The sequence below is a fragment of the Populus alba genome, chromosome 9 (assembly GCF_005239225.2).
Source record: "Populus alba chromosome 9, ASM523922v2, whole genome shotgun sequence".
Lineage (NCBI taxonomy): Eukaryota > Viridiplantae > Streptophyta > Magnoliopsida > Malpighiales > Salicaceae > Populus > Populus alba.
Window position 1 is genome coordinate 1,890,089 of NC_133292.1, and position 68,859 is coordinate 1,958,947.

The 68,859-nt window shown below is 32.3% G+C and overlaps 9 protein-coding genes across 10 annotated transcripts in view; 3 read left to right on the forward strand and 6 right to left on the reverse strand.

The window, feature by feature from the left end:
* Positions 1-9,217: 9,217 nt before the first annotated feature.
* LOC118034741 (MLO-like protein 6) lies at positions 9,218-14,789 on the forward strand. The gene is made up of 15 exons (XM_035040102.2): positions 9,218-9,538; positions 9,654-9,711; positions 9,900-10,132; positions 10,689-10,805; positions 10,926-10,986; positions 11,171-11,259; positions 11,683-11,757; positions 11,882-11,976; positions 12,067-12,116; positions 12,710-12,750; positions 12,843-13,016; positions 13,655-13,690; positions 13,802-13,869; positions 13,960-14,020; positions 14,109-14,789. The coding sequence occupies exons 1-15, from the start codon at positions 9,416-9,418 to the stop codon at positions 14,607-14,609; spliced, it is 1,782 nt and encodes a 593-aa protein (XP_034895993.1). The 5' UTR covers positions 9,218-9,415; the 3' UTR covers positions 14,610-14,789.
* Positions 14,790-19,303: 4,514 nt separating this feature from the next.
* Positions 19,304-19,941, forward strand: LOC118034740 (uncharacterized). Its single transcript, XM_035040101.2, has one exon. The coding sequence runs from the start codon at positions 19,431-19,433 to the stop codon at positions 19,749-19,751; it is 321 nt and encodes a 106-aa protein (XP_034895992.1). The 5' UTR covers positions 19,304-19,430; the 3' UTR covers positions 19,752-19,941.
* Positions 19,942-20,766: 825 nt separating this feature from the next.
* LOC118034739 (fasciclin-like arabinogalactan protein 12) lies at positions 20,767-21,755 on the reverse strand. The gene has a single exon (XM_035040099.2). The coding sequence runs from the start codon at positions 21,661-21,663 to the stop codon at positions 20,869-20,871; it is 795 nt and encodes a 264-aa protein (XP_034895990.1). The 5' UTR covers positions 21,664-21,755; the 3' UTR covers positions 20,767-20,868.
* A 7,731-nt stretch (positions 21,756-29,486) lies between these two features.
* On the reverse strand, positions 29,487-30,649 carry LOC118034738 (fasciclin-like arabinogalactan protein 12). The gene has a single exon (XM_035040098.2). It carries the CDS (start codon positions 30,536-30,538, stop codon positions 29,729-29,731), a length of 810 nt encoding a protein of 269 aa, XP_034895989.1. The 5' UTR covers positions 30,539-30,649; the 3' UTR covers positions 29,487-29,728.
* A 3,123-nt stretch (positions 30,650-33,772) lies between these two features.
* LOC118034737 (DNA polymerase II subunit B3-1) lies at positions 33,773-35,567 on the reverse strand. 2 transcript variants are annotated; one of them, XM_035040097.2, is made up of 4 exons: positions 35,095-35,567; positions 34,845-34,929; positions 34,235-34,270; positions 33,773-34,123 (listed from the first exon to the last, which is right to left on the reverse strand). In XM_035040097.2, the coding sequence occupies exons 1-4, from the start codon at positions 35,527-35,529 to the stop codon at positions 34,050-34,052; spliced, it is 630 nt and encodes a 209-aa protein (XP_034895988.1). In that variant the 5' UTR covers positions 35,530-35,567; the 3' UTR covers positions 33,773-34,049. The 2 variants fall into 2 exon arrangements, with proteins under 2 accessions (XP_034895988.1, XP_034895987.1); XM_035040096.2 differs by having other exon boundaries at positions 34,235-34,276; positions 35,095-35,565.
* A 13,482-nt stretch (positions 35,568-49,049) lies between these two features.
* LOC118034732 (beta-galactosidase 8) lies at positions 49,050-57,370 on the forward strand. The gene is made up of 19 exons (XM_035040092.2): positions 49,050-49,769; positions 49,841-49,936; positions 50,064-50,176; positions 50,267-50,333; positions 50,435-50,527; positions 50,812-50,955; positions 51,141-51,229; positions 51,325-51,430; positions 51,561-51,648; positions 51,842-51,960; positions 52,549-52,710; positions 53,987-54,189; positions 54,338-54,447; positions 54,588-54,697; positions 55,006-55,119; positions 55,304-55,402; positions 56,364-56,572; positions 56,650-56,986; positions 57,075-57,370. The coding sequence occupies exons 1-19, from the start codon at positions 49,587-49,589 to the stop codon at positions 57,180-57,182; spliced, it is 2,550 nt and encodes an 849-aa protein (XP_034895983.1). The 5' UTR covers positions 49,050-49,586; the 3' UTR covers positions 57,183-57,370.
* On the reverse strand, positions 57,315-58,933 carry LOC118034734 (uncharacterized). Its single transcript, XM_035040094.2, has 2 exons — positions 58,314-58,933; positions 57,315-58,196 (listed from the first exon to the last, which is right to left on the reverse strand). Exons 1-2 carry the CDS (start codon positions 58,621-58,623, stop codon positions 57,475-57,477), a joined length of 1,032 nt encoding a protein of 343 aa, XP_034895985.1. The 5' UTR covers positions 58,624-58,933; the 3' UTR covers positions 57,315-57,474.
* A 3,271-nt stretch (positions 58,934-62,204) lies between these two features.
* LOC118034733 (uncharacterized) lies at positions 62,205-64,031 on the reverse strand. Its single transcript, XM_035040093.2, has 2 exons — positions 63,196-64,031; positions 62,205-63,091 (listed from the first exon to the last, which is right to left on the reverse strand). The coding sequence occupies exons 1-2, from the start codon at positions 63,644-63,646 to the stop codon at positions 62,364-62,366; spliced, it is 1,179 nt and encodes a 392-aa protein (XP_034895984.1). The 5' UTR covers positions 63,647-64,031; the 3' UTR covers positions 62,205-62,363.
* A 1,127-nt stretch (positions 64,032-65,158) lies between these two features.
* The window catches only part of LOC118034735 (probable pyridoxal 5'-phosphate synthase subunit PDX2), a 4,355-nt gene continuing 654 nt past the window's right edge, over positions 65,159-68,859 (reverse strand). The window contains exons 4-7 of the mRNA XM_035040095.2: positions 68,720-68,793; positions 68,080-68,271; positions 65,599-65,696; positions 65,159-65,525 (exon numbers count right to left, since the gene is read on the reverse strand). Of these exons, the coding sequence (XP_034895986.1) occupies positions 65,396-65,525; positions 65,599-65,696; positions 68,080-68,271; positions 68,720-68,793 (494 nt within the window). The 3' untranslated portion in view covers positions 65,159-65,395. The remainder of the gene's footprint in view (positions 65,526-65,598; positions 65,697-68,079; positions 68,272-68,719; positions 68,794-68,859) is intronic.

Genomic DNA, 68,859 nt, shown 5'->3' on the forward strand with positions numbered 1-68,859 from the left:
TGCCAAACTTAATTGTCAACCCTAAAGTTAAATGCATGTTTCATTTTAGTCCTTGGTTATGAAATTATGAGTTTTGACTCTCAATTGATCAACAAGCATCACATTTCTTAAACTTAGCCCCTGATTTGAACAATTTCAACCCCTGCATTCACACACCATTTTCAGTTTGGTGCTTAGTTTTGGATTTCTTCAATCAAGTTCCTAATTGCTCATCAAACCTTAGTTTTTATATAATTAAGCCCCTGATTTGACTAGATTAACTCTTTAAAATTGCAATTCGACTCTCAAACTTTAATTTCTTCCAATTAAAGCCTAAGTTGACTTTAAAACTTATTTTTTCTTGCAATGAAGCCTTTAAAAAAGTCAATTAAACCTTGAAATATTCTAATTGAGTCCTTAAACACTCAATTTTAAATTTTCCTTCTTAAATTAAGTTCTTCTTACCAATAAGACTTTCATCAGTAAAAAATATGCTCTGGAATTCTCAACTTTAGGTATTTTGATCATCCTCGGCTAGTCTTTAGCAATTTCTGGGGCATTCTGAGATATTCTTCTTACTGGTATATATATTTTATTTTCCTTAAAATTTTTCAATTTCTTATTATTTACCTAGCTTTCATGTTTATGTGGGGCTCCAAAATGGATAACAACACTTTAAATTATTATTATTTTTATATATTTTTTGATCATTTTAATATGCTGATGTTAAAAATAAATTTTAAAAATAAAATAACATTATTTTGATGTATTTCCAAAAAAAAAATCACTTTAAAAAATAACTTTTACTACATTCTCAAATATGCACGGTGTGATAACTTCTACTTCTGAGTGTATTTTAAAAATACATTTCACTTTAAAAAATATCAGATTAATATTTATTTTTAATATACTAACATTAAAAATAAAAATAATTAAGAAAAAAAAAATAAATTTAACACATTTTCAAATAAAAAATACGCTCCACCACGAAAACAATAAAAAGACAATATAACTAAAAATACCTTAAACCAAACTAGTTCTTTTCCCGGCCTATTTCGCCTCCTTTAGCAAAGCTCTCCTTCACGCCATAACTTGTCATCTTATGGAATATAATTATTGCAAGATTTGTTTATTTTAGGAGGCTGGAGCTGTCGGGTGAGATTTTATTTTAGTCCCTGTAGTCTTATAAGTTTTTCATACATGTCCTTAACAAATTATAAACCTGCCTCTCAAAAATAAAGATAGTTACGTATTTGAAAGAGGAGAGGTATTCAATAATAACAAGCAACTGCTAATGCAATCTTGAATATGGATTTTATTTATTTTCTCATCAATGCATACTAAAATCATAAAAAATAAAAAGAAGCTATTTATATGAATTAAATTTATATTATTTTATAAATGGTTTATTTTCCCCTTAATTCAGATAAGATTCGTATTAGTTTTTGTGAAATTAGCATCTAAAATAGCAACTAATATGATGTTTTTTTACAAGTTTCTTCTAACTTTAACTTTAAACCAAATGTATAAGCATGCACACAATGGTATATTATTTCTAGTAGTATTTTAACTTGGTCCCTCTCAAATTTGGGTGGGGGGATCTTCCCATTTGGTATGGTGTTCCAATTAAAAATTGGATAAAATTTGATTTTTTTTATATATTTTTTGATTGTTTCAATATGCTAATATCAAAAATATTTTTTAAAAATAAAATTTTTTATATATTTTGATGCATTTTAAAATAAAAAAAATATTTTAAAAACAGTCATCATCACATTACTAAATACCTCAAATCAGTGAGTCACTTGGACCGGCAGCAATTCAAAGCTGAGTTGGTAGATGTTCTTTGTTCCAGAACCCGGAAAGACATGGAGGAGAGAGTATGACCCATCTAATTTGGCATTTGTTTAGAGTTCAAAGGATAATTTTCATACATCTTCTATCCCACGGACCCTCATGCTCCCTTAATTAGTTATAATTTTTAAGAGATTTTCATGAGGTTTTATATATTTCTTTCGTCTTTTTAAGTTTTAATTTTTTTAATGCAACAAACCGATATGCTAATTGATGAGAAACGTTTTTTGAAAAATTAAGAAATAATTTTTTATTTTATTTTTATCAATTTCATGTTATTTATAATTTATTTTATTTTTAGTTTTGACGACGACAAAATATAAAAAGATCGCTGAGAAAAGAATAAATTTTTTTTTTGAAAAATCAAAACATGGTTAACACTAGTCAAGAGACTAATTGATTAATTTTAAAATTAGAAGGTGTTTAAGTGTACGATGATTGTTGCTTTTTAAAATATTTTTTACTTTAAAATATTTTAAAATAATTTGTTTTTTAATTTTTAAAAATTATTTTTAACATCAACACATTAAAATGATCTTGATACATTAAAAAATATTAATTTGAGATAAATAAAAAAATAAAAAAAATTTAAATTTTTTATAAAATATTTTTTTTAATAAAAAAAAAGCTAAGAAGATAGAACTAGTTTATAAGAGACACCCGTGCTCTGGGAATTGTAAAGTGGTGGGATCCGTAATTTGCTGCACATTCATCAGCGCAGTAGAGATATTATTGGGTGCGGTGGGGCAAATTGTAACCCAGATCACAAAAACTCGCTTGATGTTCCTCTGAAACGACCCGATGCTAACGGGCCGACATGTTTCTTAATGATAACTGAGATGCGGGTCAGCAATTTCAACTGTATTTTGTCGCTTTTATAACCCACTTGTAGGCGTGTTTGATGTGGCTTTCGATCTGGTCCTATAAAATATTTTATGGCTCTCGCCTTTTATCAAACTTAAATATTATTTTGAAATTCAAATAACATCACATTTATTAATTATTATATTTTACTTAAAAAAATAAAAATAAAAAAGGGACATGCCATCTCTTGAAATTTGTTTTTTTAAAATAGCATATGGGCTATATTTTTTTAAATGTCAATTACGTGAATATGATCTTTTATAGTCTAGAGCGCTTGATTTACATCCTTTTTATATTTTATGTATTTTAAAATAAAATTCTGTGCATAATGACTAGAAAATTAGGGCCAAGACATGTGTGAACACTTGACTCAAATTTCAATATATTTATACCTAAAAACACCTCGACAATATCATAAGAATTTCAATAACCTCACTAACAACCCTAAATTACCCTTTAATATTAAAAAAAAAACATTTTAGATCTAGATCTACTTTTAAACTTTTTAAAACTAGATCTATTTTTTGTGGTATGATTAGAGATTCAAAATCACCTTTATAGAACGACTCTTATGAAGACAAACCCATGAAAAACAAGATGATTGTTTTTTTTATCGTTGAAGTGTGGTCATCCAAAATTTCTCACTTTCATCATCTTTTATAGACAGCTCTCTCTCCTCTCTTTAAATATTTTGAGACTAAAATATGAATAAAATGAATTTTCATGATTGAATTGTAAATCTTGCAATTACAAGGACTAATAAATATATAAAGATTTGGAAGAATTGTATAATGAATGAAAAATAAAACATAAGTGTGTGCATAATGGATTTTGAATGTTTTGGTTTTTTTTTTTATATATATATAATTAATGGTTAAGTTCAAGTATTATCAAAACTATGATGTTTATACAATATGAATTTAGTAACTAACAAGCGTTTTTTTTTTTCAATTTGTCATTTCATTTTTAATTTTATGGACGAAAGTTGAAATCATATTTGATATTCTTCGATTGAATAAAAATAAATCATTCAATAAACATTTTAAACAATACTTTTCACCATAATCTAATTTTATTTTAATCAAATCCGAACAACCAACATGTGCATCATTCAATAAACATTTTAAACAATTTTCACCATAATCTAACTTTATTTTAATCAAATCCGAATAACCAACATGTGCATCATTCAATAAACATTTTAAACAATTTTCACCATAATCTAATTTTATTCGAATCAAATCTGAATAACTAACATGAGTTATCTCTGTGAATTCATGTCCCGTTCATGATCTTTTAGACTCTCAGTTCTATTCATGTGCTATCTCTGTAAATTTTGAAGGGGAAGTGCTAGGTTTAGCACTTCGGGGCTTAGTCATCACATGAAAACGAACACGGTTCGAGTCTTTTGCATGGTAGTATTGCTTGTTATACATCGCACCCTCGAGCCACAATAAGTTAGTTTCCTGACCCAAAAAGAGCCGGAACATGGGCAGAATAAAAAATTAAAATTTAAAAATTAAAATTTGAAAAGCAAGCTAAAATACTCAAAATACTGTGATTTGTGTGGTGTCCTGTAAGAATACTAAGAATAAACTCAAAGGAAGCTGAAATTTTTTTTTTTTTTTCAGGGCCCTTGTCCCTGCCAGCCTCCCCTTGTCTCCACCCTTAAGCCAAAAGATAACCTTGTTCATCAAAATAAATATAAAAATGCATAGTTCTATGTTTGATGACAACAATGAATGTTAATGGAGAAGGAAGAAATTCGTTCGACTGTTGAAAAATCTCTAAGCCGTGATTCTTTTGCGATTGTTAATGGCCACGATTAGACATGTGAATCAAGATTATTTTCAAATATTGTTGATAGTTTTTCCTTTTTTTAGGTGTACTTACTTTCTGCAGCCATGAATAAATGTAGGGGCATAACAACGACTGCTTAGCTTCTATAAATAGTTACCGGAGTTATTCATTTATATGTCCAAACTAGATTATCCACCCGTACTAGGGTGGGTCAAATTCTTCATTCCTTCATTGAACATAAAAAAATATATTTAAATATTAGTAATTTTTTTTAATGGAAAAACATTTAATTCTTGTGGTGGTTGATTTGATGTGATTTACTAGACTTTACATATTTAAAAGCAACTTCAGATAACTTGTAAAAAATATAAATTTTTTTAAAATGATATATATATTTTTAATATTAAAATTATAACATATTTGATCGACTTGGGATCAATCTGAGTTGACATGTCAAATCCTCAACTCGGATTATGAGACTATAATAATTCTATGAAAAACAAATAAAAAAAATTATGAACCTAATTTCAATCAATCTAATGTTGAATGATGAAATTGAAAACAAAAATAAATTAAAAAAAACCCTAAAAAATAACGCATGAGTTAACCTATCAAACATGTGACTCGGATCATAAAAATGTGATAAACCTATAGAAAGCAGATCAAAAACAAATTACAAATCCAATTCTCAATCAGCCTTATGTTGAAGGATGAAATTAAAAAAAATATATAAAAATAACTTGAGTGAATCTACTAAACCTATGATTGGGGTCATGAAACCAAGATAACCTCATAAAAAAATAAAAAAAATTACATGATTTAACCTGCCAAATTCATAACTATAATTATGAGGCTGAGATAATTCCATAGAGAGCAAATCAAAATAAATTATGAAGTTTAATTCTCAACCGACCTTGTTGAACCCATTATTGAACAATGAAATTTGTAAAAATTTTAATTAAAAAATAACACAAAAAATGAGACATGTCAACTAGGGTTAACCCGTTAAGCACTATTCTCGGGTCATGAAGCATGAATAACCTAATAAAAAAAACCAAAATAAATTATGAAGCCTAATTCTCAATCAAACACTATATTAAATGATGAAATTATATAAAAAAAATCAATTAAAAAAAAGAAAAAAAACCCAAGTCAACTAGATTAACTTGTTAAACCCGTGACCTGGGTCATGAGATAGAAACAACCCAATAAAAAGCAAATCCAATGTTGAAGGACCTATGACTCGAGTCATGAGACCGAGATTAATTTTTAGAGAGAAAATAAAATAAAAAAAAAACTTGTTTGATCGGGGTTAAAATGTCAAAACTCGCAATCCTAATCATAAGATCAAAATATCCCCATAAAAAGTAAATCAAAATAAATTGTGAAACTCAATTTCTAATTAATTCAATGTTAAATGGTTAAATTAAAAAAGATTTAATAAACAATAAGGACACATAAAATAACTGCAATCAACTCAGATTAACCCGTTAAATATTATTTCCAGGTCATGAGATCAAAATAAATTAATAGAATGTGTTGTTGATTTTTCAAGTGGTTACATGATATGATGACGATCACGTCCTCTAAATGCAAGGCTAAAAAATTGGAACAGTATGGGTAATTTTGGAATTCCACCTAAAGACCCTTTACTATTTAGAAAAACTTTTTAATCCTAAATTTTTTTTTTCTCAATTTGTCATTTCATTTTTAATTTTATGGATGGAAGTTGAAATTATATTTGATATTTTTGATTGAATAAAATAAATCATTTAATAAAGATTTTAAACAGTTTTCACCACAATCTAATTTTATTTTAATCAAATCCGAATAACTAACATGTGCATCATTCGATAAACGTTTTAAACAATTTTCATAGTTCTATGGTCGATGACAACAACGAACGGAGTGGGAAGAAATTTGTTCGACTGTTGAAAATCTCCAAGCCGCGATTCTTTTGCAATTGTTCATGGCCACGACTAGACATGTGAATCAAAGATTATTTTCAAATATTGTTGATAATTTTTCCTTTTTTCCGGTGTACTTTCTGCAGCCATGATTAGACATTGATGTCTTCCTTTCCTTCTTCCTCTTAGTTTCAGAGGACTCTCATCTCATATGATGGATTTAACATTGATCTTATTCAAATAAGTTGTTGAGAAAAATTGTCGTACCAAATCTTAATACATCTGTTATAGGGTTTTCGGATTGGTTCTATATAATTTTTAAAAGTGTTTTTGGTCTTAGAAAATATTAAATTAATATTGTTTTAGTTATGTTTTTATGGTTGTGATGACTGATGTTAAAAATAAAATAAAATAATTTTTTTAAATGTATTTTTTCCTTAAAATATCTATTTTAAAACGAACCATATACTATAATGGCAAATACATCTATAACAATGTAGGGGCATAAGAACGACCACTTGGCATCTATAAATAGTTACAGGACTTATTCAGTTATATGTCCAAACTAGATCATTGACCCTTGCTAGGTGGGGTAAAATTTTTCTTGAATATAAAAAAAATATTTAAATGTTGCTAATTTTCTTTTTTAGTGGAAAATAATTTAAACTGTGTGATCGTTAGTATGATGTAACTCATCTGACTTTGCGTATCCAAAAATAACCCAAACGACCCGTTAAAATATAGTTTGACTCAATTTTTTCTTAAGATGACATATGTTTTTAATATCAAAATAACAATATATTGGATTAACTTGGGTTAACCCGAGTTAACATATAAAATCCTCAACTATGGTTATGAGAATATGATAATCCCATAGGAAACAAATAAAAAGAATTATGAAGTCTAATTCTTAATCAACTCAATGTTGAAGGATGCAATTGAAAAATAAATAAACTGAAAATGACCTAAAAAAGTGGCTCAAGTTAACTTGTCAAGCTCGCGATTCAGATTATAAGATTATGATAACGTCATAGAAAACAAATCGAAACAAATTACAAAATTCAATTCCTAATCAACCTAATATTGAAGGATAGGATTAAAAATATATATATAAAAAACGACCTGGTTTAATATGTTAAACTCATGACCCATGTAAAAAATCCGTGATCCTAATTATGAGACCAAAATTACCTTTTAGAGAGAGAAAAAAAAACAACTTGTTTAACCAGAGTTAAAATGACCAAAATACCTCCATATAAAGTAAATCATAATAGATCATGAAGTTTTATTGCCAATCAATCAAATATTGAATGATGAAATTAAAATATATTCAATTAAAAATACAGGCACAAAAAATAATCTAAGTCAACTCAAGTTAACTTGTTAAGTATTATTTCACGTCATTAGATCAAAATAACATAGCAGAAAGTAAACAAAACAAATCATGAAATCTATTTTTCAATCAAATTAATATTAAAAGATAAAATTGAGAAAAAAAAAGAAAAAAATCTTGAGTCAACTGAGTTAACCCGCCGAACTCGCAATCTATATCATGAGAGTAAGATAAACCAATAAAAAATAAATATAATATAAAAAAAACATTAATTAAATTTTTTTAAAAAAAACGCTAGTCCAATGAATAATATTTAGGAGAGCTACATTGAAAAACTTTTCTCCTTTAGTTTTCTTTGGTAATGACAATAGCTACTATGATAATGATAAAATAAGAATAATAATTAATGATGTTAATGTTTGTTATCTCATTAAAAACGTGATTACGACGGGGGAGGCGATAATGTGATGGTGATCACACAACAATAGTGGCAATGCATGGTGTTGTTGATTACATGGTATTGTTGTTATGGGAAAGTTATATTAATTATTTTATAGTTCGTTTATTTTCCGTGCTTTATAAAATTATAATTTGTATCATAAAATATGCTGTGCAAATAACAATCTGTATTTTAAATCATTTTATAATTTAGTGTATTTTAAACTCATCAAGGATATAAATTATGATTTTTCTAAACACAAATAATAAATGTAATTACAATTAAACTATAAATTAATTAGGGTAATTTTATCTATGGATAACAACATATATTTAATTTGATGTGGTTCTTTACGGGGTATTTTCCTTCCTTGTAAAATTGAAATATTTCATATAAATATACTATTTAGCATAATTTTTAAATCCAATCTAATTTAAGATCTGAATTACAGGTTTTGATTAGGTTACCGGGTTACCTAGATTAATTTTTTTTTAAAATTAAAATAATATTTTTTTAATTAAAAAATAAAAATTAACGAGTTATAATAAGGTTTTTTTTGATCAACTGAGTTATTGAATTAATCAGGTTACACTAAATTTTTTTTTATAACGTGGTCTAGTTTTAATCTTGGTTAAGCTGAGTTCTAGTTCCACCGCCTCAAAACCATGCTATTTAGAATTGATTGAAAAAATATTTTTAATTTGAGATGATAACAGGGGGGGACGTAGGATTTTCGTAAGAAAATCAAGCCCAAAGAGACTTCTATTAATAAAAAAACTCCAGTAAGCGTACGTTGACCGAAGGAACTGATCAACGCTGATTAAATAAACCTACGAAATCAACGGACGAGACTGCACATGTTTTAGGCCCTGGTCAGAGAAACCTTTATTTATTTGAAACTAGAATGAATTGATCAAGTTAATCCCACCTCTCCCTCTCTGACACGCGTTAAGAAAGTCAAGTCATCCACTTGCCCCTTCTATTCTTCTTTCCCTCTGTTCATACTTCATATAATGCCCTTCAGTTTCAAACTAGTTCAATCATTTATTTTTTTGCTATAAATATATTCACACACTCGTCTCTCTCTGTTCATATAAATCTCTTCATTTCTTGAAAACGTTGGTGAAGTACATAGTAGATTTTCTTAAGCTTGTAGTTGCTTCGTTTCTGCTGTATATATATATATATATTCTGGCAAGCTTTGATACATAGCTGGGAGGAGGGATTGAAGCTCCGAACATGGCAGGAGGCAGCGCGGGAAGATCCTTGGAACAAACACCAACTTGGGCTGTCGCCGTCGTTTGCTTTGTTCTGGTTTCCGTTTCAATAATCATCGAGTTCATCATTCATCTTATTGCAGAGGTATTTACAGGATGCACTGCTGCATGTGCCCTTCCTTAATTATCACAAAAAAAGAAAGAAATTAAACAAGGAAAAACAAGGTAATATTAATTCTGTCCTCAATTTGCATGCGCAGTGGTTAACGAAGAAACGCAAGAGAGCACTCTATGAAGCACTCGAGAAGATAAAATCAGGTAACTATTTAATCATAGTAGCTGATCATCATGCGCCTTGATTAATCTCTGGGTATTTAATACAAAAAAAGGGTAGATATTGTTTAATCTCTGGGTATTTAATACAAAAAAAGGGTAGATATTGTTTTAGTGTATGGATGGATAAATTAACTTCATCATGATCATCGATCTTGATTCTCTTTATGCAGAACTTATGCTGCTAGGATTTATATCATTGCTGCTAACAGTAGGACAGAGTACAATATCAAATATATGTATATCTAAGAAAGCTGGGGCTACTTGGCATCCATGCAATAAGAAGGAAGAGGCAAAACTCAACGGTGATTATGAAAACCGCAGGAAACTTCTTTCCATATCGGCCGGTGAAAGTCTCCGGCGTGTCTTGGCGGCTGGCGAATCAAGTGACAAATGCGCTGACAGGGTATGACCGCTTCAGATTCGATCTCTTTTACCGACTTGTTTTCTTCCCTGATCATATCATTAATGTTCAACCCTACATATATAATCATATTCAAAAACTAATGACTAGCTAGCTAGCATTAACCAGTATAAGTAATGAATATCAAGAAAATATGATTAATTAATTTACTAGATCAACCAATTGGGAAACAGCAACATGGTTAATTTTCCATTATTAATAACTTGAAAATACGTCCTGCTGAACCTCTCTATACCCCCCCCACCCCTTGTACGCATCATCAAAACTAATTTGTGAAGGTGACACCATGGCAGACGGCCACAGTAATTAGTAAAACAATTTTCAGATTTTTTCTTTTTAAATTGCGAGAAAATGCTGTGATGTGAATCATCAAATCATAATGTTATATATTTGACAAATTTAACAGCTCATAAAGCATATTTTTATGTTTTTTTTTTTTCTTGCAATACAGATCCAATTAATCTCTCGCAGAACTCGAACAGTCGTTGTCGTCTTAAACATGCATGTGAATATTAATTAATGTGATACTTACGTGCAGGGTAAAGTTCCATTTGTGTCTTCAGATGGGATCCATCAACTCCATATTTTCATCTTCGTTTTAGCAGTCTTTCACATCCTCTACTGTATTCTGACCATGGCCTTGGGCAGAGCCAAGGTGAATCACCATAAATACCTCTAGCTATTTTCCTTCTCGCATATCAGAGAAACTGTAATCTTTCTACTTCTTATAAACACACAATAAGATTTAATTACGAATTGTTTTTTGTTCAAATAGATGAAAAGTTGGAAACGATGGGAAAAGGAAACAAGAACAGCTGAATACCAGTTCTCACACGGTTAGTTCAAACCTCTAATTATTAATTAATTATTGGTATATATATTATTTGTTATAATTTAATTTCCAGTCCCTTTTTTTATCAATATTTCTTCTAGCAAGTCGTCCTCATTTTTATATATATAATCCTTCACAACTGTGACTAAAATCGCTTGCTGATGTCATATATATATATATATCAACAGATGACGAAAGGTTCAGGCTTGCAAGAGAAACATCATTTGGAAGAAGGCACATGAGCTTCTGGACCAAGACACCCGTCCTAATTTGGATAGTAAGTGAAATAAAAAGAAAAAAAAGAAAAATACTATTAAAATAAAGATGAGAATTTTGTTTGAAAATAAATAACAAGATAAACAAAAAAAAAAAGAATAAAAGAAAAAGAAAAATAAAAGGAAAGATCTCGGCGAGGGTAGAAGGTGGAAGAGAAAAAATAGTAACGGTCCTGGTATGCTTTGTTAGAAAGCGACCAGAGAGGGCCGTCCAGCCAAGTCTATAAAGTATCTTTGCCGTTACATCTCTCTCCAGTCATCAACGTCTCTCTCATTTTCAGTTGTGTTGACTTTCATCACGCGATGACCGATTTGCCCTTCTAGACAGATCCCCCCCACTAATCATTCAATTAGTCTTAATATTAAATAATTTAATTTATAATTAAGGAAGCTTTATTAAATGGTTGTTTCTATCTTGATTGCAGGTCTGTTTCTTTAGGCAATTTGTGAGGTCGGTTCCTAAAGTTGATTATCTGACTCTGAGGCATGGCTTTATCATGGTAATTAATATTAATTATTCCCCATCAATTATTTAGACAAGCCTGTTAATGGCAGGCAATAATTAATGATTAATACTAGTGGGGAAGTCAACGCTGTAATTAATTAATTAATCAACAAATCCAGGCACATTTGGCTCCCCAAAGCCATGCGGAATTCGATTTCCAAAAGTACATTAATAGATCACTGGAAGAGGATTTCAAGGTTGTTGTGGGCATAAGGTTAGTAACGTAATCTTCAATTTAATTCCATTTATATGTTGCCTTAAGTGTTTAATTAACAGTCGTATCATTCTTGTTGTCGATTTTCAGTCCACCAATATGGTTCTTTGCCGTGATTTTCCTGCTCTTCAACACTCATGGTGGGTACTTAAAAAACCTCACGATTATCTTTTAATATCTCTTTATTTTTAGGGTTTAAGATTTAGGATTTCAAGGTTTGAATTCAAAATCATTTTAATATATATTTTCTAAAGTAGTTTTTTCACTTGAAATTATATTAATTTTTATTTATTCTTAACATTATCAAATCAAAATCATCAAAAAATATTAATTTTTATCTTTAATTATTAATATCTTTATAATTTAAGGTTTTAGGGTTTAGATTTAAAATCATTTTTGTATATATTTTTTAAAATAATTTTTTGTTTTAAAATATATAACTTGTTTTTTATATTAATACATCAAAACTATTTGTACAATAATAAAATAAATATTAATATAATATTTTTTTAAAATAAAAAAATACTTTTAAAAAACATCTAAGAATCACTACGGAACACACCCGGACATCTATGGTTTACTTTGTCTACTCTTTTTAATTACTTATTCAATTCCTTAACATTAATTTTCTAGGATATTATATATATGAAAAATAAGTGGAAACAAGATTTAAAAGCAGGCCCGAAGTCAAGAGGAAATAGTTTGACCAAGGAAGCTGTTTTTTTCTGTGCAGGCTGGTATTCTTATCTATGGCTTCCATTTATCCCATTGATCGTAAGTGTACACAGTTTTAATTAATTAAATTCTTGAAAAGACCTTGTAATCGATAACAGGATCGAACGGCTAATGATTAATCAATGTATCAGATCATACTATTGGTGGGGACGAAGCTACAGGTGATCATAACCAAAATGGGGCATAGAATACAAGAGAGGGGAGAGGTTGTGAAGGGAGTGCCGGTGGTCCAGCCAGGCGATGACCTCTTCTGGTTCAACCGCCCCCGCCTCATTCTCTATCTCATCAACTTTGTTCTCTTTCAGGTACGTTATATACACCCTAAAACTAATTAAAACGACTGTGGATGGAGCGATGTGGGGCACTTTGGTTTTTTGTTTTTTGAGTGATATTTGTGATTTTTTTTCCTTTTTTTTTTTAATGTTAAGTTATTCCAATCCCGGGATAAAGTGAGATTTTTTTTATTTCTATTTTTTTAAAAATTAATTTTTTATGCTTCATAACTAAGTTTTTTTATTGAAAATTCTGCTTCATTGATTTTTGAGTTTGTCTTCTATATGACTGGTTATATGTTCTAAGAGTCAGCATGTTTTTGACTTTGATTTTTTTTTTTAACAAAATTTGATTTTTTTTTAATTTATTTTTATTTCATCATTCAATAATGTATTATTTGATAATTAGATTTTATAGTTTTATTCAATATACTTTCGTTGAGGACTTTTGTTATCTTTTATTAGCAAAGATATTTGTTTGATAAAAATAAATATTTTAAAAAATAAAATTACAACTCAAATATTTTATTTTTAGTTATGTTTTGATCTAATATTAATTTATTTAATTAAATACATGTGTGTATATATATATATATAAGCATTTTAATATTTAATGAAGATAATTTGATGTCCTGACATCCATTTATCCAATTTTATTTCCACCGATGCAGAATGCCTTCCAGCTTGCGTTCTTCGCGTGGTCTTGGGTAAGTCTGCTCCGATGATTATCTGGGATAGATTGATGCTGTAATTTTTAAGAGTTTACATATCTAATGAAGCTCTCTCTCTCTCTCTCTCTCCTTTTTTGTCTCCGGCAGTATGAATTTGGTATAAAATCTTGTTTCCATGAGCACGTGGAGGACATAATCATTAGAGTTTCAATGGGGTTAGTAAGACTCTTCAGTTTCCTTAAACTAATTAATTAATTTTGCAAATTCAATTAGCAGAAGATAATCACTCACTTGTGAATCCCCAGGGTCCTCATAGAGATACTGTGCAGCTACGTCACTCTCCCTCTCTACGCCCTTGTAACACAGGTGCGTACGTGATGTATGAACAGATGGGAAGAAAATATAAAAAAGTCAGAGCTCCAGTACTGACCGGCTTTTGATTTCATATGAACAGATGGGCTCGTCGATGAAACCAACCATATTCAACGAAAGAGTAGCAACAGCGCTGCGGAATTGGCACCACACGGCGAAGAAGCAAATCAAGCGAAACAAGGGGTCTGTGAGTGGGACTCCTATGTCTAGCAGACCAACCACACCGTCTCGCCATACGTCTCCCGTTCACCTCTTGCGCCACTATCGCGGTGAAATGGACAGCCTCCATGCTTCTCCAGGAAGATCCAACTTTGATTTTGAGCATTGGGAGACAGAGTCTCCCTCGCCCTCTCACCACCCCAATTACGCCGGCGAGGGCTCGTCGTCACACAGCCACCAGCAACAGCTTGAATTAGCTTCAGTAGCTGGTCACGTAGAAGATGACAAGGATATTCATGACGTGGAAACAGGTTTGAATCGCGATCAAGTGGCCGCAACAGAACCTCCACAACCACCTACAACCCACCACGAGATTGATATTGTGAGAAAGGAATTTTCATTTGATAGAAGAACAAGTATATAGTTACTCGTTTGGGACATTTATTGATGAAGAAGACAGTGCAAGCTGGAACATGCATGCTTTCATTTCATCGAGATTGGAAAAACGAGAGATGCATGCTGCATGCACCCGTTGGTTATTTATTCCATTTAAGGCAGAAATGTGCGTGCAAGTATATACAACGATCCATCGACTTTCTTGATATTTGTTGGATTTTTTACATTATGTAAATTGATGCACGACAGCCATCGATAATAAAATAAAATAAGGATCTATTTATTTATTTTGGAATATTGATCGTTTTACATATTCATTCATGTTTTTTCTTTATCAAATTTAAAATAATAATGAATTTGGTAGCTACTATATATATTCCAATAAATTTTAAATTTAAATACAAAATAACATATCATTCAATAATCAAGCTAACTTTTTACTTTAGGGTTTAGGGTAATTTTATTGGCAAAGCAACACCAACACCTTATATTACTTTGTATAAGACATAAAGCTAGCTCCTTTTCTTTTAGATTCCAAATAGATTTAAACCGACTAGAGGTACTATAATGGGTATGAAAGGAATATGTTTGGAGATTTATCTCAGATTAAGTCTAACCTCATACCTATCTTTGAAGATCTACTTAAACAACTAGTAATCTATATAAATGACGTTAGTGAAGACAAATTTGCTGGAGGTAGTAGAGCCTTAGCATTCCAAGGCAGACCATAACAATAGACACACGATTATCGCATAAAGGTAGGAATCCCTGCATTCAATGGAGATCTAGACATATACGAATTCTTTGATCAGATCATTGAATGTGACAAGGTTAATGAGTATGCATATTTCATGAAAAAGAAGATGGTGAAATTGGTCGTGTATAATCTAAAGGGTGGAGCTTTTTCCTGATGGAAATGTCAGATAGATATGTAGTTAAGCGATAATCTATTACGTCATGGATGCATATGAGGCAATTGATGCATGGAAGGTTCATTTCTCCTGACTATGAGTAATATTTATTTCAACGATACTGAGATTGTTTGTAAGGAAATAAATCTATCAATAAGTATATCATTGAATTTCAAAGGCTAATAGAACATAACAAACTTAGGAGATGGAGAATCAGTCGGTTAAAAGGTTTTTGAGAGGGTAATATGAGCTAGAACCCTTAAACAACAAAAATCAATTAATACGATTGAAGGGTAATATGAGCTAGAACCCTTAAACGACAAGGGAAGTATGAGTCAGATGGAGAAGATTTGTATACGTATATATGATGATGATAAGAGTCAAACTTATATGGTTACAAAGATGATGCTAACACTAAAGATTGCTAAATATTTACAATGAAAGTTATTTTGTAACCGATATAGCATAAAAAAGCCATGTTGGACTTAATTATTGATAGTAGAATCATTGAAACTATTATTGTTACTAATAAATTGAAACTTTCACTAGAACTTCATCCTTAACCTTACAAAATTGGGTGAATTAGGTCAGTTGAAGAGATAAACGTAACTCAATGCTGTATGATACCTTCTTATTATTTATTTATTTATTAAATATAAGAATAAGATGTATTATGATATGATAGATATGGATGCACGTAATTTGATATTCGATAGACCTTGATAATATAATATGTATTTTATACTCCTCGGTAGAATTAATTTGTACAAGATAAGATAAGATTAGGAAGAATGATATGAATTATAATACGCTTGTGCTGTTAAAGGGAGAATCTAACCCTAAAGCTTCTAAGGTAAAAAGAAAGATTTGTTTTACAATGATTAATTCAAAACTTGAGATGCAAGTTAATCTACAAGAAACTATACAGAATCATGCTGAAGGCTTTAATGGATGGATAAATAGAAGAGAAAAGAGTAGACATTCATGATGCAGTTAAAACTTTATTTAATGAATTTGAAGAGATTCTACCTAATAAATTCCTGGATGGATTGCTACCAATAAAAAATAATTAACATTAAATTGATTTGGTGTTAGAAGCTAGCTTTTCAAATCTATTACATTATCAAATAAGTCTTAAAGATGATGAGATATTAAAAAAGAAGGTATAAAAACGATTGAGAAATTGATAAATTCAAGAGGACATCGGTTCTTATGTAGTTTTAGCATGGTTGATCTTGTTGTTTTTTCTATTTTAATTATTTTTTTTTTACTTAACATATATTTTTTTATTTAGGTCAGTTTTAAGCCCTAATTAAACAATTTTGGTGTTGTTTTAACATCAAATTATTATTTGGATTTTTTTTTTATATAAAAATATAAAATATTTTCTCTATTTTTTATGAATAAAGTTTAGGACAACAACTTCAGTGTTTGTAAACTCTACCTTTTATTCTCATTATATACCGTGTCAGAAATAAAGAAATCAAACGAGCAATTTCTCTTTTTATTTGTTTTTTTTATTTTTATTTTTATGTTGTAAGGGAACTTTTAATGGTCAAAACAAAAAGGTTTTTTATTTTTTTTTTTTACTTTTTTATGCCTTGAGATTTGAAAAAAAAAAAAAGAAGAAAAAAGAAGAGAAAACAAGTGATTCGAAATAAATAAATTATTGGCCAGATCGATTCTAATAACATCGTTTTGGATAGTTAAAAAATAAAAACTACAACATGTTAGTTTTCTAGGTAAAGGATTGTTTCTGCTATTTAATATTTTTAATTAATTAATTATTAATATATTGTGAATTATTTTTCTGTGAAAAAATATGAATATTTGTTGAATTAAAAATTTATTATTAAAATCTTAATAATTTAATATAAAGCATAATAGTTTATAATTAGATTAGATAATCTACGGTTTAAAAAATTTAATTGTGTCTTAATATTTAATTGTCAGGCATGAAGACTTAACATTTTAATTCATTTTTAGGGTATTGATAGTTAAATTAATAATGTGAATACAATATTATATAAAGGTGATGCATAAAAGTTTTGATAAATCCCTTAAATGGTCCACGTTTTTGTTTACAGTAGACAAACAAGTCTTGTGAAAAGATAAGGTCTATTTTTTTACATGATGTTTACAAAATTAACAAAATATTTTATCATTTAATTTTGAATTGATTAAAAATTAAGTTTTATGATTAATTTTTTTTATAAAATTATTTAAATCTCATGATCTAAATTTCAGATTTGACAAGTTAACTTGAGTTGACTTGAATAACTTTTTATTTTTATTTTTAATTTTATCTTTCAACATTGAATTAATTAAAAATTATCTTTATAATTATTTTAATTTATTTTTTATAGGATTATCACGGTCCCGTGACCTAAATTGTAGATTTGACAGATTAACCAAGTCGATCCAATATATTACAGTTTTAATATATATAAAAAATCCAATATATCATTATATTAATACTTTTTTTAAAAAATATCTTTCAACATGGATTATATTGAGTTTATAATTGAATGTATTTTTTTTATTATTATTAAAAAAAAACATGTTACAATCACTTGCATAATTCGTCTTGCATTAAAAAAAATTATCCTCCTTTCAACGCTACGTGGGCAATGATTTAGTTTCATACAATGAACCTAAACAGACGTAATTGTAAGTTAATTTAAGAAAGATAATTTGAAACTTCAAGACAAGAAAAATATTATTGCAGATCAATTTTGATTTTTTTTATTTCTTGAAAATCTATTAAAAAAAACTCAAAGTTTATATTTGAATCATTCTTAATTCTTATTAGGTTTCACTTTAATATTTTGTTTAATTAGTGTTTTGAGATAAAAATAAATAAAAATGTATTTTATTAAAGAATAAAAAACTTAAAAATAAATCTATTTTAGAATAATTTTAAAATAAAAGGTAATCGTAGTAATAAGACCCTGTTTGTTTGCTGGAAAGTAGTTTTTTTTAGAAAATGAATTTTGAAAAATTGAATTATTTTCTAATATTTGGTAGTGTAATGAAAAATAAGTTGGAAAAACAATTTCTAGTGTTTGGTTATGTCATAGAAAATGAGCTGAAAAATAACTTATTAATGTTTTATTTTTTCTCATGTTTATTGAAATAATGAGAAACAAATCTTACAAATTAAAAAGTTGAATGAGAATGAAATTGAAAAAAACATAATTTCTTAAATTATCTGAAATAAAATAAATAATAATCAAAATAATAAAAATCAAATCTAGAAAAAAAATGAAAGATGAAGAAATTAAAATAATAATAATTAACATTTCATAAATTATTTCAAATAAAATAACTAACAATCAAAAGAATGAGGATCAAATTTGATAGATAAAAAAATTCAATAAAAAAATAATAAGAAAAAAAAATAATTATAAAAATGAGGATCAAAGTTAATATAAAAATTAAAATTTAAAAGATAAAATTAAAAAAATAAATATTCAAAACAAAATATGTATAGCAATAAAAAATTTAAGGACCAAATTTGATATAATCATTAAATAATATTACATTTTTAATTTTTTCATAACTTTCAGAAAGTGTTTTCCGTTAAAATTTTACAGGAAAATACTTTTTTGAAAATCAAGTAAAATTTTTCTTTAACTATAAAATATTTTTCATTAATCAATTCAAATAAACACAAAAATAAAATTTAAAAAATAATATTTTAAAAACCACTTTTAAAAATTAATTATTAAACACTCAAAAGTCTTACAAAAGTCAACATCGGGAAAGTAATTATAGCCGCGTGAGCATTACTGATCCGCGCGTCCAGTATAGATAACTTCCATCCCAAAAAAACCGCAGCTCTCTCCAAATCCCCTTCCATTTCCATATATTCACACTCCTGCCACATTTGCCATTTTCAATTTTTATTCTCCCTTCTTCTGTAGTTATCCTCAACGATGGCGAGAGGTGCTTCTCAATCGCAAACGACCTCCTCTTCTTCCTCTTCCCGTGCTGGAGTTACGGCTCCTCGCGGCTCCGCTGCCGCCACTGCTGGGATGCGCCGCCGCCGCGTCGTATCCTCCGGATCCTCCTCCGGCGGTGGTAGCGGTAGCGGAATCGGAGTCCCTGGCGGCAACATGCTTCGATTCTACACCGATGATGCGCCGGGCTTGAAGATCTCGCCCACGATAGTCCTGGTGATAAGTCTCTGCTTCATTGGCTTTGTCACTGCTCTCCATGTCTTTGGCAAGCTTTATCGCAGCAAGGTTAGTCCCTGAGCGTACAACCCGAATAAAAAAAAAGGATCGCTTTCTATTTCGGATCTCTGACTCGGCAGTTGAATGCTTTGTTTCCTTTTTTTTTTTGATATTTCTGTAAATAATCATGGCAGGTGAAAAAAGTTGCGGATAATTTTGTTTCTTTTCCTATGGATATTATCGTTACTTTTAAAGTAACTTTTTTACTTTACTTTATGTATTTATTTATGGGTTTGATTTTTCTGATTAATTGTTTTTGGCAATTGATTTAATTTAACATGTTAGAGAAGTGACTGGCCAGCCAGCCAGCTAGAGTCAGTAATTCTTTTTTCTGGAATTTAAATCGAGGAACATCCTGGTTGCTGCAGACGAATTTGAATTTGAGAAACCAATAACTATATGTGTATCTTGGAGTTGAAAAAAATAAAACTGTAGAAGATAAAATGCTGAGCCTGGAAAATCCAACAATAATTAGTGGTAGCTTCCTGCCAAGAGAATTGATGATATGATTTGAGGAGGTTTCATTTATGATAATTGGAGAGTTCGGTAAATGCTGGCAGCTCTGTGTCTCACCCCCCCGGAGAAAATGGCAAGTTGCTAGCAACAAGCATTTCTTGCCTGAAAGTGGCCGGATTCATCACCGGTTTCCCTCCTCGTTTCAACTTCTAAACAACTAATGATAACTCTCAACTCCGTAACTCCCCTTACCCCTCATCATTAACATGTACTGGTGTTGGTTCCCTAGTTAGGAGGAGCAGCAGCAGCCCAGGGCTGGAATTAGAAATTTATGATGGATGTAGGGTGCCAATTGGATAATGGATTGATTCTTTTGCGGTGCAAAACATGTATCTAGGACGATCGTTTAATGGAGTCGAGGTTATTTTTGTGGTCAGCTGTCAATTTGCTCCTGTATTTTCATTTCAATAAATTTGCCTTTATGCTGTCTTAGTTTAGTTAGTTGAGGTCAATTAGTAAGATTTATTTATATCAGGCGTTCCGGAAAAAGTAAAACAAAAGAAAAGAAAAAATAAAGGCAGAATTATAAAATCTCTCACCAAGTTTTATGTGCTTTGCTCTTTAAACTTTTTATCCAGAATTATAAAAACCATTTGAGCCATTGGCCCGACTAAAAAATATCTTATGGATCCATTACATGAGCAGCTATATATAGGCCAGCCCCGAAGAGCACAACGTTAACACGATGTTGCAAAGCAGTAACTAGTGCACCAGAAGCATCCCTGGGAGCAACAGGATCAGGCTCTGCGAGAGGCTTTGCCGGTGCTGGAGCTGGTGGCGCCGGTGGGAAAAGATCTTTAGGAACTAGCACCTTGTCGACCTCATAAATAGCAACCTGCTTGTCTGTGTATATAGTGTTTGATATGCTTGTTTTCGTAAGCCCTGAACTTACAGTCACTGAGTTATCACTGGTGGTTATAGTAAGCGGGAACTTCCGGTCCGATCCAGCCAGGGTTTTTACAGGGTTACTTAGAGTCTGGAAATCGGAAATTGAAAGAAATCTCGGTAGTATGTGAAATTGCACAAACTCGAGTTTTTCCCTGTCGTTTAGGGAGCCTACGGCCCCAGCAACTAGGCTTGAAAATGCATTATCATTTGGAGCAAACATGGTAATGCCATCGGTTGAGCTGTTAAGCTGGGAGAATAACTGGGTATCCACATGGGTAGCTTTCATCAGGCGGACAAAGGATAAGAAGCGGCCAGCTTTTAAGAGGATTTGGATAGTGTCTGTAGGGCCAGCTGGGGGTGGCGGTGGCCCTGGTGCCTTTGTCCGAGTCGCTGCTGGTGACTGGGCTGGTGACTGGCAAAATGTTTGGGAGCAAGTATGGAGGAGGAGGAGGAGCCAGAATAACAAGATAAATGGTTGCATTCTTGGGCAGAGGTGTGGCCTGTACTGTACAGAATACAAAAAATACATATATGATTTGTTTCTTTAAGCGTTTGATTTGCAGAGAGCTAGCTAGAGAGAGTGTTTATATATATATATATATAAACATGGTAGCTAGCCCGTAGGTGGAGAGGAGTGAAGTAAGGTGCTGTGGTGCAATTATAGTTACGAAAGAGTAGCTTATCATAGTCAGGAAAAGGTGGAGGGCATCCACTTGCAAGAACTTGTGCTGCTTAGCTACACATTTTATCCAATTACTTTGAAAGGTGAAGATTAATGTCAATGTTTCAGCAACTATTTTGCTTGCGAAGGCAGCAAAACCGTGATGATACAGTGCTGGGAATCAAAAAGGTGCTGGATAACTGTACAGCTGAGGTCTGTCTGTCAGCATCAGACAGGAAGTCTAGCCTTTTCACTCAGTTTCACGTTCACATAGCCTAGCCTAGCCTAATTCTGGAGGAGTAGAAGGCACCATTGGTCTTCGTTTTTCAGCAGCCCAAATCAAATCCCAAGGTGCAAATAAATTCCCATGATGTGTTAGGCAGTCCTATCGGAAGGGTTTTTTTTTTTTTTTTTTTTTTTAAAAAAAAAAATTTATGTTGATATTAAAATTAAAATTTTTAAAAATATTATTTTAATATATTTATAAATAAAAAATATTTTAAAAAATTGTTGAGCTTGTATAGTAGTGTGGTTGTGGTTGTTTTCCAAATAATTTTTGGTGTCAAAATGCATGCTAATAATATTTTTTTTATTTTTAAAAAATTATTTTTAACATTAATATATTAAAATTATTTGAAAACACTAAAAACATATTAATTTAAAGTTAATAAAATATAAAAAATATTTAATTTTTTTAAAAAATACTTTTAAAATATAAAAATAAATAAAATAATTATATTCGAAATACACACTCAATCTTTATAGTTGTTTTAAAGGGGTTTTTTAATTTTATTAGAAATTGAGAATAAGTTAGGTTTTTTTTTTTTTTTTTTTTTTTTTTTTTCATGGTGCCAATTCCAACTCTGAATATCCTCATCCCATCTTGATTGGATGAGGTTACATGGAACATTTTGTCTACTATTAGGTGCTTGATTTGAAGCATTTTTTTTTATATATATATAAAAGGAGAAAATTAATCCATTTGTTTGCATGAAAGTTGTTTTCTTTTGAAAAGTGAATTCTGAAAAAGTATTTTTCGATATTTGATAGTATTATGAAAAATGAACTGGAAAATAATTTATTAATGAATTAATTTTTTTTTCAAGTTTATCTAATATATATAAAATATTTAATCACTTACAATAAAAAAAAATGAAATATAAAAAGTATAATGATGAATTTTTTTTTTATTATATCCTATATTCATACATAGCTTATTTTATAAAATATAACTATATATGTCATATCATATTATAGAGAAATAAGCTTGTGAAATATTTTTTACGTAAAACCTATTAATATATATATTTTTTTAATTTTAAAAGCTTAAAATAAGTTTTTTTTATTCTATATGAAGAAAGCCAAATTAGTTTATGGTAAGAGTTATATATTTGAGTTTTTTTTTTTGGTATGAAGAATTTTTTAAAAGATAAATACATACAAAAATATTTTTATGGGTTTTTTGGATAAATATTTTTTTTTTGTACGGGTAAAGGAAATTATCTCTTTAATATCCCTTTAATATATATCAAATAATCATCAAGATATAAATATAAATATCTAACATCAAACATAATCATGCATAAATATTAAGTTTCGATGTCATATACATACATATTAGTTCAAATTACAAACATAAACATGCTAGACCAAATTAAACAAGTAAACATACTCGTTAAAAATAACAAACATAGTTTGAACCCAAATTTTAAATATAATCAAACCATCTTAGCAAGCAGGCCTGTAGTAGTGTTGGTTCACAAAATTCTGAACCCAAATTTTCTTCAAATAAGCATTTTTTTTGCCATAAATGCTTTTGCCAACATTTCATTTTGGACCAAATGATCAAATGCATCCCCAAGAGTGATCTCATCAAAGCCTTTAATTTTCATCATTTCTGTATACAACGCATTAACATCAAGTTGATTTTTGCTGAGGCTTTGAATTGCAAATGCTACATCTCCAATCTATTTAGACAACTTTTCAATACCATCATCTTCATACATGTGATTTCTCTTCCTATGTTGCCTTTTTTGTGTACTAGAGGAAAATGTTTCTTTTCCCTTATAACTTTCTTCATATTCACCTTCATTTTCAATTGAAATTGATTGCTTTTCAGTGTTCTCTTCCAAGTTGACATCAACATATGATTTGACATAATTTCTGGTTGTCATGTCTTTTCCAACAAAAATTACCATTGCCTCATACATATCAAGTTTTTTGTTGAGGAACTTGTCATGATTGGGATGTGCCTGCTCATAAAGTTTAGAATATGCAATTTTTTAGTTCATTGTATAACATTTTAGAAACAAAAGTAAATATAAAAATTACAAAGAGTATAATATTTATCATACCTTTACTTTTTCATCATATACATCTTTTGAAACTGTAATCATCTTCAAACAATCATCCCAGACTTTTATTTTTAAGTTTGGTTATTATTCCCCATTCTTTTTTCACCATCTTAAGATGATTGTCCACATGCTTAGGCTCGCATTGGACGTTGAACTTTTGACTTATTTCTGTAGCCACCTTAACAAAAGATTCTGTTTTAAAGGTCGAAGAAGGTTTGCTTCCTTTAAGTGCCTCTTCAGCTAATATCTCAAGCAACATGTGAGACATAAGCTTAGACCATGTGAAGTGCTTGCCCTTGTATTTTTCATTCTGCTTGGAATTTATTTCTACAAAAAAGAAATTACAAATTTATACAAAATAAAATCATACAATATTTAGATTTAATAAATTTCATATAAAAACTACAATTAATAATTAAAAGAGAAAATATAATAAAGTCAACATCTACTCCAAATACATAACAAAGATAATACAAACTCAAGCAAGACATAATAAAAACAAACACATATAATTAACACTCAATTACTAGTTTCTTTGAGTGTTATAATCATTCCACATGGTTGATGCAATCATTTCTCTTTTTGTTATCCACTCCCTATTCTCTTCCATTTCCTCCCGTTGACTTAAGTTGATTATTCGTCTAATTGGTTCACTATCCGAACATATTTATTCCATAATAAAGTAATAAGGATCAACCCCCATTATGTGATTATGAATAATACAACATGCAAGCACAACATGTACTTGTGTTTCATAAGACCAAAAAGATTTTCCATCAATTGATCTAAAATGACTCTTCAAAATACCAAACTCTCGCTCAATAGCGGTTCTCAATGAAGAGTGTCGAAGATTAAATAGCTCCTTTTCATTTTCTGGTGCACGTTCTATAAACTCATTCAAGTGATATCGAACTCCACAAAAAGAAGAAATGATTCCTTTTCGAATACCGTAACCAGCATCATCAAGATAATATTTCCCTAAAAATTAAAAAAAATAAAACCTATTACTATCTTTATCTGATAAAACATTTTATATGTTTATTGCATATAATACAATACTTTATTATATACCTTCTGGAATTTTTAGACCACTAGGTCTTGATAATGTATCACCTAAAACCCGTGAATCATGTGCACTTCCTTCCCAGCCAGCTAAAATATATATAAACTTCAAATCAAAAGTTATAGCTGCTAAAACATTTTGTGTTGTTCCTTCTTTTCGACCTCAAAACTTTCCTTCAATCTCAACAGGAACATTTGCAGGAACATGGGTACCATCAATTGCTCCTACACAATCCTATATAAACATGACAAAATAATTTATAAACTTTACTTCTAGATGTAATTAATTAATGTATAGAAATATTGATATTGTTCTCATACCTTAAAATAAGGATAAAATCTTCGATTATTCATTATCTCAGTTGGAATTGTATCCTCTGGATCTTTAATAAGATGCTTGTATAACTTAAGAATTGCTTTTAAAACAATTCTAAAGTAACGATGGATAGTTTCAACAGACCTATAGTATATACCACTAATAAAATGAAATCTTTGGTTTTGGCCTACAATTTGTAAGAACACAATTACTTGCTCCCTAATCGACACATTTTGAGTTGATCGTAATACGTCATGACTTGTGAGAACATCACACAATCTATATAAGACAACAGGTTTTATACGAATTTGTTCAACGCATTGTCTATCACCTCGATTCAAAATGCTGTCAATATAGAATTCTCGTTGAGCAATTGCATTTATACGTGGTTCTCTTGGTATATAAATTGTATTTCTTTCTTGTTCAATAATAGCTACCCCTGTAGCTATCATAGTTACAGCTGCTCCCATACATGCTACATGAATTATCTTACTATCCATATAATGAAAGTGAAGTTTTCTGATAACAAAACCTAAAAATTTAGGCAAATAATTATTAAAAAAAGCATATAAAATAGTTACACAATTAATACAATAAATTATGCTGAAAGAAGCGGAGAATGTATAATAGTTATGGCAATGATATCTGATTCCCTAAACAAACAAAGTCTTAAAATATATTATTTAAGACCATAACATTCAATTTCTCGATGATAAAACAGTTTTGGAAATTATACATTTCATAAGTTCACAACGAGCAATAGACATTGCGCAATGAAATCCATATAATTATCGGCATAGTCACACAAATTTATCCATATATAACAAATATAATCAAACACTAATAATAAATTAATCAAAGCAAAATAAAACACAAATTTATATTTATTAGGGTTTTGTTATAATTTTGTTGTTCCCATCTCATTCTCCCATTCCCCACAACCTATCGGTTTCTATAATTCCCTATTTTCCCTGTTACATTCATTCCCCATTTCCCCTGTTATAACCGGTTTGTATAATTCCCCATTAACATCCCCAATTACACTGTTCCATTCCCCTTTCATTCCCTATTTCCCTTGTTATTTATTCCCCATTTTCCCTATAATTTTGTTATAACTGGTTTGTATAATTCTCCATTAGCATTCAATAATTTCACTGTTCCCATTCCCCTCTCCTCTCGGTTCAGTTCCTTCAATTTCCCTGTTCCCATTTTGTTTGTAAAGTTCACAGAAATCACTGTAAAAAAGAGCGAGGGTTCACTGTCTCTCTCACAGAAATCTCCCCCCCATTTTGTCTCTCTGTCTCTCTTTGCTAACAGATTGATCGCCCCCCACCCTAACAGAAATCGCCCCCTTCACAGAAATCGATTCCCCCCCCGTGTGCCCCCTCCATTTTGATCTCACAGAAATCGATCGCCCCCCACCCCCCATTCTGGCCTTTCTTTGTTCACATAAAGTGACCCCCCTAGTGCGTTGCCTCTCCATGTTAACAGAAATCTCCCTCTATTTTGCCTCACTGTTCACAGAAATCACCCCCCTCATCGTTTTGATCTCACAGAACACAGTTATCTCTTCCCCCCCCAGTTTTGTCTCTTTGTTTGTTTAGTGAGCTGCCGATTGTGATTTATGAAGAAGAAAACAATAGCAGAAAACATGTGTTTTTTTTTTTTGGTTGCTTGATTAGTTGAATGTGACGAGATTAAGATGAAGAGTTATGAAAAAATATGACAGTAGCAGTAGCAGATTTATCAAGAATATCAAAGATTTATGCCATCATTTTTACAGATCTACGCAGAAGAAGATAAAAACATAAAGGAAATAAAGAGGAAAAAAAATACCTGAAATTAATTGGTCTAGAAAAATACTCTTGTTCATGCTCAGCTTCCAATTGATTTTGAAGAAAAAGAGACTGTGTGATTTTAAAGAAAAAGTTCTCAGAGCTATGTATAAGAAAATAAACGGAGCTAGAAAAAAAAGGAAAGTGTTTTCCTTTCTTTAACAAAAGGAAAACACTTTCCTTTGATAACATTACTTTTTTTCAGTTTGACTGGAATTCATTTTCCTTTGACTACTTTTCCATATTGTTGCCAAACATAGGAAAACAAGGAAAGTGAATTCCAGGAATTCACTTTCCTGCAATAAAAAACGCCTTAATTCTAATAATACTCTTTCTGAAAAAAAAAAACATGTGTAAATAATTAATCCTTAATTCTATTTTTGGGGGTGGAATCCCCTCCTCGTAATTTATTTGTTTTTTGCATTATCTTTTACTATATTTGCTTTATGAGTGTAAGATTGATATTCTAAAATTACATACATGAAAATGGTGATTCAATGCCGACGGGATTTTCATTACCTTTTCCATTGGTATACAACCACCGAATATATTTTTTTATCATATTTTTGTTATTTTTTTTATAATGATTTTTGTTTGAGTGACCGAGATACTAAATGGTTTTATATTACCTAAATTTTTTTTTTTATGTTTAGTTTATTTTTCTTCAAGCTGCAGCATTACACCACTCAGTTGTGCCTGTTCGGTATTATAGTTGGAACTGTGTTTTATTCTAACTACAATTTACAATTATTTGGTAAAAAATTAAAACATAAATTTAAAGATGGATCTCACTAAAAATTGAGTTAACACCACAGGTTTTGTGAAAGTAAAAAATTGTTGTTTTCGTGTCCGTCATTGCCCGCGTTCCACCATCTCCATACATGTAGAGATTTAATTCACTCTGCACTGCTCACTTCAAGGTGTTCACTTTAAGAAATGAACACTACCAAGTGAATTAATCCACATGTCACTCTTCACGTGAACAGTGACGCCACTATTCATTCGACCGCGTCTGATCTGGTAAAAAAATTCAATTTTTTTTAAAATTGTGTTTTACTCGAAAAATTAGTGTTTAATATTATTCAATTACATTACATAAATTAGAAGGAGATCGCATGATAACGTAGCATTTGTAGAATTTCATCGCAATTCTAATTTTGTTTCTAATGATAGTTTACCTGATTTTGTGGGACACTAAAAAAACCATGAAAACTGCAATCCTTATCGGATGAATTTCATACATGATGAAATTATAGATAAGTTAATGGAACAATAAAAAATATTTGATATAAAGTATCATTTATTTAATGATAGTGGTAGTTAAATTTACAATATTTAAATTAAAAACCATTAATATATATATATATATATATATATATATATATATATCTTTTTTAACTATTTTATAACCTCAATTTGAAAAGAATGTTTAACCGAATAAATTAAACTATTTTTTATTCAACTTTAATTTCAACTACAGTTTTAATATATAATTATCAAATCAACCTCAACTAAAAATACTTTTTATAAAACAATTTTTTTCTAACCACAATCACAAAAGTTATTACAATACCAAATACACTTTTAACTAGTATTTTCTAAATGCTTTCCAAACAATTTCTAAAATTTTAACAAAGATTATATTATTTCTTGACTTTTAGGAGAGAAAAAAAGGCCAAAAACCATGAATTGCCGAAAGCGGTCTATATTTTTGTTTATGGGAATGTTGTGTAGATAATATTTTTTAATATTTTATTTTTTTATATATTTATATTATTTTGATGTGATGATCTTAAAAATAATTTTTAAAAAATAAAAAAATATTTTTTTAATATATTTTTAAATAAAAAATTATTTTAAATCATAACTGTTACTATAATTTTAAACATGCTTAAATGATGAAACTTTGGAGCACACAACAGTACATACAAAATTCCGTTGATCCTTTTAATTTATTTATTTCCCCATCATTTGTTTGCAATCGCTTCTATACATATACGTACATAGCGGTAGGATGAGGCACGGAATAAAAGAATAGAAGCTATATATATATATATATATATATATATATATATGAAGCAGCATATTGTAAAATGAAGGAAAAAGGTAGGATTTTGGGGCAAATTAATTGAAGACACAATCCATTCTTGAGTAATAAATCACAAACTTGAATGATACAAAATGAATGGGAATGACAGGAAAATGTCAATTATTGAAAAGCAGTACTGATCTCCATCCATCTTAGTCACCAGTACCATGCATTGCAAACTCCACAAAATCATAGTAAAAATTAAAAAAAAACAAAAAACATGGAAAGGGACCAGAAATATATATCTGCACCCAGGCCAGGCCCCAGCTCATATAACTCATGAATATATTATTGCACCAAACGCGCAGCTGACTGCAAGAAGCAAGGCGTTGTTAAGCAGAAAAAGCAGAGCCGGAGCACCAGAAATATCCTTAGGAGCAGTAGGGCTCTCTGCATCGGGTGCTGCTTTCCTAGGCTTTCCCAGTGCTGGCTCGGGAGCAGGGGCTGGAGGCTTGGGAGTAAATACGTCCAAAGGAAACAGTACCTTATCAAGTTGGTAAATAGCAAGCTGGCTGTCAGTGTATACAGTGCCTGATATGCTTGCATTTGTCAGCCCTGAACTTATATTCACGAAATTCCCGGTGGTGGTGACGTTCAGTGTTACCCTCGGACCTGTCCCTGCCTGTGTCCTTACAGGGTTACTCACGGTCTGAAATTGGGAAGTTGATATAAATGCAGGCAGCACGTGAAACTTCACCAACTCAGTCTTGTCTTCATCGCTTAAAGAGTTGAGAAAGCCCGCTTTGAGGGTCGAAAATGCGCTGTCAGTTGGTGCCAGGATTGTTATTCCATTGTTTGTGTTGTTCAGCTCCTTGTTTAACTCGGTGTCTTCTGTTGTAGCTTGCATCAGGCGGGCGAAGACTGTGAAGTGGCCAGCCTTCTGCAAGATTTTATTGATGTCAACTGGGCCAGGTGATGTAGCTACCTGTGCAGATGGTGCCTGTGAGGAGTCTGCAGGCGGTGCCTTCACTGGTGTCTTAGGGGGCGCCATGGCTGGGGCCGCGGCAGGTGACTGGCACAACGTTTTTGTACAATGGAGGAAGAAAAAGAGAAGAGACAATACTAGGATGAAAGATTGTGGCCTCATCTTGAAGTAGCTAGGAGTGCTGTTTTGTTGCAGTGGCGGCGTTTACTCCTGATGTTCTTGAGTGGAGCTGTGCTTGCAGAGGTGTTGGGTGTAGTGATATGATTATGAGGAGGACAGACAGGGTTTTTATAGTGGTCCGGTGAAGAGAGGATCAAGTTAGGTGCCATGAACAGTATTAGTTACACGAACACAGTGACTAGTTCCTCAATCATCTTTTTGGGAAAGGTGGAGGGTATCAGCTATCAACTGTCAACTGGAGAGAGATGCTAGCTAGCATCTTGTTCTTGTAGTTAGCATGGCAAATCAGGAAAACTAGGAGGATATTTCAAGTGGGTGTGTAGGCAAAACTTTATTATTCATGAATTTAGATCGAGATTGTCCGTGTCAAACAGCAACCATACCTATATCACTCGCTTAAACCTTCTCAAATGCATCCTTTTTGCGGATTTGATTGAAAGTTTGGTTGAGATTGTGTTTTGAAATTTTTATTTTTTGTTAGAAATATATTAAAATAAAAAAATTATTTTTAATATTATTATATTAAAATGATTTAAAAACAAGAATTATAACTATATTACTCATGTAACTTTTCAGCTGTGAGTGATGTAAATATTGTGTTTTAAAGTGTTTTTTTATTAGAAATATATTAAAATAAAAAAATTAATTTTTTAATTTTTTTTAATATTATTATAGCAAACCGATTAAAAAACACTGAATAATAATAATTTAAAATAAAAATATATTTTAAAAATAATAATGAAACAACTGTTGAATTAAGATGCAGAACATGCTTGTAATAAGCTAAGCTGAAGAAAGTGGATAATTCACTTCATTTTAGCTAATCAACAATTTGCTTGCTAAAAAGTTAGGGATATTTCACTTGCCTTGACATTTGGACATTTGATCTCCGAGTATTCCTAAATAAGAGCTTACCAAGGGATGCTTGAGGTTCCCTTTTTATGATTTATTTTTATAATAAGTTAGTATATGATTTTAAAAACACTACCACTATAGACAGTGTTTTAAAAATATAATAAAGCATGTGAAGAAGGGTCTTTCAATCAGTTTGTTCTTATATTTTGGAATGAATCCTTGGGTTTTTATATCTATATGTTTATATATTTTCAATAGGCTTTGATTTTCTGTAACTTTTTGAAACAAATATGTTCCTCCGGATACAAAATATTGAAATTAATTTGAAAGAATAAAAGGCATTGAAACAAAGGGGGAAAAAAAACTTTAATCAAAAGCAAAAATGTATTTTGAAATAATAATATTAATATTAATAACAACAATAACAATACAGATTTGATGGATAATTGATTTCAACTCAAGATTAATGCTATATATTATATATTTGAGACTGAATTTGGATGCTGAAATCAAGTTTTATTATAGTTATAATCAGATCATAAAAAATATAAAAATCATAAAATTTTATTTTCAATTGATCCAATATTAAAGGTTGAAATTAAAAAAAAATGTTAGATTCATAAGCCTAGATTAATTTTATAAAAAAACAAATTGAAAAAAAAATATTACAAAGCTAAATTGCCAAAAACCTAATATTAAAAAAAAAATTAAAAAAAAATTAGTTGTTGGAGAGTGAAATTAAAAAAAAATCAATTAAAAAATAACTTAAAAAAATAAACTGAGTTAACTCAAGCCAAGCTATTAAATCCGTAACATGGGTTACGAGATTGAAATTAACCTCATAAAAAATAAATTAATAAATTAAAAAAAAAATCAACTCAAATCAATTTGCGACCCAAGTCATAAAATCAAGATAACCTCATAGAAAGCAAATAAAAAAAAATCAGAAAACCTAATTTCCAACCACCTCAATGTTAAAGAATGAAATAAGAAAAATTTAATTAGAGATAACGACAAAAAAATAACTTGAGTCAACTTGAGTTAACCTGTTAAACTCGCGATTTAAGTCATAAGATCATAATAAATTCATACTTTCAACAAATCTAAAATATTAAATGTTGTAATAAAAAAAATTACTTGGCATAATTCTAAAAAAAAATTATATTAAATAATAAAATTTTTAAAAAAATTATTAAAAAATAAAATAAAATAAAAACACCAATAATTTAGCCAATCTTTATTTTGTTAATATCCAATTTAACCCATAACTTAAACCCAAGGCCCAGATTGGACAAATAACCACAATAGTCATCAAATTGACTTGAGTCCATTAAGTTATTTTTAATAAAATAACTTTGTTTTTTATAATTTATTATTTTTTTAAAAACCTAGAACATTATTTTGAATAAGAGGTTTTTTTGTAAAAAAAATTGTTGTTCATATTTCACAAGAGCTACAAATCACTCAAAATCAACTTCCAAGTGGTTCAACATTTGATCCATTAGATCAAGATCAACTCTGCAAGCGGTTCACTCACGAGAGCTATAAATCACTCAAGTCATCGGTTAATCCATTAGATCAACTCCCCAAGCGGTTTCAATAACTAAAAAACCCTCAATGACCTATCAAGCTAAATTGAGTTTAATAATTATAACTTTAATAACTATATCTTATTCATTATCTATAAAGAATGTCATGAGATAGAAACCGTAAAGATAAAATAAACATATCTTCTATTTTAAAAAGATAAAAATTCACTTAAAAATTATTTCAAAAACAAATTTATATGATGTCTACCTTAATCCCTCAAACTAAACATAATTTTATTCTATTTGTATATTCCTCCTGTAAATACTAACTAAACACAACCTAAAAGTTAATTTGAATGCATATCCATTAAATTCAAATGAAATTGTCATCCTAGACTAAGACACTGTTTGACTTTATGTTTCAACCTTTGTTTTATCAAATTTCAAATTTTTTATTTTTGCTAAAACTAAGTGCGATTTGTATCTTTTAGATTGTTTTAATGTGCTGATGTCAAAAATAATTTTTAAAAAATAAAAAAAAATCATTGGCATATATTTTGACACGAAAAGCTATTTGAAAAGCAACTGCTACCACACTCGCAGACTACAACTTAATGACCAATCCCCCCACAGCACAAACATCTAAGCAAATGCTAAATATCCAGCAGTGCGAACTCCTTTCCCAACTAGCAGTGCAATGCAAAATATACTGTGAAGCTATCCTGCAATGGAAGAATCACTCATTTACAGCCTTCTAGTAACTATCTGCCGTAAGATGATTGGGCTGCAACTGTGAAAGAATGGGAACAAAGAATGAACCCCACACAAAATATATAAGAATGCGAGGCATAATGCTTCATGGATCAAACAAGAAAAGTTTCCGGTCATGGCTCCCGGTTAGAGGAGATGCAACCAGCTCCCATTACCACAAGCACACAAATTTCAAAATGCCCTCTTAGATTTACATCCCATCAAATTTGTTGAGAAGCAATGCCTAGGCAATCATATTACCAACTGATAACAAGGCAAAGGCTATGAAATGAGCATGATTCCACAAGCAACTCAAGACCAAAGACAACTTCTAGGATTATCATCTCCATTCCCATGGCTTAACCTTGCCCTGTCATGTCCAATTTTCTGTCTGCCAACGCATCCTTCGCTTGTAATTTCTCAGGAACAAAATCTAGATGCACAAAATAAGTTATACCAGGCAGCATAGCATAGTCAATATAGGTAAAGTTTATGCTTGCCATTAAAATTGAGAAAGAATGGACAGAACATGAGTACAAAGTACCTGAAAGGAAGTCAAATCTCCTCCTTTTACTAACAACTGTTGCTGAAACAAAAAAGAAAACAGCATGTCTATTAAACTCGGGAACATTATTTAGCAAGGCATTGTATAGTGATTGTACGGTCTCCTGCTTGCCAATTATGTGAGCCATCAGATAGTTTCCAGAGGCTGATATAGTTTAAAACAAGAAATTAATTTGATTTGGCAGTGAGCATAAAACATAAAAACAACCAGCTTGTCATGGCTGCAAAAAGCTAAATACAAGAGAGAAATAAAATAAATGGGACATCATGTGCAATAAATTTAGCTAGATTAGGTTTTTTTTTTAATCCAAAAGAGAGAAAGAATACAAAAGGAGAATCCATGAAATATCAAGTGGGATAAAGGGTGCTAGATTCTACAGTTGAAAATGTTGACATAGAAAAATAAAAATAAATACTGAGAAAGCCCAAATTCACAACTAGAAAAGAGCTCAATTTCTAGCTCTCAAATGAAAATTTATCAAAATTAGTGTAAAGCAATGATCACACAGAGCAATGTTACAGTTACAGTAACTGCAAACTTAGTAGAAAATAGAAGTTAACATGGAGAGAAAGAAAGAAGGAGAGATTACATAGGTGCTTGTAAGCAAGAGACTTCTTACGATCCTGAACTGAATAATCATATGCTTCGTCACTAAATTGCTCCAGAAACTTCTCCTGCTCAAAACAAACCATAGCATACACAATAAGACACATGCTTATGCAATAATAAAGCCTTAATTACGACAGTTGGGGCATAATTCTCAAATAAATAAAACCCCTTAAGCTCCTTAACCCTAACATTTGCGTTGATAGAAGAAAACAAAATGAAAGAGAAAGTACCGTGGCTTTGTTTACTAAGAAAACGACATCCTGATTCAATAGCGACTCAGAATCTTCGCTCTTAATAATCCTCTTTATCCTGGCCATCGGAAACCTACACGCCGTCCCATCTTCTTCTCCTGCTCCGTCGAAGTCATCATCTTTTCCTTTTCTTTTAGCATTATTAGCACTCTTGATTTTAGAGCTCTTCATGCTTCGATTCTTGATTCCGCTCTTCGTTTCATCATCCTCTCCCTCGATTCCTGTTACTTCCTGTGAATCGCTGATGCTGCTGGAGGAGGATGAGAGTAATAAAACAACAGGTTCTCTAGGTGAACTATTGCCTGTCTTGCTCCTGCCTTTCTTCTTCTCTTGCTTTGATTTTGTGACGACGACTTCTTTGCTGCTACTCTTTTTCTTCTTCATTTCTCTTTTGGATTTCGCCACTCTCTTCATTTCTCTCCAACAGTGGGTACTGGCGATCCATGGCGAGTGGCGACTTCCAAGGATTACTAGTGGTTTTGGGCCTTCAGTTGCGATTGGGCTGGACTTGTCTTCACACCCATAAAGGAATCGTAACCGTTAAATGATTTACATTTTTTCTTTTAATTTACTATTTCCCAATTATACATGCACACTGGCATATTGATACGGTATTCACAACGGGTTAGTAATATTTTTTAAAAAATATAAAAGAATATTTAAAATATAAAAAAGTTTCTCAAGCTCCTGATGAATTATCTCAAAATGATGGATAGACTTGTGTAGTTGATTGGGTTATACTTCTCTTCTTACAGCATGCATGTGTTTATAATAGCGACAGAACTTCGAATCTCCGAGCTCATCACCGGTGAGAAATATAGCTCAAACTTCTTGCAAGCCCAGCTCTTTGATCCATCTGCGGATCATCTCTCTGAATTGTAGGTTGTTTGAGCTTCGAGTGCAGGTATATATACTTAAGCTCATTGAGTAACATATTTGATTGACAGGTCATCGTGTTCTTGTTCTGTGATCACTAGGTCAATATTTTTAACATTTTTTCCACGACAGAGACCGTGATTGATTTGCATGAACATCGAGATTGATGCACTGTCCTCTTCCCCCCTGCAAGTAAGTGATGAAATTACTTCAAATTGCTGCGTGGAATGCATATTCTCCCCTTGCGAGGAGATTCTGATCTACTTTTCATGAAACATCACCTGTACAACAATGTCAGGCCCTGCAACAAGTTTCTGTCGGGACAAGTCTTTTTAGTCTCGTCACATGCTAGTTTGCTTTGGCACAATATGGGTGCTTGATGGATAGTTTTGGGATTTGAACTGAGCATGGTCCTGTCTTTAGTTTCAATGCAAGGAAAGGTAAGAAAAAAACAGGAATCCGTGTCTGGCTTGATGAAAACAGGACCTGCTTGTCCTTGGGGACAAGGATCAATTCACGTGAGATTGACAAGATATATAATTCAAGAATTTGAGCTTGTGCAATGAACATAATGTGAGCCTAAATAAATTAAATTTAACATATGAATCTTGATTTGTCATGAGCTAGTGTGAGCTAAACCTTGCTTAGTGAACATGCTTTGTAAATCAAGAGATGTTAGGATTAATCAAAATAGTGAGTAAGAATGTTTATTTTAACAAAACAAAAATCTTATAACTAAATTATATGTCCGAAGAACATTCAAGTTTAAATTATAAGCTTGTAAATACATAATACATGTTTAACATGTACCAAGCTTGGAATTGATATCAGAAGAAAATCCTAGCATATATATTAATAAACCAAAGAATAAATTTAATTGTTGAAGCATTTTAAAATTAATCAAATTTTGTTATTGAGATTTTATTACTCACTTGGTGTAAAAGGATTTTCTTCAATAAGTCTCCCAGTACTACAATAACATTACTTTATTTAGATGCACTCCTAAATAATATCCAATGAATCAAGAAAATAAAACTTAATTATCCATCTACAAGAACTTTGATCACATACCTTAAAATCAATATTAAACCTCAACATTTTTTTTATTTAAATCGAGTGATTTTTAAGCTTAAAAATCTGTTTAGGTATCATTGAAAGTGTTCTAAAAAAACCTAATTAGATTTTTTTTTTTTTAATGAATGAGACAAATCAATAAGCTGGAAGAAATAATTCTCTTCTAATAAGTTGATTAGAAAACATCTTTTATAATAAGTTTTTTTTTTAATAAAGTCTTGGTCTTAAAAGTTAATTCGATACAGACATAACGAGTTCAGGTGCTTTGTTAATTTAAAACTTACTTAAAAGTATAGTTGATATTGTTTTTCACTTGAAAATATATAAAAATAAAATTTTTTATTTATTAAAATTTATTTTTAATATTAATATATCAAAACAATCTAAAAATATAAATAAAAAATTCAAAGCTAAAAAAAATTCAAAATTTTTAAATTCATGGTTAGACAACAAGTTCAAACAAAACCTTAATCTTTCTTGTCGGGATCTGTCATCTAGGCAGTCTTATAGTCTCTGCAGTAAACTCCCTTTTTCTGTCGTTTACCTTTACCTTTACCTTTACATTTGGTTGCCGCCGCCGCCGCCGCCGCCGCCACCACCACCACCAGCGGCAGTTCCTGAGACAGAACTGCATTGGTCAAACAACAGGCCACATGTATGGACCACTGGTTTGAGAGAAAAGGAAACCTATGCTCTTCGTACACGACTCAAGTTGAGGTTGAGGATGGCCTCTGTCGCGGAATTGTTTTCGTCTATAATCAATCCAATGATTACTTGACAAACTCCTTTGCATCCAATTTAATTTATTCGATGGCTTGTTATCTTTTCTCACCATTGTATTTGCCAAGGATTCCCTTAAGAAATATTGGAAAGCGAAGGATATGGTTTTAAATTTTTTTAAAAAATAAAAATTTACAAGTACAGTTTTGGAATAAAATTATATAATGAATTTTGTCTTTTATCTTTATCTTTATCCTCCTGTTCTAAAAAAAAGTATAAAATCTACACTTATTTTAAAAACTGATAAAAATAGATATTTCTAACTCAACAAAACTAAATATAATTGTTTTTATCTCGTACATTTCTTTGTCGTACAAGCCAAGCTAAAAAAAAGAATATAAATTGTTTCGTGGACAAAGAAATTATTTCAGAGTATAAAATAGATTGTTTTTTTAAAAAAAAATATTATTTGAAAATATATTAAAATAATATTTTTGTTTTATTTTTTATATCAGTATATCAAAATAATTCAAAAAAAACTAAAAAATATTAATTTAAAGATAAAAAATCAAAAACAAATTAAAAACATGGATGGATAGTAAAAACAACATGCCTAAATTATCATTTAATAACAAATTACTCCATGGTATGTGATATTATTGTTCACATCAAGAACAATAGTGTCACCATAAAAACATAACATAAATATGTTGTAAGACATTCTATTAAAAAAAATAATTAAACAAATTATATTCTAGTCAATTGGATGTAATTTTAACTAAATTGCATTATTCCAATTGTAATTGGTCAAATTCATAGTAAATTCAATCAAATTCCTAAAATTTAACACAAAAACATACTTGACCAAAATTAAATATAATTCATAATATTAAATCTAATTGATACTTTCATATTCAAATGCATTAAACAAATCCACATTCATTGCCAATTCAAACAATTTAAAGAAAATACTAAATTCAACAATTTATCAACAATTTAATACAACTTGTAATTCATCATAATTGTACTTCATTCATTCTCTATTGCATGAAATCATCAAGCATAGTTGATAACATTATTAGTTGATTCCAACAATCTACAAAAAATTTCTAATTCGGCAACTTAAATTCAAGGCAACACATAATTAATTGAAATAATTAATTCATAATTAATTTAACTTATTTTTATATTCAAGTATATCAAATCAATCATAATTGATAGTATTCATAATGAATTTATCATTAATAAAACGAACCTTAATTCAACTTATACCCTAAACAATGATTTCATTTCAACTAAATCAAATACAAGTTCATAGCAATGTAGTATGTTTACCTTACTTGTAGGATTAGAAAGAGGGTTTGAGGTGACGGGGGTAGAGGTGGTGGAAAATTTGGAGACAAAAACATTATATGATGCTTGAAGACTAAGATGAGTTTAATTTTTAAGTGTTATAAGAGAAAAAAAAAAAACCAAGTGATTAATCTGGTTTTTAGAGAGATAAGGGCTAAGAACATCAGTTTTGAGAGAGAGAGAGTTGCTGTGTTTGTTGTGTTTTTTGATCTAGAGAGAGTTTAAATTTCATAACATATTGTGCTTATGAAGCATAACACTTATCTTGTCGTGCTTAAAAATAACAACATCTAATAAATATCGTGCTTCAAAAGCAAGACAAGGTAAAAATATACTATTTTATCATAACTTTTTCTGATGATGTTATTTGCGCTAATTTAAAAAAAATAAAAAAGCTTACATCTTAATTCAAAATTTGCAAAATAAAAATGAATTATATCATTCAAATTAAGGGTTTTTCTTATAGAAAATACATATTTTGCATCCCTAAGAAAGCCATGAACTATATTTTTCACTCCACAACTTTCCTTAGCGGCACCCCCTCCCAAAACTCTAGTGTGCACGTATTCGTGAACATGAAGATGGTCGTGCTCCTTTTTGTTACCCAGACGGATTCTCCTGCTTATCTGTCGAATTCATCAATTAGCTTGTAAGATCACGCAATAAAAAACCCTAAAGCTACAACAATCGAGTAAGATTTCCCATCAAAGGTAGCTTCGAGCTTGCATTCAGGAATATCCCATTATAATTGAGAAATGCTTTAAAATTGAAGACAACTTGTTGCCAGGATTGTTGGCCCTCCTTCTGTTTGAGACATGTGGCCTATGAACACCATCCATGTGTCCAAAACTTGCTAAGTTCTTCCAAGATTGAACCTTTACAATGCCATTGGTCCACTTCATTACTATAGATGAGAAAATGAATTCAATTTTCTTAGTTTGATTTACATTTTTTTTTCTTCTAAATGAATACATGGGGGGCATAATTGTTTTTTTTTAAAAAAAAAAAAACAAAACATGAAAGAATATCTCTTATAGGACACATTAACCCTAGATTTTTACAAAACAAGAGGTAAAGGTGTATGATAATAATTATTACTAATTTAATGGTAGTGTAGTTTTTGGTTGTCATGGAGTAAACCACATAAAATTTATGTCTATTTAGGAGTGTAATTATAGTTGTTTTTTAAAGTGTTTTTCGTGTTGAAATGCATTAAAATGATATATATTTTTTAAAAATATCATTTCTAAGATCAGTGAATCAAAACAATCCAAAACATATATAAAAATTAATTTTTAACAAAAAAATTTTAATTTTTTAAAACATGAGTACAATTGTGTTTCTAAACGCTCAAATAGAAGATATATTAATGTAACATGGTTGGATTGATAAAAGAGATACTAAAATAATTTTTTTAAAAAAAAAAAAACATATTTCTCATGTTTTTTTAGAAGAATATGAGTTCACTTTATTTATATTTTTAGCATAGCAAAATCTTTTTGTTTCTGTTTCCACTTCCATTTCCATTTCTACAAGTAAAGGCAATTATGTCCACATGTTTGCATCGAAAGAAATACCACAATAAATTTAATTTATGTTCTAGAAACATCTTTCTTGTGATGTTTTCTAAGCACATGGATTCACTTTATTTCTATCTTTAAAATGGAGAAAAAATAGTTGTTTCTATTTAATGAATCAATTAATTAATTATATTGATTTTATGGCTTGAGACTAGATTAGCATATGCTATATATCAAATGATATTTTTTTAAGTATGATTATTTTTAAAAACATCTTTTTTATTAGAAAACACATCATGATAATATTTTTTATTTTTAATATTAATGCATCAAAACAATTTTAAAATATAAAAAAAATAATTTTAAATAAAAGAATAAATTATCAGAAAATTTTATTTTATCCGCACTCCCACAAAGAATCTTTGTGTCTCCGCCGACAGGACTTTGCAGCGCTTCGTGTCAACGTATGCTGTTAGGCACTCTGAACTAATAATAAGAAACCATTATCTATTTATCTATTTTTCTTTTCTTTCTTTACCAGAAAAAAACCTAATCCCTTGCCTACGCGTGGAATTTTCAAAGGGATAAGCAGAGATGTGACTTTCTCGGCCTTCATATCATTTGTGCACCGTACGATTTTAAAACTTTGGACCCAAAACATCACGTGAAGAGTTTGTCTTGCTGGACATCGCATGAGCTGTCTGTCGTGTAAGTTTCAAACAGGTAGGTGTCAAAGCATTTATGATGAACAACATCAAAATAATTACTTTTGTCTATTTATTTATCTTTTACAATAATAAACAAAATACTTGGATAAATTAATCATATAATTGATTTACTCGGGATATCCAATAACCTATTCAATTGTTTTTTGTTTTTATTTTTTATATTAAAATTAGATGAGTTATATATAATTCTTTTTTTTATTGATTCAATCTAAAGTAAGATGTAGATGTAGATTTTTCATATTTTCATGATTTTGATTAAAATGTTATTATAGTATTTTAGTGAATTTGGCTTCCTATTTTCTTTTTCTTTTATTAAATTCCATATTCATTGTATTTTTGGTCTATTGTTTAAATGAATTAGCTTTCAAATCAAATTTTAATGTGTATCTTAAAATTAATAATGTGAAAACGTTTTTAAGAAATTAATTGAAAAACTATCTATAGCTTTGGAGGTGAAGCTTACAAAATATAAAGATAATTTCCTCAAGTTTTCTTAACTAAATGGAATCGCTTTAATAAAAACAATATTTTTACTTATTAATCAAAATCAAAACTAAAAAAAAATACCAAACACTAAAATAAGTTCAAAAACATTATTAAACATATAAAACAAGTTAGATATGTGCTTCATGGACATCACCTACTAGGTTAATGAAGGATTATACTTTTCCAAAAATTATAATAGTTACTACCCTTCTTCCTTCAAAAATCCAATCTTTTGCTCAATCTTTAACTTATTCATTTAGCTCTTAGATTTCAAGCAATAAACTTGATTGTTAATGAACTCCAAGCATAAGCTTTCTCCCCTTCTATTCCCTTCTTGTTTTATCTTGATTTTTTATAGTGTATTTATAGGGTTTCAAGCTAGGATTTTGATTAAGGTTTAATCATAGTCAATCAATGCTTGACCCTCTGATCCAAATATAAGGGTTTTGGGTATATTTTTACAATTATAAGCTATGTACCTTGCTAGTTTTATAATGGTGGTTTTACAACAAACTTTATTTTAAAGATTTTGGTGGTTTTGCTAAACTTGGAAACCAATGAGTTTTTTCTAACCTTTTGATCTTGAGAGAAACATGATCGGCTCTTAATTGAACACACAAAACAAATCGGTGGTTTTGCAAAATAGGTGTTATAATCAAGGCTGATTGAATTGATCACTTTCGAGGCTTTGCTGGAGCAACTCTGACATCATCATCATTGAAGATCACTTGAAGTTGGTAGAGAGGGTGCACACCTTTTATTTGAATCCAACCTTGATAGATTTGGAGGGTTTGTATCTTCACATTCATTTGTTTGAATGTGTCAACTCGATTGACTAGATTCCGTCAATGTAGTGATGGCTAATCAGGGACAAGATATTGTTAAGTTTATTGAAGAAAATAGAATGTAAATGTTTAAGGGGAGTAACTGATCATTTTGAAAAGGGTGTTTCTCAGTCAAATGGTAAAAATTACAACATTTGAGGTGGTTAGAGATGCTATTCATTTGTTTGAAGATGCCTCATCGATTAGCCAAAATCGTCAAAGAATAAGATCAATAGTAGTTGAACGACGCGTCGTCTCTACCCTAAAAATTAGGGTTTTTAATTTGGAATTTTATAAATTTCACTTTAGTCCATGTTCTTTTTTTTTTTTAATTGCACTTGTTATTGCCTCCCAACTTTTAATTTCATGCAATTTTCCCTTGTCAAACTCAATTGCTTGCCCTAAAGTTCAATGTTTTTTCCAATTCGGTCTTTAGTTCCTGATTTATGGAAATTAACCCTTAATTAACCATTAAATTTTTAATTGTCTTTAATTTAGCCCCTGATTTTGTTGATTTAGGTCCCTGAAGTCATGTCCCTTTTACGGTTGGGTCCTTAGAGCATCTCCAATGGAGAAGCTAAATGGAAAGCTAAAAATTAAAAACTAATATTTTAGCTTTTCTTTCATTGTTTTGCATACTTCAAGGGAAAAGCTAAACAAAATACTAAAATGTCTTTTCTCTCCCACAAATGTTTTTTCTACATATCTCTCCAAAGAGCCAAAACCAACAAAGTGGGCCCACTAAAAAAATAAACCAATTAAATATAGCCATGTAGAAAAAAAAATAACATCAAACTTATTAAAAAATAATAAAACGCTTGTTTCTTCCACTTGAATATAAATGGCTCTTCAAATGGCTTTTTTCCATTGGAATAGATATGATAAAAAAAAAAAAAAAAAAAAAAAGCTATATTTATACTATTCAAAATGCTATTTTATCAATTTAGCTTTTCAAAATAGCATTTTGCATTGGAGATGCTTTTAGTTTTGAATTTCTTCAATCAAGTTCCTAATTACTTATCAAATTTTTATATTTATGCAATTAAGCTCTTGATTTGATAAAATTAGCTTTTCAAAATTGTAATCAACCTTAAGACTTCAATTCCTTCCAATTAAAGCCCAAATTGAATTCAAAAACCAATTTTACTTGCAAATAAACCTTTAATAAATTCAACTAAACCCTGAATCCCAATCAAGTTATTTAACATCTAATTTTGAATTTTTCTTCCCAAATCAGATTTTTCTTGTTAATAAGGCCTTCTTCAGTCAAAAATTAAACTGTCAATTTTTTAACTTTAGGTATTTTGATCCTTCTCAACCAGTATTTGGTAATTTTCTAGACATTCTTCATATTCCTCCCATCGATGTATATTTTTTTTTCCAACTTTTTTTTAAAAAAATTTATATTTTGTATTTTTTTTTGTATATTTATATGGGGTTCAAAAATGGATAACAACACCCATATAGATGTTTTTGGGGCCTTTTAGAGGTTTTTTAAGCCCATTAAATTTAGATTTATCATTACGCTCCTAAGTCTTTCTGATATTGATACGCAAAGACTTGTAAAAATGTTTGATGCAATGAGTTTTGTTGAGTTTTATTCATATGAGAAGATGGGTGAAAACATACTAGAGAGCCCATGTGTAAAGGCATACACCATGGTTGAAAAAATAATTTTGAAGTATATAGAGGGAAACCATGAAAGACTTAGAAAATTTCTAAGTTGCTAAGGAAAACTTATTGAGGGTAAGCCTATACATAGAAAAATTTTAAAAGGCTTAGAGGAACTTTTGGAGGGTGGAGCTCATACTTATAAAATTTCTTATATGCAGCTAGGGAGCACACTCGTGTTGACGCTTATACTTAGAAAAGTTTCTAAGAGGTAGAAGGCAAACCCACGAAAAAGGAGCTCATACTTCAAAAAGTTTCTAAGTGGATAGGGTAACGTACTGATGTTGACTCTTATACTTAAAAACATTTCTAATAGGCGAAGGGGTTAAATATATGAAGGCTGGTGTTAATAAACCAAGAAGATCATGTTCATCACTTAGAGAGTGGTCACATTGGAGTGTGGAAAGTATGTGACCTCCCTAGGATGGCATTAGGCATGAGAGCTCTTGATTGTAGAAATATCTCACCGAAAAGTGGGAGATTTATAGCCTCTATAATGATAGCATGGGGGCTTAAAATCACCCCACTGAAGAGTGTGGGAGTTTTATGATTTCCCTAGCATTGTCATGAGGTATGAGAGCCCTTCCACTAGAGAGTAATTATTTTCTGAGAGTGGGTGGTTTGTGCCTTTCTTGACGATATAATGGGTTATGTGAGCCGTCTACTGAAAAGAGGCTGTACCTAAAAGTCGGAGATCCAAAATCATCCCTGAAGATAATATAAAGCCTAGAAGCTCCATTGGAAAGTCATGTCAGTTTGAGACTGCAATGAAGATGGTAGGAGATCCAAGATTAATCATTAATAAATTGGTGAGAGATATTTTGGCATCACCCACAGAATATTTTAGTCTGAGACTACACTAGAGGATTTGAGATCAACCCTTAGCAAATTGGTGAGAGACCCTTAAGCATCACCTAAAAAATATTTCAAACTAACACTACATTAGAGAATGGGGGATCCGAGATTAGCATCTGGTAAATTAATGATAGGCTTTTTGGCAATACTTGGAGAATATGTCAATTTGAGACTGAACTAGAGAATGAAGGATCCAAAATCAACCCCTGGTAAATTAGTGAGAGGCTATTAGGCATCAGCTAAAGAATAATGTTATTGCAATAGAGAGACCTCATACCTATCCCTTGGAGATTGTGAGGATCTTTCCCTAGGGAGACTAAGTCAACCTTTATTAGAAAGTATCTAGAAGCCCCTAATGGAGATCTATATATAGAAATGTATGTTAAAGATACATTGTTTTTATTTCAAAAGTAAACTTGCATTCTTATTAATGATTATACATCATAAGGTGATTTGAGTGATAAGTATAAGGAAGGTTCATAGGAGAAACATGTATTTGAGGTAGAGTCAAGGTGTTTAATTTGACTTCCTTAATAACTTTAAATGGGTGATCCTTTTCTTTTTTTTATTCAAGAGAGTTATAAATCCTTAGGATACACCAAATACTCATAGGTTAATCCCTCATGGTTCTTTCTTGATCTTTCATTTCTATTAAGAGAATTATTTTACTTGGAAGGTCCATGATGTTGGTTATTCTTATAAAAACAATGAGACCCATATCATAATAAACTAACATTTTCCACCCGTAAATGATTTTTCATGGCTTACTTCACCTTGAATAAACTTATGTCTAGTAAGGCATAATTTTTTTCTCTAGAGAACATGCTTTTTTACTCCTCTTATTAAGGCTTATAAGGATAATGGCTTAAATAATTCTTCCACCTTAAGTATTTCCTCACTGAACATCTTCAAATATACTCGTGACTCGCCCTCGTGTTATATAACATCAAATAGCTATGTGGAGCTTTTGTTGGCGTGTATGTTGGTGTTGAAGCATGCCACTAGCATGGTACAGAGGTCCCTAAACCCTTTAATAGAACTTGGCTTTAACTTATTGTACTATACACGCACAGACCCCTAGAAGGTTATAGGAAGGACTTTGCACAATAAGTCATTGTCTTGGATGACCAACTCTAAACTATCGTGCATGTTTTTTACATACTCCCTCAGGTCGGTTAGGTCATCATAATTATCCATGCTTATTTTTATAGAAATGTAGTCCTTAGAGAATCGAGTGTTCAATACTCATTAGGATAATGGAGAACCACTCTACTAATACGAGTTATAGTCATTCTCCTAGGAATGCTTATCTATAAAGTGTCTCTTAGTCCTTTGTATGTTAGGCTCTTGGAATCCTAAAGAGTTTGGCATGGAACAATGGTTACAATAACTGGTTTTCATCTCATATTAGCTAAAAAGAGTGCATTCGGAATACTAGCTCTATATATAGGTATCGCAATGGCATGAGCAATCCCTTGAGGGACTCTTATGAATGTCATTTTGTCTAGTCTCCTCTAGATAATGTTACCATCTATGAGCACCTAGCATGCACGGTGGTTGTGGCGCTAAGGAGTTGTGTGTTGCTGAAGTTGTCAAGATGTGCTAAGGTAACAATGTCTAATTTTACGCCTAGGTTGCCAATACGATCTGAGTAAAAAGTCATATCTGAATGGTGAGTTCTTAAAGGTCTAGTTGGGTAGAAGTGTCTGCAGTAATAGGTAGATTTGTCTGGCATTCTGGCTTAAGTGTGTCTTGATTGTGTACCATGGAAATGTCAAAAACAAGTTTTAGAGGAACAATGGATGGCTTTTTTAAATGAGTTCCCATGGACGGTGCCAAATGATGAGGTCTTAAAATATCCAAGTAGCTTAAGAGCCTGTTTGGCCCGTGTTTCCAAAAAATTCAATTTTTTTTTTGCTAAAAATTAATTTTTTTTGTATATTTTGGATTTTTGATGTGCTGATTTCAAAAATAATTTTTAAAAAATAAAAAAAAATCATTTTGATGCATTTCAACATGAAAAACATTTTGAAAAACAACTGCAATCACACTCCCCAACAGGCCCGGCTTATGTGGTAGATAATCGATTCATCTTTTATTTCAAGCAATCTAATTCATTCTCCTTAACCAAGATGTTTGGTGGCTTGATATGAAAAACTCAAGTGATTGGTAGCTGATGATGCCTAGTAAACCAAGGTGGCTGGTATCTGTTACTTGTAAAATGTCCTTTATTATAGATTTAGAAATTCTCAAATGCTTAAGTAAGTAATTGTTTTTTAAGATAGAAAAGGTATAATGATATTTTAAAAAAATTAACTCTAAAAATTATATACTAAAAATATTAAAAATATTTTTTACCCTTCATATGTGCATCAAAGACTAAAATCTGTTATAATTTATTTGTAAATAAGATCTTCACAACTAACCTAATTTTTTTTTTGTTTGATGCATATGAGTTATATGATTCCTACTAGGGCTGAGCATTTCCAGTTCGGTCCGGTTTTAAACCAAAATAAACAACCAAACTGAAATTTTTTTAAAATTTTTTTGAACCGAACCGAACCGAAAACCGGTTCAAACTGATTAATTTCGGTTCGGTTCGGTTTTTTTCCCTTCCAAATTGGTTCAAACCCCATGGTCCTCTCTGCTTCTCCTACAACCTTGACCACAACAACGTCCAACAATGAGATGTAGAGAAGGGAGAGGGTGGGGGGGCCATATCTTCAAAAGTAGAAACTTTTTGTTTCTCCACCGGAATCAAGCTCGAGCTTTAAGTATTAAGTGTAATACAGGGAAAATATTTAAGCTACTCCATAGGAGAGTTACAAAGCAGACTTATCAGTATGTATTGGATAGGGTTAGACAAAGGCTTACGGGGTGGAAAACGAAAGAGTTGTCCCTGGCTGGGAGAGCTACTCTGGTGCAGTCAGTAGTGTAAACTATTCCTTTGTATACGATGCAAACTACGAAAATCCATGTATCTATTTGTGAGGCTTTGGATCGTTGTAACAAACGATTCATGGAATCAAGTTTGTTAATCGGACAGAGAAGGGAGAGGGTCGGGGGCGGGGGGGAGAGGGTGAAGTGAGAGACAGAGAATGGAGAGGGTTGGGGAGGGGGGGCGGCTAGGGTTAGGAAATGTTTGTATTTATACTGTTTTTTTTTTTTAAGTGCTGGTTGATTGAACCGGTTCGGTTCGGTTCGGTTCAATCGGTTTCAGACTTTAGAAACCGAAACCGAACCGAACCAGAATTTTTTTGTGATTTTTTAATCGGTTAATTCGGTTTTTTTTTTGTTCGGTTTTTTCAGTTTTTTTTTCCGGTTTTCTCGGTTTATCGGTTTTTTTGCTCACCTCTAATTCCTACGCATCAAATATTCAAATCTATTATAATTTATTTGCAAATAAAATCCTCACAAATTATTTTTTGTTTGATGCATATTCCATTATAAATAAAATGAAATAAAACATAATTTTAAAAATTAATTTAAAAACAAATAACATGTACCGTACATTTGATATAATTTATAAAAAAAATTAATTTTTGAATGTGAGTTATAATTTATAATTTATTTTTTACAAATAAATTGTAAAAAAAATATAAAATTATTTTAATTAAGAAGCATGTTTAGCAAAAATGATATAGAATATCAAATAAAAATTAATTTTTAAAAAATATATATAGTATAAATTAATTTAAAATTTACTTAAAGATTTTAAGTAAAAAAGAGCTTCAACACGCGCAAGTAAAAAAGTTAAATGCTGGCCGCAAGTTCAACAAAACATTAACGTTAATTAAAAAAAAAGAAAGTGAAATGCACAAAAACTTGGTGGCAGATGAAGCATAAAAAATGAATGCATGATCCTCTGTCCCCACAAACCTACACCACAACCTTCACATGATTCAACACCACCAGCTGATCATTTCTCTACAAGAATAAACTTAGTGGGGGTGGATTGGAAACCCAGATTGACTTTGCTTCCACACAGAAGAGGAGGAGGAGGAGTAGGAGGGTGGGGAAACCAACGAAAGGAAAACACAGTCACTAAAGGAAAAGGATAAGGAGGAAGAAGAAGCAAACAAATGATGATTCATTGATGACGTCGGACTGTGCTGTGGATGAAGGGCAGATGGCGTGTCGTCTCCTCCGGCGCATTTGTCTTCTATCTTAAAACACAGAATCAGACAAGTTTTAAGTTAAAGTAAAACCAAAAAATAAATAGCAAGCAAAGCAACAGAGATAAACCACGAGGAAGGACCAGTATTAGCACTAGTGTGTGTTAGTATTCCTTCCTTTGAAGAAATCTAAGCTGAAAAATAAACAAAGTCGAGAATATCAAATCATATCATATAGCATAGGTGGAAATGAGAGGAAGGGATCAGATTCTTCAGCTGCTGCTCCTGTATGTGTTTTTGTCTGTGCTTCTAACATTAGCAACGACGTCCTATGGAGTCAATGTGACTTACGATCATAAGGCCTTGTTGATTGATGGAAAACGCAGAGTCTTGGTCTCCGGTTCCATTCATTATCCTCGCAGTACAGCTGAGGTATGCCGTGTGTATATGATGTTTTGTTTTTGTATTTCTATTTAATCTTAGCAGTAGTGATAATTTTGCAGATGTGGGCTGACCTCATACAAAAATCTAAAGATGGAGGGTTGGACGTTATTGAGACTTACGTTTTCTGGAATGCACACGAGCCTGTTCAAAACCAGGTAGGTTGCTCCGTTCTTTCACATATTCTCTTGATACTCTCTGTTTGGTTGGTTCGTTGCTGAGGAAGATTCATTGTATTTATTATTAGAGAGTGATTAATGTTAATAAAATATGTTTCAACAACAGTATAATTTTGAAGGAAGATATGATCTGGTGAAATTTATCAAGTTAGTGGGAGAAGCTGGACTTTATGCTCATCTTCGGATTGGGCCGTACGTCTGCGCAGAATGGAATTATGGGTGGGGTGTTCTTTGCCGCTGCTGAATTATCAAGTGATGCTTAGCCTTTCTTCTTCTTTTTAATTAATTAATTTGTTTATTTGGGAGCAGTGGGTTTCCTCTGTGGTTGCATTTTGTACCGGGAATCAAGTTTCGAACTGATAACGAGCCATTCAAGGTTTTTCTTTATTTCTTATAATTAATTATTGTTTTGTTGGTGTTTTTGTTGTTTTGTTTCTGGGAAGTTTTGGTTAATGGATCCCTCTCTTTCTCTTTCAGGCTGAGATGCAGCGGTTTACGGCCAAGATTGTGGACATGATGAAGCAGGAGAAGCTTTATGCATCTCAAGGAGGGCCCATCATCTTATCGCAGGTCTCTTTCTTTATTTGTTTTCAAGTGTTCTTGTCTTGATGACCAATTATGCATATTCCTTTTCTAGGTTCTTTTGCATCATCAGTCAACTGTGCATATTCTTTTTCTAGGTTCTCTTGCATCACCAGTCTATTAACGTAATCGATCACTGATTGACTCGTTCGCTCATTGAGGATTATTGTTTTCTAGAAGCATAAAGAAAAGCTTCTTCTTTTTTTTTTTTTCCTTTTTTTCTTCCAGAGAAAAGATGGGTTTTTTATGAACGTTTTCCCCCTAAATTTCAGATTGAAAATGAGTACGGAAACATTGATTCAGCCTATGGACCTGCTGCTAAAAGCTATATCAATTGGGCAGCAAGCATGGCTGTGTCTCTGGATACTGGAGTTCCCTGGGTTATGTGCCAGCAAGCAGATGCTCCTGATCCCATTGTGAGTTTATTTTACTTTGTGGCTTATCAACTCAGAATCACTGCATGTGCATGTTTGTGGAAAACAATCAAACTTAAGTTACAGACTCCAGTCTGCATTGTGCCTTCTGCCAATTAGAATATCACACACATGCATATATGACACTCTCTGTTTGGTTTTTTTTATTCTTTTTGAAATTCTTCCAGATAAACACCTGCAATGGATTCTACTGTGACCAGTTCACCCCCAATTCTAAAAACAAACCCAAGATGTGGACTGAGAATTGGAGTGGATGGTAGGATTTGGTTTTAACCTTTAACAATCGTGATAGTTTGGATGATATAAGATGCCTAATCACTCACATCATTCTCAATATTTTAAAAATGATAGGTTCCTTTCCTTTGGCGGTGCTGTTCCCTATAGACCTGTTGAAGACCTTGCATTTGCTGTGGCACGGTTTTACCAGCTAGGGGGGACTTTTCAAAACTATTATATGGTACTGCAATGATACTGGGGAGTCCATGACATTTGAGCAATCCCATGTTATCCCATCTGACATAAACAATCTTACAAACCAAAAAATGTAAATTGATGTATCAAATCTGATTTTTATTTCTCAACTCCAGTACCATGGTGGGACTAACTTTGGCCGGAGTACTGGTGGACCTTTTATTTCTACAAGTTATGATTACGATGCTCCTCTTGATGAATACGGTATGTTTTTTATCTACCTGTTAGCTTTAACAATTGTGTGAAACTTAATATTTATTGTCGACATGATGTTGTAATGATACTGTACCACTTGCAATTAGCTAATGGTTTATTATGGGAATTAACCCATATTTGCTCTGAGAATTTTTCAACGTCCATCTACAAGAGGATTTGGCATATTTGACATGTATTGCAGGACTTGCAAGACAACCTAAGTGGGGTCATCTGAAGGATTTGCACAAGTCCATAAAGCTTTGTGAAGAAGCATTGGTGGCGACTGATCCAGTAACTTCATCTCTAGGTCAAAACTTGGAGGTACATCCCATTTAATGAAATTATTTATTTCGCTTCACATTGGAAACATCAATTTCTGTAGTGAACGAATAGAATTCTTAGATACACTTCTTGAGGACTCAAAGTACTACGATTCTGTAAGAACTAATATTGCTTAGTTAAAATTATTTAAGTTGACCTACCTCTGGGGAGGGTTCATGTTGTTTAGTCCATCTGTTCACCAACTCTGTTAAGCACTCATACCTCAAATTCAGAGAAACAAAAGGTTTGCCATGAAATTCCTATAGCTTGTTGACCATGTTTATTTTGATTTTCAATATGAATGAGAACTTTATCCGCTTGATTACACAACCTTTTGCATTAAAATGTCATGATACTGTAGTAACATTTGTGCCCTTTCTAAGAATTTTTTATATTTTGCTCACTGCTTACAGGTAAAAAATGCGTGGTTTGGTCCTTTTTGTTTTCTGGAAATTAATGTAGATATTTTTAGAAGATACCGGCTTCCAAAATAAGTTCACACATTGCTAGAGTCCTTCAACTTTTGATGTGCTTTCCATGCTTGCAGAAAGTTAATCTATAATTTCTTTCGATGTATTTTCCTTTCAGGCTACTGTTTATAAAACCGGAACTGGGCTGTGCTCTGCTTTTCTAGCCAATTTTGGCACATCTGACAAAACTGTAAATTTCAATGGCAATTCGTATAACTTGCCTGGTTGGTCTGTGAGCATCTTACCAGACTGCAAGAATGTAGCTCTTAATACAGCAAAGGTTAGCCTCATTAGTATGTCTTAAATTTACTTATTTAGCACTTGCTAGATTGTTCAATAATTTGGTAAATATGTGGATCCTTGGTTAGTTGTCTTACCAGACTGCAAGAATGCAGCTCTTAATACAGCAAAGGTTAGCCTCATTAGTATGTCTTACATTTATTTACTTATTTAGCACTTGCTATATTGTTCAATAATTTGGCTAAATATGTGGATCCTTGGTTGCGTAATCTGTGTTTGCATAGTATTATTGATATCTTAAAGACTTGGCAATATTTGAGACAAGTTTCCACAATCACTTCTTTGGGGTAAAAGTCGTGGTCAATGTTCTGATACCTCTATATGGAAAAATTAACTGCATATTTCAGCAATAACAGAGACCTTCAGCTATTACTCATACTTGCCTTATTACCTATGCTCTTTTCCCCAGCTGGGTGGCAATATGTTTTTGCTGAAGATACTTGTCAAATTTCAGTATTTGTCTTCATTTTTGCTTTTTCTAAACCTATATCCTTTCAAACTCTGTAAGAAGATTCCAATGGGGACAGTTTGTATGAAATGTATTATGGTATTGCTAAATGCTGGCTCGGTATTTTCAATTGTTCTAGTTTGGGTCCATTGAAGGTGTCTTTTCTGAAGTTTGAGGAATTTTTTAGGATACATAACTGACCATATTTGACTGCAATCCAATTGGTCAAATATTATTTGGCAGTTCTATCCATTCATGCTATGCGTCTCTACTTGCATTGGAAAATTTAGATGCACAGATGGAGCTGGTCATTAAAGGGTTTGTTTTTACATTTCTTTGTGAATTACATCAGAATTTCTCTTATGCGTCTAAAGACTTAAAGAATTGCACATTAATTCAGTAAATAGAAAATGCTGAATGTCTTGGGATGCTATAAAGGGTAAAATTATTTTCCAACTTTTGTACGTAGCTTCATTTAAACTTCCTGCATGTGAATCGTTTTATTGCACACTGATACATGAGAGCTATGGAGGCACTAGCTAATAGTTGTGCTGTTTAAAATATGTAAATGCAATGTATTAAATTTTCAGTGTGATTTTTCCTAGCCATTCCTGTCTGGTAAGTAATACCAGTTTGCATGTTTGTTGACAATAATTTCATTTGCATTGTCGTGGATTTCCCAAAAATAAAAGGTTTTTCCTTTTAAAGCTATTTAGCAGAAGAAGGTTTTTCTTTCTTTCTTGTGGTTTAGCCCTTCACAACATTCTGCTAGCCGAGTAACCAAAATATCTTAACTTCCTCATGACAGATTAACTCTATGACAGTGATTCCAAGCTTTGTACATCAATCTCTAAAAGGAGATGCGGATTCTGCTGATACACTTGGCTCTAGCTGGAGTTGGATATATGAACCAGTAGGTATCTCAAAGAATGATGCATTCATGAAACCTGGACTATTGGAGCAGATAAATACTACAGCTGATAAAAGTGACTACTTATGGTACTCACTGAGGTACGTCAGTGTATTACTTCCAATTTCTTTAAGTAGGCATGGTCTGTTTGCTTCTTCAATCTACTATGTTGACGTGTTCGATGTCTAAATTTAATAATTTATGATTAATTGTTGTGTATGTAAAAACTCTTTGGTTATCTTGTCACAGTACTGTTATCAAAGATAATGAGCCTTTTCTTGAAGATGGATCTCAAACTGTTCTTCATGTGGAGTCTCTTGGCCACGCCCTTCATGCTTTTGTTAATGGAAAGCTTGCAGGTAATGGAAAATAAACAATGAACCGAGGATTTGCATCTTCTTGTTGTCATAGATGGAAGAAGGCTGCTGTGTAGTTTCAGTTTTGGCAAAAGTGTTCATCTTCGTTTGTTATGTTAATATAAGTATTGGAGCATTTACAGGTAGTGGAACTGGAAATGCTGGCAATGCTAAGGTTGCAGTGAAGATTCCTGTCACACTCTTACCTGGGAAGAACACTATCGATCTCCTTAGTTTGACTGCAGGACTTCAGGTTCGACTTTCCTCGCTAAGATTTATGCAATTTTTTATTTTATGGAAAAGACCTTAATATTTGGATGCATTAATTTTCAATTTTGAAAGAATATGATATCTTCTGGATGAATAAATCCCACCATTCAAATACAATTATTGTCATGCCCCAAGTTTCGCATAAGTTGTCAAGGTGGGAGATCTTAGGTGCATAAATTAAGCCCAGTGATACAGAAGTGATTGCCCCCTGGTATTACAATTTTGTTTGAACCACCCTGGTGTTATAATTAGATGTGATGCAAATTGATGGAAATCTGTGTTTTCTATCAGAACTATGGAGCTTTTTTTGAGTTAAAGGGTGCTGGGATTACTGGTCCAGTAAAACTGGAAGGCCTGAAAAATGGCACTACTGTTGACCTTTCTTCATTGCAGTGGACATATCAGGTCAGTCTTTGTTTTCCGACAATCTGACAGATAATGCAGTTGATACTAGAAAATGATGAACACTTTGGATATTTTCTTAGAACATTTTCCATTTTACTTTCCTTAAAAAGTAGAGCGTGTAGCCAAAAGAATGAATGCAGCATTCTTAAATTTCCTTTCTTCATCTTTTAAATCGAGAATGCAGATTGGACTTAAAGGTGAAGAATTAGGTCTGTCTAGTGGAAATTCTCGATGGCTTACACAACCTGCCTTGCCCACGAAGCAGCCTTTGATCTGGTACAAGGTAATTAGTTGGCTATTGATGATCTAAGTTTAATTAAATATGGAATCCATGATATAATCAAGCCATATGCTATGATCCTTCCAGTTTTACTGTGATATTGGAACTTGGTCAACAATTCGTTGCAGGCTGGGACAATTTTCTAAGCACATGAATTTTTCTCATATTAGATTATAAAGGAGATTTAGACTGAAGTAAACTTTTGGAACCCAGCTGTTCTTCAGACTATGCTAGGTCAAGAGCAGACCTTTTCATGGGCCGGGCCAGGTCATCCCCCTGCTAATTTTGCTTGGCCTGGGCCCATTCAGGCCTGCTACTGAACCTTGAGCTCAGCTCACGACAATCCACGGGCCATGGGATTTTGAGCTTATTGAAAAAAAAAAATTAAAAGGGGATGAAACTAACCAGCTCAAAACTCTGATGTACCATGTCTAATTAGATTAGGATGGAAACATTCTCACTCTCACCCCTCCAAATAAAAAATGAAAATAAAAAATGCTGATTTTGTAGGAAAGGATGATCTTATTATTTCCCATTCATGTTGCCTGCATAGATAATAGACGGACATGAGGATTCATATATATAAGACAATCGTAATAGGTATTAGAAGCAGTTGATCCAGTAAACCGGAGTCAATTTTTTAGATTTTTGACGTACATGATATTTTGTGATTTCTTATAACAACCGGAGAGATTAACTGACGGCTTTGTCATATCTGGAGTTATGTATACTTCTGGTCTTTCCATTTGGTTGAACATGGAAAATTTCACACTAATTTCATTTTGTTTGTACATTTACATGTGTTCGGATGTTTTGAACACTCAAATTGGTTTCCTTATTCGCACGTTTGAATTGGATAGCTTTGCAAGTCACCAGAATTGCATTTGGTCTGTGTCACCATCTGGTTGTTCTAAATGCTGCGGAATTGATTTCTTAAAACTAACTTCTGGTAATCATGTTCCAGACCAGTTTCAATGCCCCTGCTGGAAATGACCCAATTGCAATTGATTTCTCGGGGATGGGGAAGGGTGAGGCATGGGTGAATGGACAAAGCATTGGACGTTATTGGCCTACCAAGGTGTCTCCAACTAGTGGTTGCTCCAACTGCAATTACAGAGGATCTTACAGTTCAAGCAAATGTCTCAAGAACTGTGCAAAGCCTTCTCAGACATTGTAAGTGCTCAAGAATCTAATGGGAAGTGCTTGGAACGTTTCAAAGTTTTTGGTTGTGATATTTAGTAATGCTGCAGATACCATGTGCCCCGTTCATGGGTGGAATCAAGTGGCAACACTCTTGTCTTGTTCGAGGAAATCGGAGGGGATCCAACTCAGATAGCTTTTGCTACAAGACAGAGCGCAAGTTTATGCTCTCACGTGTCAGAGTCTCACCCATTACCGGTAGATATGTGGAGCTCAAATTCAGAAGCAGAAAGAAAAGCAGGGCCAGTACTATCATTGGAGTGCCCCTTTCCTAATCAGGTCATTTCTTCAATCAAATTTGCAAGCTTCGGAACGCCTCGCGGAACTTGTGGGAGTTTCAGTCACGGCCAGTGCAAAAGCTCTAGGGCCCTTTCTATTGTACAGAAGGTGCGACTCTGCTAATTCTTTGAATAGGGTTCTATGCATATATCTAAAACTTGTGGTGGTTTGTACCGACAAATGCTATTTTTTACAGGCTTGCATCGGATCAAAGAGTTGCAGCATCGGAGCATCGGCCGGTACATTTGGCGACCCATGCAGGGGAGTAGCAAAGAGTTTAGCAGTTGAAGCTTCCTGCGAATAAGATTTTGCTTCTTGGGACAAATTCAAGTGTCTCAGAAAATGCAAAACTCATGGATGTTGGTTTTTACTATCCATCTTGTGCAACAAAAATGTGATTTAATAAACAGACAGGGAAAATGAAAAAGAAGAAAGGAAAAGAAAAGCATTTAGTAAATTAAAGACTAGCAACTTTCCTGCTATTATTTATCATTTCAATCCAAACACAAAACTTACCAAACATCATACAATTTTTAGTCAAAAGGGTACGAATACAATTTTTATTTTTTCAGTTTGTTACCAGTATCGGGATGCTCCTAAATGGTTGCGGTGCCAGACTGTGGTTGAAACCTGCAAACATTGCAGACAGGGGAGTAGAGGGAGGGAGTCTGGTACTTGTCCTCTCCTCCCATCATTGGCATAGGAACCCCTATCTTGACAGGGCTAACATAACCTGGCCTGTAAGTCTTTCCCAAGACACCTTCGACGAGATCTGTAAGGTTGAAGAATTTGAACTGTGTTTCCAAATGAGCAAAAGCATCGTTTTCTGGTAGCTGGTAGTTGTGTGCCCTGTTTTCTTCCTTCCCAATAGGCCTCACCTTTATATTTAGTTCGACCAGGTTGGCAACTTGTACTTTTACAGTGTTGGTATCATCGGTTCGTTCCACCACCACCTCTCTTTCTTCGCCGTTAGCTCTCCACTCGGCGTCTCCATCAGTGGGAATATTGTCGACTGTCCGGCCGTTCCACTTCACCGTGAGAGCATCGAAGTTATCGTCCCATTTTGAGACTCGCTTTGCTGCGATGACTAGTGTATGAGTGTCGAACATGATGGAGAGGGCTTGCACCCATGTGAAATCGCGAGTCCTGCCTTTCGGTCGAGTTCCGATGAAGTGTGCATTAATTTGGAGGTTGTCATCGGAGACAATAGCGAAGTTTCCTCCCTTTGCGCCATGGAAGTAGAACATCACTCCGTCACCACCAACGAAGCGAGGATCGTAGCAGAGGGAGCCATATCCATTGCAGTTTGGTCTTCTAACTGCATGCAAAAGACATAGTAAAAAATAGATATACGACGGACTAGTTATTAGTTTTAGAAGCTGCAGCCAAATAATTAACAACAAATTAACAGCAGCAGGAACACAATATAACTTACACTTGCAAGTAACTTCACATTTGCTACTGCAGTCGATGAAGCATCCCTTCTGCTTCTTGTTCTTCACGGGCTTCCTCACCTTGCATTGATCTGGACACACAAGCGTCTTGCTTTGGCAGGCCCCCCTTGCTTGGCAGAAAGCTCTTTCATTTCCTGAAGGTGATGGCGACAACATGGAGTAATGTGTTATTGCTGCGTCATAGGGTGACTTCTTGCCTTTGCTGGTATCACCTTGAACAGAGTATGCTTTCCTTGAAACATATACAAGAAAGAATGCTGCTAGAATGCATGACTTTCTTTTAATATCCATGTCTGCAACCGAGCAATGTCGAGAGAGAGAGAGAGAGAGGAGACGGGAACGATAGGGTTTCAAAGGGTGAATATATAGAGAAGAGTTGTAGGTTGATATGAGGTGCAGCCAGCTAGGCCTTGGTGTTCGGCTTAATTCTAGTAAATTTGCTTCTTCCCCTGAGCGAAGAGTTGAGAAGCGTTGTTTCTGCTAATATTCTATGGGTCTGCCCTCTGGTTAGTGGATCTAGTGGATGCATTGCTGGCTTTCAATCTAAGTTTTTGCTACAATTTCTTTCGTTTGCTTGAGTTTCATGGCCAAGTTTTCTCCAACTTGCAATTGTAAAGACTCCCGATAAATGTTAAGAGAATTCACACGCTACAAGAAATATGTACACTCGATCTTAAAAGCACACAACAGCTCACTAGAACACGTGATTTCACACGCTAAAAAAAATAGGAATAAGCATGTATTTCATATTACCAATGGGTATAGAATTAGTCAAAATTATAATCCGTATTTAAATTAAAATAACATTTTTTAAATTTTTTAAAAATTTATTTTTAACATCAACACATCAAAATAATCTAAAAATTTAATTTAAAAAAATTAATTTTTTTAAAAATATAGTTAAACTGCGCTCGCAAACATCTTTTAAAGTTTTCAATGCTATACAAAATCAATCCTAAACCTATAAATTTTATCATCAAGTTATTATACAATTAGGATTAAAATTTATTTTACATCATAATAAGTCTCCACCCTAACTTAAATTCCTTTAATAGCCAAAACTCTTCACACATTAGCTGTGAAGCCTATTAGAGATAATCCTTGATGCTATTGGGTATTGAAATTAATTCCAAGTAATGCTTGAACTTGAACAATAAAAATGACTTTGTTAATATGTAGATTGATTATTTATAGTAATAATATTCTTCGCAACAATATCATCTAAAATATTAATATCCTGAATAAAATATAAGGGTGATAATTTTTAATTTGTTTTAGTTTTTATATAAAAAAATAATTAAATTGAATTTTAAAAAAAATAAAAAAACTGATTCAAATCAACCAGTTTTAATTTGATTCGGTTTAGTTTTTTAGAACAAAACTCAGTTGAAATCGGTTTGGCTTGGTTTTTCTGGTTTAAATTTGGTTCGATTTTTTTGGTTTTAAGCTTAAAAAATCGAAACCAAACCGAACTGGTTAGTCTTTTTAAAATTTTAATCAGTTTAATTGGTTTTTTTCATGATTTAATTTTTTTTGATTATTTTTTCTGATTTTCTTGATTTAATTAGTTTTTTGATTTTTTTCTCACCCCTATAAAATGATACCACTTTTTCCTCTCATAATTAATACTAGATTTGTTGCCCGCAATACAATTCTTGTGTATATTTGCCAACCTTTTTGAATTATACTTTACAAAAAGTGTTTTTTTGGATCCCAAAGGGCTTAATGTTTACAGATTCGATGCAGCATTGATTGGAGAACATTATGCTAATGCAGTCTTCTGCTTACTGCTTTTTTTCCTGGGAAGTCACATGCTCGGGCATTTCAAAACAAGTTCTTTTTATTCAAAATAAGTTCCAATGGAAGTAACGAGGACGAGAGGTTAATAATGAGAGGGATATAGCTTAATTGGTTAGGTTTTAAGTTTATTTTTTAAAATTTACTAGTTTAAATTTTATAAATCTTAGGATCACTGAAAATTTACATTGTTATTAATTTCAGAACTCGTGAGATTAATTGATGTATGTACAGACTAGCTCGAACATTTATATTAATAAAATAAAATAAAAAGTTTCTATGCGGTTAAAGTGAAGCGCCAAGATTAATGTAATTTTTAATAAATAAATTGGCCATTTCACTAATGATCGGTATTAATCTTACATGATATTATTGCACAATTTATTCACTGGAAAATAGTAACAGTTAACTCTATGAGATTCTTTAGTGTTCCTCTCTCACCAGCTCCTTACTCAAGTTAATAAAGCTTGTAAGATCTCGAATAGAAATCACTAGTATATTTGCATGGAAGTCACATGCTAGGGCATTTCAAAACAAGTTTTTTTTTTCAAAAACAAGTTTTTATGTTAATTCTAGGAATGTTATTTAACTAATTAGATTTTAAATTTATTTTTAAAATATTATTAGTTCGAATCTTACAAACCTCAAGACTTCTGAAAATTTATATGGTCATTAATTTTAGGATCTGTGAGATTAGTTAAGGTGCATACAAGCTGATCCAAACACTCACATTAATAATAATAAATAAATAAATAAAAGTTTCTATGTTGTTAAAGTGAAGTGCCAAGATTAATGTAATTTTTAGTACATGAATTGGCCATTTCATTAATGATCGGTGTTAACCTTGCATGATATTATTGCACAATTTATTCACTGGAAAATATTAACAGTTAACTTTATCAGATTCATTAGTGTTACTCTCTCACCAACTCATTACTCAAGTTAATAAAGCTTGTAAGATCTTGAATGGAAATCACTAGCATATTTGCATGTGATATGCTACATGTTGGATTTTTTTTTTCCCCTAAACTTAAAGAAATTGTTAAGAGTATGAAAATAAATTTGACAGTATCATTAAATTTAATCAAATAGTTCGATCTTGAAACCTGTCAATTTAGCTTCTTGTCTAACTCGAGTTTCGAATTAAAATGCTTGGAAATTGATCCAAAATAAATTATTTAATTTAATAGGATAAAAAATAACTTGGATAACTGATAAAAATATGATATAATTTCTACAAAATCTTTGAAATAACAGTTGTTTTTATATTAAAACAATGTCAGATCGGATCGATCTTGGTCACCATGTAACCTAGATTATGGAGTTCAATAAGTTTAATAACTTTGTTGTTTTTGCAAATTTTATTTTTATTTAATTTTATGATAATATTAGATGTTTTTAAAAATAATATGTGTAGCCATTAAGTAGCATAAAACCTCAACAAAAATACATAAAAAGAAGTATATCTAGTTTTTTGTATGATATAAGAAATATTAAATACCTTAGACTAGGTCTCAATTTTGTTTGTGAAATCAAAGAAATTATACCAATTAACATGTTTAAGCTTACATTCATAGGTGAGAATAGCCAAGTAATTCAACTTTAACCCTCATTTATATAGTGTGAGCAACATCATATCATGCCACTTTAGATCAATCTTGTTGAGACTTGAGAGATCTGTTGAGTTCAAATTAATGGACTCTCCCAGACACAATGCATGATGCTCACATGGCGTGAACTACTCAGACTTAATTTCCAAGATCTTAGACTGACGAAAATGGTAAGTATGCAGGTTGAGCAGAGACAGACAGTCGACATACGTAGTGATTATCCAGTAAATTAACCACGTGCATGGCTATCATCAATGGAAGAAATTAAGAAACTGATGCGATCCCAGCTAGCTCAAGCTGGCAATGGATTTGCAGCATTGATTCTGGAGCCTTTGTAGCTAGCATCCCAACTCTAGATTTCTATTTTTAATATCGCTGCTCTGTGTGCAAGGATGCTGGCTAATTTTCAAATACTAGCTGGTCTGCTTCTTCAAGAGATTAACTATTTGTAATCAATGGGGGCTTTTCATAACATTATTGTTTTATATAAATATTCAAGAAAAAAGAACCTTGATGATACAAGCGTTTTCTTCGCTGGTATTGGGTTTGCAAAGAATTGAATGATGTGTTTTTATTTTCTTAATCAAGTTCATTAATGTTGAGCAGAGAAGGCAACTTAATCAATTAGATCGTGGCCATCCCATTCCCTGCTGATGCGCCCCGAAACCTGCAAAGCCTGCAGAGGGGAGACGAGAGAGATGGAGTTTGGTACTTGTCCTCTCCCCCCATCATTGGCATGGGCACCCCTGTCTTGACAGGACTCACATAGTCTGGTCTGTATGTCTTTCCCAAAACACCTTCCACGAGATCGGTTAAGTTTTTAAACCTGAACTGTGTCTCCAGGTGAGCAAATGCATCGTTGTCCGGCAACTGGTAGTTGTGAACTTTGTTTTCATGTTTCCCGATAGGCCTTACCTTTATATCCATCTCCAGTAGACCAGCAACAGTCACTTTCACGGCGTTGGTGTCATCAGTTCTTTCCACCACAACCTGTCTTTCTTCGCCGTCACTCCTCCATTCAGCTTCTCCGTCAGTAGGAATGTTAATAGCTTCCCCGTCCCATCGCACGTTGAGTGAATCGACATTGTCATCCCAGTGCGATACCTTGCTTGCAGCAATGACAAGATTGTGTGAATCAAACATGACTGAGAGTGCTTGTACCCAGGTGAAGTCCCGAGTTCTTCCTTGAGGTCTACTTCCAATGAAGTGGGCATTAATTTGGAGGTTATCATCGGAGACAATGGCAAAGTTACCACCCTTTGCTCCATGGAAATAGAACATCACACCATCACCACCAACAAACCGAGGATCATAACAGAGAGAACCATATCCATTACAATTAGGTTTCCTATCTGCAGGTGGATTCACATTAAGTAATGAATTTAGAGATACTACTGTCAAATTATTGTTAAATAGTTGCTTAATTATAACTAATAAATATGTAATATGTACTTACACTTGCAAGTCACCTCACACTTGCTGCTGCAGTCAACAAAGCATGCCTTGTGCTTCTTGTTCTTCTTGGGCTTCTTCTCAGGGCACTGAGCTGGACAGACTAGGATCTTGTTTGTACAATGCCCCTTCGCCTTGCATTGAGCTCGTTCCTGTCCACTCCCCAGGGCTGTCAAGTCATCGTGGTCTTCATTGCCACTATTACCCTTTCCATTTCCATTGTTGCCATTGCCGTTGCCGTTGCCGTTGTTTCCATTTCCATTATCATTGCCGTCGTTGCTATTACCATTGCTGTTGCCGTTGTTCCCATTGCCATTGTTATTTCCATTTCCACTGTTATTGCCATTGTTTCCGTTTCCATTGCCATTGCTGCTTCCTTGAACAACCATGCCTTGTGTAGCAATTAATAACACAACGAAAACAGCTCCCAAAATATATGACTTCATTTTAGCCATAAATCTTAGTTTGTACTATCTTTCGTTGATCCCTAAGTGCTGCAAAACTAATATTGGATTATATGAGATGAAAAAATAGAGTTGCAAAGGCATATATTTATAAGAAGTAAACACCGCCTTAGGTTGGCATAATACTCCATGAATCTTTGCTTCCTTCTGTAAAATAAGCATACGTAGCTGGCCAAGTAAAGCAGTTTATTTCTTCAAATTCAATCTTTTGGAACTCAAAGTTGTGTTTGCTTCAGTTTATTGTAAAGGAGCTCAAACTACATGTAAACAGGTAATGTTCTGGGGGTTAATTAGTGTCGTGAACATATATGATCCATGGCTTGCTTGCTTCAAGAATTGAAAGATGGTTCTTTCTATATATTTATCTTTACATTATATATATATATATATATATATATATGGATTTCGAATCATAAACAACTTCGTCAACAGTCATGAATGCCTCTGAGCAATTATCAATATTTCAAGTGTCAGAATTGGTTGCATTTATGTATCAATAGTGATGAATCAGCAATTCCTATGCAAGCAAGTTGAGCAGGCCCAAGCACGTATCATTTCAAGAGAGTCAACAAGGCATGTAGCCACGTGCATGATCACGCAAAAGCCCCACTTGGATTAAAAATTATGTAAGCAACAATCCAGGCGCCTTCATTTTAGATGGTCGAGCTTGCTTACCCTGCAATCATGGATCCCCTAAAACCACCACAGAGCCACAGACCACTTTTATACAGCTATTAACAGCTAACTTTTTGGACCGCATCGATTGGGCTGCGTTTGTACCTGTGATTTGAGAAATTTTGATTTTTTTTTTTTGTTAAAATTGAGTACGGTTTGTACTTTTTGAATATTTTGATGTGCTGATGTCCAAAATAGTTTTTAAAAAATGAAAAAAATCATTGGCATGTATTTCAGCACGAAAAACTATTTGAAAAGCAACCGCTGCCACACTGTCAAATTGAAAAATTAATATAATCCATCTTATTCCAGCCCTCACATACCTTACTAGCCTGGGAAAACCCATATAACAATTTATAGCTTTATTTTGTGATTTTCGATACAATTAACATATACATATACGCAACTTTTATCTTTGCAGATACCTCCGAAGTTCAAATCCCATGAGTATTTCTTCAATATGTGCCCAGCCAGATTATAGTACTGCCTTGAGAAATCATTAGTTTTCACCTATACATCTTCGTGTATTTACTGGCCTGTAATCTCAAGTTCTTTGTAGGGGCAAGGTAAGCTTCGACCCCCTTTATCAATGGCTTTGATCAACAGCATTGTTGAAACATGATCTCCTTTAAATAAACAAATAAAGTCAAGCACGCCCTGCCAGACTGTTAAGTTGCGTTTATACTTTATATATGAATACCAGGAGAAAAAGGACGGTGGCTCGAGGCAGGCAAAGAAAGTAACAATCTTGATTTGGACGCAGGGGTGTGATATTGCCTTTCTATAAAACACACGATGAATTTCTAATGTCACATATTTCTACAAAAATAAAACGTAAACTTCCGCTGAACATTTAATATAATAATATGTACATGGGCGGATGCTTGACTGTTTAAGTTCAAATCCAAGCCTAAGAGATAAACTAACCTCTTAGACGTGTCTAACATGATCCAGGTATAAGATAAACAATGGGAAAAGGAGCAATTATTTTCTTGCGCAGCTCAGATGGAATAACAAAATAACTTAAAAGATGCAAAGAAACTTCCAATAATCCTCTCACTGAGACTATTGAAATATAGGGAGATCAATCCGTGGTTTTCCGTCATAGCTGCTTAGATCCACTCCTCCAGCTGGGACAATGCTTCCAGAGGTTGCTTCTCCAGCCTCGCTTGCCATCTTCAAGAAGTAGCTATGCCTGCAGAAGAAGCACACTCTGAGAATCTTACATAAGACTACAATGACAACTTGTGGCTGAAAAACCAATATACCATCTAGTATCAGCTGTCAGTTCAGGATGAAAAGCAGTCCCTAGCAGATTCCTCTGCTTTATAGCTACAATAACTTTCTCTTCTGGCACGGAATTTTCCTGAATATCAAACATGTATTATGTGTAATCTTTGAAATAAAACATACAGCAAAATCTGACGAAGAGTAGTAGTGCTCAAGGAAAAATGATATCATCCTACTTATATGGCAAGTGGTGGCGCTATACATCATTTGCCAAATCAAATTTGTACCAAAATTATGTATAAGAGTTTGTTTGTATAGACCTTTCCCTTGTTAGTAGGACAAGGCACTGACAAAAGATCAAACGGGTGGTGTTACTTTTTCAGTAAAATATGATGCGCCAATAGTTAACATATGCTACAGTTTTTTCAAACAGCCTGGTTGCATCCTCGTTTTTTTTTTTTTTTCTATAAGAAAATTAACCCAAAAAAAATCAATGGAAATTAGAAGAAGTTTATCAGAAAACAATCAAAGCAAAGCAACTAAAACATCTGCCACCCCATCCATATCTCCTATATCTTTATCATGACAACATGGCCAATCAATTAATAATTGACAACGTAGATGATCAGACTACTTCAAAAGCAGAAAACGTCATTCAAACTCTCTTTCACAGATACTCATTGCTTGAAGTCCTGACTGAGCTCTGTGTGTATCTTCCAATAAGACATCAAGAGAATTCCCTAGTCAAAAATCATTAACCGTGACACCTCTTCATCCATAGATGGTTAAGTGGTCAATTCACTGATTGATTATTGAAGATTGTTAACAACACTGCATTATCTTTGGCAAAATATATGAATTAAGGGAGAAGATGATGTAACAAAATATTTGCAGCAGAACACACTTCAATCCACTGAGACCTACATGGACAGATTTTGAGTGTCTGGTGGCCATGCACCTTATTTGATCTGTAAATATCAATTCCATTTGTGCATCATTGTATTTGTGACCAATCATCATCACAGAGTAGCCCTCTACAAGCTTAGAAAAACTGGACAGTGAAAGCAAATCCAGACGCATGATTTTCAATAATTTAGAAGGGAGCACATAAGACTTGCGACACTCAAAGATTATTCCTGCAACTGAAGGAATTGGCCCAGCTAAAATAGGACAGGGATTCCACATGCTAGATTAGAAACGGCATCTAATCTAATCCAAAAGTTCTGTCAATTATTGGCCAAGCACATGTTGAATCTATATGACTTGGTATTTCTTCAATGCAGACTTTGGTACCTAGCCACACAATTGAACTTCCAACAGTCTAACCTGACATGTAATCCCAGATGGGATGCATTCATGCAGAAATTTCCGGGAATTTGGATGGGAGTAACTAGTAGCCTGACTCACACTGCTTCCAAAGTATCAATACAAAGTCAACCTAAGGGAACCATCTCAAGTACTGATTGTCAAAATGAGCTATGTAGAAATAGGAATGGAGTAACTTTCAATTTATGATTCTCATAAATTGAAAATATACTTTAATTCCTTTTAGAAAGTCAAAATTTCCATCAATCATGTATGATCTATGCCAAGGCCTGCTAAAAATGCTCATAAATAGGCAATTTATTATTTAAATTTGGCAAATCTAAAATGTTAAATATTCACATCCAAAACAAGAGCACCATAATATGGTGCGAATAAACATAGAGGCATAGATTGAAGTCATGAGTGGATCACTACATAAAAAATGCTGAAGAGCAGGTCAACTACATTGCGTTTCTGCCCAAACATACTTCAAGGGGGCAATATCAGTAATAGCCTGATGAGATTCATATAATTGGATTATTTTACGAAGCAACTAATTGCAGTCTCATATTTATCAAAAGTATTTGTCGAAAATCTTAAAGATCATATCATCTTATCAAACATGAAATAGCAGACACTCTGTTGAATGCTTTTTACAATTATCAGACAAGCCTAAGAAAAGCACATGGGAAATTGAAGACAAAAGAATGTATGCATCAGACACCTACAAAAGCAAGTAGAAAATGTATAGCAATATACTTTATACCGGTGAGTGTGTGTGGTAAAATTTTGATTTTTACAATTTTATGCATTTTTACATGAATAAAAATTAAATAAGGCAACAGTCAAGGTCCAAGTTCGGATAGAAAAAAAACCAGCTGAAATTTGAAATTCCTGATAGCATTAAAAATAAGGCAAGAAAAACTAATTGCATTTTAACCAAACAAACCCCTTGCAAATACTAATTACAATGGCAGAGGAATTTCACTTTACACATAAAACATATTGGCATAAAGCCATATTCTACTCGATCTTTTTTTTTTTCCTGTTTGTCATTCTAATGGAAATCAGAACCACATGGCTTGTAATAACAAAAAAAAATAAAATACATGCATGCATATTCAGCAAACAGAGAAGAAAACAGCCGATATCACTCCGAGGGACAGGCAGTGTTACACACAAGATCTCCATTCAAGAATGAAACATATACAAACCTCTTGGATTTGAACAGCAGAACTTGAATACAATACATTGGTAGATGGAACAGGACACTCGGCCAGCACATCAACTCCAGGCCCGACTTCAAGGATGGCCGGAGCACGGATGAAAACTCCACGGAATGTTTCGGGGCCACCTTCCTTACACGCAAGTTCTGGAACTGTAAGCTCCGCTTCAAAACTTTGAATCTGTGGATATTATTATGTTAAATTAAAAAATTAAAAACAGTTGAAAAGAGGAGTATTAATTCTACTCTGCTCTACAAATTTGATCGGGTAGCATTAATGCAAGTGTTTGGAAATATAGGAGATAGCATGATATAAAATGAGGATAGAACCAGAAATAGGAGCAATCTATGGAAACATATTACAAAGATGAAAAGCAACATTTCTCTAGATTGTGAAACCTGTCATACCACCTCAGAACTAGAAACCCTTATACTTTGAAAGGTTTTAATCCATTATTATGAGATGAAACTTGAATTAAAATGCATTGTATTTCCATGCCTTTTTCACCAAGTTTTCCTTAGTAAGCCAACTCAAAACTTTTGCCACTCTTGAACTGAGAAGAACAAATATATATACACACCTACACAGCGGATACCATTAACGGAAGGAAACCCTAAAGCACACATACCTGACTGCCGAAATAATTTCTATGAACAGTGCAATCTAGGCCACCAACCAGTTCTTGTCCTCCAGTTTTCTGACCTGCAAAAAAATAATTACGTCTGTCATTTTATATTGAAAACAAAACCCTAAAGGCATTAACTTAAA

Coding starts and splice junctions, on each gene's coding strand:
- LOC118034741 (XM_035040102.2), top strand. CDS start 9,416: ATGGCAGGAGGCAGCGCGGGAAGATCCTTGGAACAAACACCAACTTGG. Junction 12,117..12,709: donor CCTGCTCTTCAACACTCATG/GTGGGTACTTAA, acceptor TTTTCTGTGCAG/GCTGGTATTCTTATCTATGG. Junction 13,691..13,801: donor CGTTCTTCGCGTGGTCTTGG/GTAAGTCTGCTC, acceptor TGTCTCCGGCAG/TATGAATTTGGTATAAAATC.
- LOC118034738 (XM_035040098.2), bottom strand. CDS start 30,538: ATGAGGCCACAATCTTTCATCCTAGTATTGTCTCTTCTCTTTTTCTTC.
- LOC118034737 (XM_035040096.2), bottom strand. CDS start 35,529: ATGAAGAGAGTGGCGAAATCCAAAAGAGAAATGAAGAAGAAAAAGAGT. Junction 34,930..35,094: donor TCTTAGTAAACAAAGCCACG/GTACTTTCTCTT, acceptor TGTTTTGAGCAG/GAGAAGTTTCTGGAGCAATT. Junction 34,124..34,234: donor GAGATTTGACTTCCTTTCAG/GTACTTTGTACT, acceptor TTGTGCATCTAG/ATTTTGTTCCTGAGAAATTA.
- LOC118034740 (XM_035040101.2), top strand. CDS start 19,431: ATGGCGAGAGGTGCTTCTCAATCGCAAACGACCTCCTCTTCTTCCTCT.
- LOC118034733 (XM_035040093.2), bottom strand. CDS start 63,646: ATGGCTAAAATGAAGTCATATATTTTGGGAGCTGTTTTCGTTGTGTTA. Junction 63,092..63,195: donor GTGTGAGGTGACTTGCAAGT/GTAAGTACATAT, acceptor ATCCACCTGCAG/ATAGGAAACCTAATTGTAAT.
- LOC118034739 (XM_035040099.2), bottom strand. CDS start 21,663: ATGTATTTTTTGTATTCTGTACAGTACAGGCCACACCTCTGCCCAAGA.
- LOC118034734 (XM_035040094.2), bottom strand. CDS start 58,623: ATGGATATTAAAAGAAAGTCATGCATTCTAGCAGCATTCTTTCTTGTA. Junction 58,197..58,313: donor ATGTGAAGTTACTTGCAAGT/GTAAGTTATATT, acceptor TTTTGCATGCAG/TTAGAAGACCAAACTGCAAT.
- LOC118034732 (XM_035040092.2), top strand. CDS start 49,587: ATGAGAGGAAGGGATCAGATTCTTCAGCTGCTGCTCCTGTATGTGTTT. Junction 50,528..50,811: donor GGCCCATCATCTTATCGCAG/GTCTCTTTCTTT, acceptor CCTAAATTTCAG/ATTGAAAATGAGTACGGAAA. Junction 56,573..56,649: donor GCAAAGCCTTCTCAGACATT/GTAAGTGCTCAA, acceptor GTAATGCTGCAG/ATACCATGTGCCCCGTTCAT.